General features: G+C 36.7%; 2 protein-coding genes and 1 pseudogene across 2 annotated transcripts; 2 read left to right on the top strand and 1 right to left on the bottom strand.

Annotated features, from left to right (window-relative positions):
• The first annotated feature begins 21,216 nt into the window (after positions 1-21,216).
• LOC130684837 (olfactory receptor 8H1-like) lies at positions 21,217-30,057 on the top strand. The gene is made up of 2 exons (XM_057507082.1): positions 21,217-22,160; positions 30,039-30,057. The coding sequence occupies exons 1-2, from the start codon at positions 21,217-21,219 to the stop codon at positions 30,055-30,057; spliced, it is 963 nt and encodes a 320-aa protein (XP_057363065.1).
• Positions 30,058-52,706: 22,649 nt separating this feature from the next.
• Positions 52,707-53,679, top strand: LOC130684826 (olfactory receptor 5T1-like; annotated as a pseudogene).
• Positions 53,680-66,099: 12,420 nt separating this feature from the next.
• LOC130684829 (olfactory receptor 5T1-like) lies at positions 66,100-67,068 on the bottom strand. The gene has a single exon (XM_057507075.1). The coding sequence runs from the start codon at positions 67,066-67,068 to the stop codon at positions 66,100-66,102; it is 969 nt and encodes a 322-aa protein (XP_057363058.1).
• Between the last annotated feature and the right edge of the window lie 5,021 nt (positions 67,069-72,089).

Here is a 72,089-nt window from a genome sequence, read left to right as displayed (position 1 = left end):
CTTCTGGTTTGTCCCAGATAAAAATTTCAGGGATCTACCTCGTCAGAGTGTGGGAAAGGCCCCCTCCTTAATGGCCTCCTGGCTCCATGTTAAAACCCCTGGACCTGAGTGACTCCATTTCACTTCCCCTCTCATATTTGCCAGACCCCAGCACCTCCGCGTAAAAGAGATCCTACCCTAGGTTATCCCTAAAGTCCTTTCCAGTCATCACAGTCTGTCCATATCTGTGATCTAATGCTTTGTGTACACCTATCCTCACTATAGGATATATAAAAGCCAAACAACAACACAAGAGAGTGGCTTTATCTTCATGCAAAACAATTCCATTTTGTCTCTGACAGATTTCAGAAGAAATAGAATAATGAAAACAGCTAGAGATTGCGTGTTGGGGACATCAAATAATTTAAACACAAATCCACCCAACTGATATTTAGGCTTTTATGGAGTCTTCACAGAAGTAATTGTACAACTTTATTAGTGTTCAAGTAAATAAAATTTATAACCTCAGCACTGCACTATGACTCACACTTGAGCATCTATAATGATAAATATTTACAAAGTTATATCATGTATTGGGGTGCATATGGAACAGTTACAGCTTTCAACATTGAGGAAGAACTCAGCATTCATTCATCTTTCAAAAACCATTTCAGAGTCTCTATGAGAGCTGGCATATATTCCCCTTCCTCATTATCCCCAACAGAAATGAGTAATATGTATACCCAAAGCTTCCACAAAAGTGATCACACACATAGTAGTTTTATTGGAACCTGACAATAATGTGTGGGGTTTGTTCATTGGGCTACTACACAGCAGAGAATGAATGAACTATCGAATCTCACATACGTGACACAGAGCAGCAGAAATCAGACTAAAGGATACAAACTAAATTATTTCACTACTGTAAAGTTTTTTAAAATCACAGAAAATTATCATATTACACATCTATTTTTGTTGAGTTTATTGATTTCTCTGAAATGCACATTGTGTTCTTTTATTTGGTCATTGTACTGTGTGCAGTGATGTTTTGTTTCCAAAAATTAACGTGTTTATTTTAAATCATAAAATATGAGACTTCAAATAATTTTCTGAACACAAAGGCTATGTACCGCCAGATTGTAGACAATTGCAGGATATTGTTATTTACTTTTAAATCTCTTTGAGATCCTTAAATCCATGGTTTCAAGATATTTTTGTATAATTACTAAATAATACAAATTCAGATGGGGTTGAGCCAAGATGATAGTGTGAGTAGAGCAGCAGAAATCTCCTCCCAAAACCACATATATCTATGAAAATATAACAAAGACAACTCTCCCTAGAATAAAGACCAGAGACACAGGACAACATCCAGACCACATCCACACGCCTCTCGAAGGGGATAAGATACAAGCTCAGCCCGGTGGGACCTGAGCACCCCTCAGCCCAACTCCCGGCGGGTGGAAAGGAGTCAGAGCAGAGAAGGAGAGGGAGCCCAGGACTGCTGAACACCCAGCCCCAGCCATCCACACCAGAGCACAGACACAGTGCATGCATAAGGTGCTGGAAACTACTGAAACAGGGCAGCTAGAATGGTGAGCGGGTATTGGAGGTTGGCGCTGTAGGACAAAAGAAAAGCGAGTGGCCATTTTTTTTGTTTTTTTGTTTGTTTTCTTCCTGTTTTGTTTTGGCGAGTGCTTTTTGGAAGTCTTAAAGGGACAGGGACCCCAATAGTAGGGAAACAGGGCAGAAAGACCGGTGAGCAGAGGCCTGAGGCTGGCACCGGAGAATAAAGAAAAACGAGCGGCCAATTTTAAAATTATTTTTATTTATTTATTTTTTGTGGTCGTTGTTTTGTTTTGGCGGGTGCTATTTGGAAGTCTTAAAGGGGCAAGGCGGGGCAGTTAGTCCAGAAGTAGGGAATCCAGGGATCTCTGGGCACCCTAACCACTGGGCTGCAGGGAGCAGGGAGGCCCCTTACGGAGATAAATAGCCTCCCGGCCACTCCCACTCCAACGTGACTCCACCACTTTGGTGCAGAGGCCAGAACCAGGCCACGCCCACAGCAACAGCGGAGATTAACTCCATAGCAGCCGGGCAGGAAGCAGAAACCCTGTCTGCACGCAGCTGCCCAGCGCAAGTCACTAGAGGTCGCTGTTCTCCCAGGAGAGGAAGGCCACAAACCAACAAGAAGGGAAGTTCTTCCAGCCGTCACTCGTCCCAGCTCTGCAAACTATTCCTATCACCAAGAAGAGGCAAAATTACAGGCAAACCAAGATCATAGAGACACCAGAGAAGGAGAAAGTCCTAACCACTCTTCCTGACAAAGAATAAAAAATAAAAATCATAAACATGCTGACAGAGATGCAGAGAAATATGCAAGAGAAATGTGATGAAGTCCAGAGGGACATCACAGATGCCAGGAAGGAGATTACAGAAATGAAACAAACTCTGGAAACGTTTATAAGCAGAATGGATAAGATGCAAGAGACCATTGATGGAATAGAAACCAGAGAACAGGAACGCATAGAAGCTGACATAGAGAGAGATAAAAGGATCTACAGGAATGAAACAATATTAAGAGAACTGTGTGAGCAATCCAAAAGGAACAATATCCGTATTATAGGGGTACCAGAAGAAAAAGAGAAAGGAAAAGGGATGGAAAGTATCTTGGAAGAAATAATTGCTGAAAACTTCCCCAAACTGGGGGAGGAAATAATTGAACAGACCACGGAAATACACACAACCCCCACCAGAAAGGATCCAAGGAGGACAACACCAAGAGACATAATAATTAAAATGGCAAAGATCAAGGACAAGGAAAGAGTTTTAAAGGCAGCTAGAGAGAAAAAGGTCACATATAAAGGAAAACCCATCAGGCTAACATCAGACTACTCGACAGAAACCCTACAGGCCATAAGAGAATGGCATGATATATTTAATGCAATGAAACAGAAGGGCCTTGAACCAAGGATACTGTATTCAGCATGACTAATATTTAAATATGATGGTGGGATTTAACAATTCGCAGACAAGCAAAAGCTGAGGGAATTTGCTTCCCACAAACCACCTCTACAGGGCATCTTACAGGGACTGCTCTACATGGGTGCACTCCTAAAAGGAGCACAGAACAAAACACCTAACATATGAAGAATGGAGGAGGAGGAATAAGAAGGAAGAGAAGAAAAGAATCTCCAGACAGTAAATATAACAGCTCAATAAGCGAGCTAAGTTAGGCAGTAAGATATAAAGAGGCTAACCTTGAACCTTTGGTAACCAGGAATTCAAAGCCTGCAATGGCAATAAGTACGTATCTTTCAATAGTCACCCTAAATGTAAATGGACTGAATGAATCAATCAAAAGTCACAGAGTAATAGAATGGATAAAAAAGTAAGACCCATGTATATGCTGCTTACAAGAATCTCACCTCAAACCCAAAGACATGTACAGACTAAAAGTCAAGGGATGGAAATACATATTTCAGGCAAACAACAGCGAGAAGAAACCTAGAGTTGCAGTACCAATATCAGACTAAATAGACTTCGAAACAAAGAAAGTAACAAGAGATAAAGAAGGACACTACATAATGATAAAGGGCTCAGTCCAACAAGAGGATATAACCATCCTAAAAATATATGCACCCAACACATTAGCACCAGCATAACTGAAACAAATACTATCAGAACTAAAGGGGGAAATAGACTGCAATGCATTCATTTTAGGAGTCTTCAACACACCACTCACCTCCAAGGATAGATCCACCAGGCAAAAATAAGTCAGGACATGGAAGCACTGAACAGCACAGTAGAGCAGATGGACCGACTAGACATCTATAGAACTCTATATCCAAAAGCAACAGGATATACATTCTTCTCAAGTGCACACAGAACTTTCTTCAGAATAGACCACATAATAGCCCACAAAAAGAGCCTCAGCAAAATCCAAAATATTGAAATTCTACCAACCAATTTTTCAGACCACAAAGGTATAGAACAAGAAATAAATTCTACAAAGAAAACAAAAAGGCTCACACACATGGAGGATTAACAACATGCTCCTAAATAATCAATGGATCCACGAACAAATTAAAATAGAGATCAAGGAATATATAGAAACAAATGACCACAACAACACAAAGCCCCAACTTCTGTGGGATGCAGCGAAAGCAGTCATAAGAGGAAAGTATATAGTGGTCCAGGCACACTTGAAGAAGGAAGAACAATCCCAAATGAATAGTCTAACATCACAATTACCGAAATTGGAAAAAAAGAACAAATGAGGCCTAAAGTCAGCAGAAGGAGGGACATAATAAAGATCAGAGAAGAAATAAACAAAATTGAGAAGAATAAAACAATAGCAAAAATCAATCAAATCAAGAGCTGGTTCTTTGAGAAAATAAACAAAATAGATAAGCCTCTAGCCAAACTTATTAAGAGAAAAAGAGAATCAACACAAATCAACAGACTCAGAAATGAGAACGGAAAAATCACAACAGACTCCAGAGAAATACATAGATTTATTAAAGACTACTATGAAAACCTATATGTCAGAAAGCTGGAAAACCTGGAAGAAATGGATAACTTCCTAGAAAAATACAACCTTCCAAGACTGACCAAGGAAGAAACACAAAAGTTAAACAAACCAAATACGAGTAAAGAAATTGAAATGGTAATCAAAAAACTACCCAACAACAATACCCCCAGGATGGACGGATCTACCTCGGAATTTTATCAGACACACAGAGAAGACATAATCCCCATTCTCCGTAAAGTTTTCCAAAAAATAGAAGAGGAGGGAATACTCCCAAACTCATTGTATGAAGCCAAGATCACCCTAATACCAAAACAAGGCAAAGAACCCACCAAAAAAGAAAATTACAGACCAATATCCCTGATGATTGTAGATGCAAAAATACTCAATAAAATATTAGCAAACCGAATTCAAAAATATATCACAATGATCAGACACCACGACCAAGTGGGATTCATCCCAGGGATGCAAGGATGGTACAACATTCGAAAATCCATCAACATCATCCACCACATAAACAAAAAGAAAGACAAAAACCACATGATCATCTCCATAGATGCTGAAAAAGCACTCGACAAACTTCCACATCCATTCATGATAAAAACTATCAGCAAAGTGGATATAGAGGGCAAATACCTCAACAGAATTAAGGCCATATATGATAAATCCACAGCCAACATCATACTTAACAGTGAGAAGCTGAAAGATTTTCCTATGAGATTGGGAACAAGACAGGGATGCCCTCTTTACCCACTGTTATTTAACATAGTACCGTAGGTCCTAGGCACAGCAATTAGACAAAACAAAGAAATACAAGGAATCCAGATTGGTAAAGAAGAAGTTAAACTGTCACTATTTGCAGATGACATTATATTGCACATAAAAAACCCTAAAGACTCCACCCCAAAGCTAGTAGAACTGATATTGGAATACAGCAAAGTTGCAGGATACAAAATTAACACACAGAAATCTGTAGCTTTCCTATACATTAACAAAGAACCAATAGAAAGAGAAATCAGGAAAACAATTCCATTCACAATTGCATCAAAAAGAATAACATACCTAGGAATAAATCTAACCAAAGAAGTGAATGACCTATACTCTAAAAACTACAAGTCACTCTTAAGAGAAATTAAGGGGGACACTAACAAATGGAAACTTATCCCATGCTCATGGCTAGGAAGAATTAATATCTTCAAAATGGTCATCCTGCCCAAAGCAGTAAACAGATTTGATGCAATCCCTATAAAAATACCATCAACATTCATCAATGAACTGGAACAAATAATTCAAAATTTCATATGGAAACACCAAAGACCCTGAATAGCCAAAGCAATTCTGAGAAAGAAGAAAAATTAGGGGGGATCTCACTCCCCAACTTCAAGCTCTACTATAAAGCCATAATAATCAAGACAATTTCGTACTGGCACAAGAACAGAGCCACAGACCAGTGGAACAGACTAGAGACTCCAGACATTAACCCGAACATACATGGTCAATTAATACTTGATAAAGGAGCCATGGACATACAATGGCGAAATGAAAGTGTCTTCAACAGATGGTGCTGGAAAAACTGGACAGCAACATGTAGGAGAATGAAACTGGTTCATTGTCTAACCCCGTACACAAAAGTAAATTCAAAATGGATCAAAGACCTGAATGTAAGTCATGAAACCATTAAACTCGTGGATAAAAACATAGGCTAAAACCTCTTAGACATAAACATGAGTGACCTCTTCTTGAATATATCTCCCCGGGCAAGGAAAACAACAGCAAAAATGAACAAGTGGGACTATATTAAGCTGAAAAGCTTCTGTACAGCAAAAGACACCATCAATAGAACAAAAAGGAACCCTACATTATGGGAGATATATTCGTAAATGACAGATTCGATAAAGGCTTGATGTCCAAAATATATTAATAGCTCACACGCCTCAACAACAACAACAAAATAATCCATTTAAAAAATGGGCAGAGGAACTGAACAGACAGTTCTCGAAAAAAGAAATACAGATGGCCAATAGACACATGAAAAGATGCTCCACATCGCTAATTATCAGAGAAATGCAAATTAAAACTACAATGAGGTATCACCTCACACCAGTAAGGATGGCTGCCATCCAAAAGACAGAGAACAACAAATGTTGGCGAGGCTGTGGAGAAAGGGGAACCCTCCTACACTGCTGGTGGGAATGTAAATTAGTTCAACCATAGTGGAAAGCGGTATGGAGGTTCATCAAAATGCTCGAAACAGACTTACCATTTGACCCAGGAATTCCAATCCTAGGAATTTACCCTAAGAATGCAGCAATCAAGTTTGAGAAAGACAGATGCACCCCTGTTTATCGCAGCACTATTTACAATAGCCAAGAATTGGAGGCCACCTAAATGTCCATTGGTAGATGAATGGATAAAGAAGATGTGGTACATATACACAATGGAATACTACTCAGCCATAAGAAGACGGCAAATCCTACCATCTGCAGCAACGTGGATGGAGCTGCAGGGTATTATGCTCAGTGAAATAAGCCAAGCGGAGAAAGAGAAATACCAAATGATTTCACTCATCTGTGGAGTATAAGAACAACCGAAAAACTGAAGGAACAAAACAGCAGCGGAATGACAGAACCCAAGAATGGACTAACAGGTACCAAAGGGAAAGGGACTCGGGAGGATGGGTGGGTAGGGAGTGATAAGGGGGGGTAGAAGAAGGGGGTATTAAGATTAGCATGCATGGGGGGTGGGAGAAAGGGGAGGGCTGTATAACACAGAGAAGACAAATAGTGATTCTACAACATTTTGCTGTGCTGATGGACAGTGACTGTAAAGGTTTTTATAGGGGGGACCTGGTATAGGGGAGAGCATAGTAAACATAATATTCTTCATGTAAGTGTAGATTAAAGATAACAATAAAAAAGAAAGAAAGAAAAGGGGGATTACTCCCTGATAAGATAAAACTAACTGTAAATCAACGATTAATGCATGCTTTAAATATCCTTAATTTTGAACACTTAAAGGGTGTAAGATGATTGGCTATGGAGGTACACTTTTCTGATAATATTCCTTCCTCTTAAAAGAAAAAAACAGTTCCTGTGTGGTGACCTCCAATGAGTTCTACACAATTATATAAAGGGCATATCAAAGTGTGGGCAAAGAGTCTGTTAGTGTTTATACAGAGGATCAAATCCTAATTTGGCTACCAAGAAAATGAATTAAATACGATATGAAGAAGAACTTCCAACATCTGCACTCTCTGGAAGACTCATAAAAGAAGATGATCATCAAAAAACCTCAACAAAGATCCAGGCGATGCTGCAGTTGTAGCTGCATTCATCCCACCGGTTCCTAGACTTGCCATTGGAATGAAGAAGGAGATATCTAAGCTGGCCTGTGCATACAGTAAAACAACAAATTTGACTTGATCTATACTGTTGGAACTCAACCAAGAAATAGGAGAAGTGCAAGTTGTGGCACTCCAAAATCTTATGACTACAGACTATCTACTGTTAAAAGAACATAGGGGATGTGAACAGTCCCCAAGAATGATTTGTTTTAATTTGTCTGATTTCTGTCAAACTGTTCAAGTTCAGTTGGACAATATCCACCATATCATAGATAAGTTTTCACAAATGCCTAGGGTGCCTAACTGGTTTTCTTGGTTTCACTGGAGATGGCCGGTAATTATAGGTCTGCTTTGGTTATGTAACTGTATTCCTCTTATGGTAATGTGTGTACACAATAATTAGTAGTTTAAAACCTGTACATGCTTAAGTTACTCTACAAGAAGCTATGTCAAAGAAATAATCAATCTTCCCAAGTTTTCTTCCATCTGCTACTCCTATAGCTTTTCTTCTTCCTTCCTAATTACAACCCTTAAATAGAATTCGTGCCTCAAATCGAATTTACAGTGTATCATAATACTTCCAAGTGATAAAGATACCTCAAGACAAATGTTGGGCTTAAAACCCACAGGGCATAAATATGCAAAGTAGTAAAAAGCCAACTTTTTCAAACAATATTGCCTCTCTCCCACTTACCAACTTTACATTTCCCTGTATGGCCCCGGAAGATGACAGGTTAGCCAGAGACGGGTAAGATCCCTCAAGGGAGAAACAACCTAAGACAAGCACAGTCTCAGGGGGGCCATCAGGTGAGAAATTGGAGATCAACAGAGGTGAGGTTTAGAACCTCACCCCCCTGTTTTGAGAGAAATATTCTGATTCCATGGATGTTTTATTGCCATTGTCTAGCTTGGATTAACACTTAGTCTACAGGCACACACCTGATCATCTACATTTGCCCTCTTACAGCACTAAACTATGTTTTCTACCTTTATCTTGCATCTACCTATCACTTCAGCATTTTATTAAAAATACTACTACTACTACTACTACTACTACTAATAATAATAATAATAATGGAGAAATGTGGGATTCACATATAAATCAAGTATAAAAATCAAATAAATATTCATATTTGACCGGATTGTTTATAGTTCATAATGCGTGATCAAAACCTAAAGTTTCTTTGATGACTGCCCTTGTACTGTTCACCATGTAAGAACTTATTCACTATGAAATAATTTGTTCACCATGTAAGAACTTGTTCGTTATGCTTCAGAAGTTTGGAGACGGATGAGAATTAGGCTTGGAGTGGATTAATGATTGTGCATTGAGCATTGAGGGCCCTATACAGAATTTTATTGTTGTTAACAACCATCTGATCAATAAATATGAGAAATGCTCTCTCAAAAAAAACACAAAGCTGTATATTTGTATTTACTAAAGCTGCACATATAAATGTATTTTAACCTATAAACTCTTTTCCTAGGTTTCTACTGGAGTGTAGTAAGTGAATGTCCACTCAAAGATAGGCACAAAAATATTTATCATTGTATCACTTACAATCATATAAAACTGTAATCAACTCAAATTTTTTTTTTCAGGTTTAAAAATTTTTCTTTCAATTTTTATTTATGTTTCCTAGGCTCTCCCCTATGCCAGGTAACCCCCAAAAACCCCATTACAGTCACTGTCAATCAGCATAGTAAGATGTTGTAGAATCACTACTTGTCTTCTCTGTCTTCTCTGTGTTGCAAAGCCCTCCCCTTTCCCCACCCCCATATTATACATTCTAATCATAATACCCCCTTTATTCTTCCCCGCCCTTATCCCTTCCTACCCTCCCATTCTCCCCAGTCTCTTTCCCTTTGGTAACTGTTAGTCCATTCTTGGGTTCTGTGATTCTGCTGCTGTTTCGTTCCTTCAGTTTTTCTTTTGTTCTTATACTCCACAGATGAGTGAAATTATTAAGTATTTGTTTTTCTCTGCTTGGCTTATTGCACTGAGCATAATACCCTCAAGCTCCATCCATGTTGTTGTGAATGGTAGGATTTGCTTTCTTCTTATGGCTGAATAATATTCCATTGTGTATATGTACCACATCTTCTTTATCCATTCATCTACTGATCGACACTCAGGTTGCTTCCACGTCTTAGCTATTGTAAATAGTGCTGCGATAAACATAGGGGTGCATCTGTCTTTTTCAAACTGGAGTGCTGTATCCTTAGGGTAAATTCCTAGAAGTGGAATTCCTGGGTCAAATGGAAAGTCTACTTTGAGCATTTAGAGGAAACTCCATATTGCTTTCCACAATGGTTGAACTAATTTACATTCCCACCAGAAGTGTAGGAGGGTTCCCCTTTCTCCGCAACCTCGCCAACATTTGTTGCTGTTTGTCATTTGGATGGTGGCCATCCTTACTGGTGTGAGGTGTTATCTCATTGTGGTTTTAATTTGCATTTCTCTGATAACTAGCGATGTGGAGCATCTTTTCATGTGTCTGTTGGCCATCTGAAATTCTTTTTGGAGAACTGTCTGTTCAGCAGCTCTGCCCATTTTTATTTGGATTATTTGGTTTTTGTTTGTTGAGGTACATGAACTCTTTATATATTTTGGATGTCAAGCCTTTATTGGATCTCTCATTTACGAAAATATTCTACCATACTGTAGGGTAGCTTTTTGTTCTATTGAAGGTGTCCTTTGCTGTACAGAAGCTTTTCAGCTTGATATAGTCCCACTTGTTCTTCTTTGCTTTCGTTTTCCTAGCCCAGGGATATATATTCATGAAGAAGTTACTAATGTTCACATCCAAGAGATTTTTGCCTATGTTTTATTCTAAGAGTTTTATGGTTTCATGAATTACATACAGGTCTTCGATCCATTTTGAATTTACTTCGGTGTATGGGGCTAGACAGTGATCCAGTTTCATTCTCTTACATGTAGCTGTCCAGTTCTGCCAGCACCAACTGTTGAAGAGACTGTCATTTCCCCATTGTATATCCATGGCTCCTTTATCGAATATTAATTGACCATATATATTTGGGTTAATGTCTGGAGTCTGTAATCTGTTCCACTGGTCTGTGGGTCTGTTCTTGTGCCAGTAACAAATTGTCTTGATTACTATGGTTTTGTAGTAGAGTTTGAAGATGGTTAGTGAGATCCCCACCACTTTATTCTTCTTTCTCAAGATTGCTTCAGCTATTCGGTTTATTTGGTGTTTCCGTATGAATTTTTGAACTATTTGCTCCAGTTCATTGAAGAATGTTGTTGGTAATTTGATAGGGATTGCATCAAATCTGTATATTGCTTTGGGCAGAATGGCCATTTTGATTATATTAATTCTTCCTAGCCAGGAGCATGGGATGAGTTTCCATTTGTTAGTGTCCTCTTTAACTTCTCTTAAGAGTGTCTTATAGTTTTCAGGGTATAGGCCTTTCACTTTTTGGTTAGGTTTATTCCTAGGTATTTTATTCTTTTTATGCAATTGTGAATGGAATTGTTCTCCTGATGTCTCTTTCTATTGGCTTATTGTTAGTGTATAGGAAAGCCACAGATTTCTGTGTGTTAATTTTGTATCCTGCAACTTTGCTGTATTGATATCAGATCTAGTAGTTCTAGGGTGCAGTCTTTAGGGTTTTTTATGTACAATATCATGTCATCTGCAAATAGTGACAGTTTAACTTCTTCTTTACCAATCTGGATTCCTTGTATTTCTTTGTTTTGTCTAATTGCTGTGCCTAGGACCTACGGTACTATGTTAAATAACAGTGGGTAAAGAGGGCATCCCTTTCTTGTTCCCAATCTCAGAGGAAAATCTTTCAGCTTCACTTTGTTAAGTATGATGTGGCTGTGGATTTACTGTATATGGCCTTTATTATGTTGAGGTACTTGCCCTCTATACCCATTTTGCTGATAGTTTTTATCATGAATGGATGTTGAATTTTGTCGAGTGCTTTTTCAGCATCTATGGAGATGATCATGTGGTTTTTGTGTTTCTTTTTGTTTATGTGGTGGATGATGTTGATGGATTTTCGAATGTTGTACCATCCTTGCATCCCTGGGATGAATCCCACTTGGTCGTGGTGTCTGATCATTGTGATATATTTTTGAATTCGGTTTGCTAATATTTTATTGAGTATTTTTGCATCTACAATCATCAGGGATATTGGTCTGTAATTTTCTTTTTTGGTGGGGTCTTTGCCTTGTTTTGGTATTAGGGTGATGTTGGCTTCGTACAATGAGTTTGGGAGTATTCCCTCCTCTTCTATTTTTTGGAAAACTTTACGGAGAACGGGGATTATGTCTTCTCTGTATGTCTGATAAAATTCCGAAGTAAATCTGTCCAGCCTGGGGGTTTTGTTGTTGTGTAGTTTTTTTTATTACCGTTTCAATTTTTTGCTTGTAATTGGTTTGTTTAACTTTTGTGTTTCTTCCTTGGTCAGTCTTGGAAGGTTGTATTTTTCTAGGATGTTGTCCATTTCTTCTAGGTTTTCCAGCTTCTTAGCATATAGGTTTTCGGAGTAGACTCTAATAATTCTTTGTATTTCTGTTGGGTCCATCATGATGTTTCATTTCTCATTTCTGAATCTGTTGTTGTGTGTTGATTCTCTTTTTCTCTTAGTAAGTCTGGCTAGAGGCTTATGTATTTTGTTTATTTTCTCAAGGAACCAGATCTTGATTTCATTGATTTTCACTAAAGTTTTATTCTTCTCAATTTTGTTTATTTCTTCTCTGATCTTTATTATGTCCCTCCTTCTGCTGACTTTAGGCTTCATTTGTTCTTCTTTTTCCTATTTTGATAACTTTGACATTAGGCTATTCATTTGGGTTTGTTCTTCCTTCTTTAAATATGCCTGGATTGCTATATACTTTCCTCTTAAGACTGCTTTTGCTGCATCCCACAGAAGTTGGTTCTTTGTGTTGTTGTTTTCATTTATTTCCATATATTTCTAAATCTCCATTTTAATTTGCTAACTGATCCATTGAATATTTAGAAGTGTGTTGTTAAGCCTCCATGTGTTTGTGAGCCTTTTTGCTTTCTTGATACAATTTATTTCTAGCTTTATACATTTGTGGTCTGAAAAGTTGGTTGATAGGATTTCAATCTTTTTAAATTTACTGAGGCTCTTTTTGTGGCCTAGTATGTGGTCTATTCTCGAGATGTACCATGTGCACTTGAGAAGAATGTGTACCGTGTTGCTTTTGGGTGTAGAGTTCTATAGATGTCTGTTAGGTCCATCTGTTCTAGTGTGTTGTTCAGTGCCTCTGTGCCCTTACTTATTTTCTGTCTGTTGTATCTGTCCTTTGTAGTGAATGGTGTGTTGAAATCTCCTAAAATGAATGCATTGCCGTCTATTTCCCTCTTTAGTTCTGTTAGTATTTGTTTCACATTTGCTGGTGCTCCTGTATTGGGTGCATATATATTTATAATGGTTATTTCCTCTTGTTGGACTGAGCCCTTTATCATTATGTATTGTCCTTCTTTATCTCTTGTTACTTTCTTTGTTTTGAAATCTATTTTGTGTGATACTAATACTGCAACTCCTGTTTTTTTCTCCCTATTGTTTGCATGAAATACCTTTTTCCATTCCTTGACTTTAAGTCTGTGCATGTCTTTGGGTTTGTGGTGTGTCTCTTGTAAGCAGCATATAGATGGGTCTTGTTTTTTTATCCATTCAGTGACTCTATGTCTTTTGATTGGTGCATTCAGTCCATTTACATTTATGGTGATTATCAATAGGTATGTACTTATTGCCATTTCAGGCTTTAGATTCGTGGTTACCAAAGGTTCCAGGTTACTTTCCTTTCTATCTAAGAGTCTAACTTACCTCACTTGGTGTGCTGTTACATACACAATCTAAAGGTTCTTTTCTATTTCTCTTCCTTTTTCTTCCTCTTTCGTTTTTTATATATTAGGTATCCGATTCTATACTTTTTCTCTCTCCCTTGATTGGCTTTGTGGATAGACAATTTTATTTTGCATTTACCTCACAATCAGATGCTCCACCCTCCCTACCATGATTTTATTACTTCTGGTGACAGCTATCCAACCCTAGGAACACTTCCATCTATAGAAGTTCCTCCAAAATGGACTGCAGAGATGGTTTGTGGGAGGTAAACTCTCTCAGCTTTTGCTTATCTCTAAATTGTTTATTCCCTCCTTCAAATTTAAATGGTAATCTTTCTGGATAAAGTAATCTTGGTTCCAGGCCCGTCTGCTTCATGGCATTAAATACATCATGCCACTCCCTTCTGGCCTGTAAGGTTTCTGCTGAGAAGTCTGTTGTTAGTATGATGGGTTTTCCTTTGTATGTGATATTATTTCTGCGTCTGGCTGCTTTTAACAGTCTGTCTTTATCCTTGATCTTTCCCATTTTAACTACTATGTGTCTTGGTGTTGTCTTTATGGGTCCCTTGTGTAGGGTGATCTGTGGATTTCCATGGCCTGAGAGACTATCTCCTTCCCCAGATTGGGGAAGTTTTCAGCAACTACCTCCTCAAAGACACCTTCTATCCCTTTTTCTCTCTCTTCTTCTTCTGGTAACCCTATAATGTGAATATTGTTCCGCTTGCATTGGTCACACAGTTCTCTCAATATTCTTTCATTTTTAGAGATCCTTTTTTCTCTCTGTGCCTCAGCTTCTTTGTATTCCTCTTCTCTAGTTTCTATTTCATTTATTGTGTCCTCCACTGTATCCAACCTGTTTTTAATAGCCCCCATCGTGTTTTTAATGATTGGATTTCTGACCTGAATTCATTCCTAAGTTCTTGGATGTCTTTCCTTACCTCCATTAGGATGTTGATTATTTTTATTTTTAAGTTCCTTTCAGGAAGAGTCACGAGGTCCATATCATTAAAATGTTTCTCTGGAGTTGTATTAACAATTTTACTCTGGACAAGTTTCCTTTGGCATTTCATATTGTATATGGCGCCCTCTAGTGTCCAGAAGCTGTAGTCTCTATAGCTGTGGAGCCCCTGAAGCAATGTCAGGGTTCGCAGGGGTGCATTACTGGGGGGATGAAAGAGCTGTTCCCCGCCTCCTGGCTCCTGTGCCTATCTCCACTGCCTGAGCCAGTGGGCCTGGCACACAAGTACAAGTTTTTGTCCCAGAGCAGCAGGATATGAATCCCTGCTTTCCACAAGCAGCTGGATCCCAGTCTCCCAAGGAGCTCTTCCTGTGTTAACTTTCCAACCCGGTAGTCATGCGAGTCTCATGAAAGCACCATGAAATTTAGGTTTGTGCTCCCAGCGCAGATCTCTGGAGTTAGGTATTCAACAGTCTCAAGACTTCAACTCCCTCCCTGCTCCGTTTTTCTTTCTCCCGCTGGTCAGCTGGGGTGGGGGAGGGGCTTGGGTCCCATGGAGCCACAGCTCTGTTATGTTACCCCGTTGAGTGTGGTCTGCTCTTTTCTCCAGGTGTGTGCAGTCTGATGCCGTCCTCTTTCCTACTGCTCTCTCAGGATTAGTTGCGCCAATTAAATTTTCTAATTGTATCCAGTTTTAGGAGGAAGCCTCTGTCTCTCCTCTCACACTGCCGTCTTCGATCTCAGTCAACTCAAATTTTTATCAACACAATAAAACAGATGTTGATAAATTTTCCTTCAAGTGTTAAATATTGTACCTTTTAGGGATTGTAGGCCATCAAATCTTACTTGCAACAGCTTAGGATCACCCATGGATCTCAAAAGCAACCATCAGCCACAAATAAGTAAAAGGTATGTCCCATATCCAATAAAAACTTCATATGCCATAGTTTGTTGATCCTTGTCCAGAGTAGGTTAATTCATGGTCAGTTTGTACCTTAGGAAATTCACATCAATGAGGATGAATGAACTACCTCCACAAGCTACACCATGGAAAAATCTCACAAACCTAATGTTGAGTAAAATGAGCAAGGTAAAAAAGCATAAAGAGTGTATGATTTCACTACTCTATACTTCAAAAACTTACCCATGGACCCATCATACTGGACATCAATTAGAGATGGGTGTGGGGATGATTTCCAAGATACTAATAATGTTCTGTTTTTTGCCTGGCTCAGGTGAAGTGTATCTTTTCATTTCTGAAGACTTACTTGCAGTATGCTTTTTTTAAATGAAAATGTTCTATATGTATGTTAGATGCTAAAAGAGTTTCAAAAGCAAAGTACATTCACCATCAGACGGTAAACAAGTGCAGTATTTTGTTTTTCAAATCTAGAACTTCATTAAGCACCTTATGTGTTCATAATACATTTGTAAAATTAATATAATGCAAGTATTTCATAGAATATCTCAGTCCATAATCATTTATTTAAAGGGCTGACTTCCTCGCGGAACAACATCCTTATAAAAAGAGGCATCTGTAGTGTTTCCTTCATCTGTGAGGAAATAGTGTATTTTGTACCTGGTGTCATGCCAGGAACCCTGTCATAACACTCAGTGTTTCAGGGACAGCAAACTATTTTCTGAAGGATGTGATTTCAAGTAGAGAGCTGCCTGCATAGTATTGTCTTAGACTCACCAAGGGTCCTAGGAAACCCCTAGATATAGGTAATTTTTCTCACTCACTTGGATGCTTATATAAAATTTCCCTTATTGCCATTTTCAATTCCTTATGACCCCATTCATAATGAAAACAGAAATTCCCTGGGAGATACATTAGGTGCTCTAACATGTAATAATAATGTAGCTCTATAAGCTCAGGTCTAAATCATGGAGTTGGGTTGGGGTGTAGATTGAAGGGAAGTTAGCCTACGTGGTCTTGAGAAGTGGAACTGTTTAAGAAGCTCCAGCGAGGTCCTGATTGAGCAAATGTAACCCAAGGGGTCTTCACATCACAGCAGATTAGGAAGCACCTGAGCAAAACATTAGTTTGACAGGAATGGAAGGAAGGACCCAGGATATTGGCTGGGAGCTCTACCACAACACTGATTCTAACTATATTAATTAATTAATACTGTGGTAGTGGTTGTGGTTGCCTTATTCTTAACTTTAATGGAAAAGCCTCCAAACACTTATTTTATGATAAGTAATACAATCTATTACAATATAATGTAGGATTTTGTTACATACCTCTTTTCAAGCCATAGATGTTCAAGTTTTATGTATATTTTGTTAAGTACTGTCTTTAAAAATTACAAACGAGCATCACATTTTCTAGTATGCTAGGCCTGTACCTATGCAGGATCATGTGGATGGCCTCGTTTACTCTGCTGCTATGGGGAATTACATGGTTAGATTTTCTCAAAATTTCTGCACATTCCTAGGATAATTTATGCTTGGTCTTATTTTTAAAACATATTGTGTTCTGCTAAACTTTATTTATTAATATTTTACCTGGAGACTTGTTTATATTTATGAGTTTGGCATATAGTTTTCTATCTTACATATTCTTTGACTAGTTTTGAGATCAAAGTACATTGTTCCATAAAATAAATTGAAGAAGTCATAGTGTATGAAATTTGCCAGACATCATCTTGTTTTATTATGCTGAAGAAAGGCACTCAATTTTAAATACGTTTGATGTATCAGACTTTAAAATAGAGATGGTAAGTGTTTTTCTTTTCAGGTGTTAAAAACTGTGGTGCTCTTGTAACCTTCCTTTAACCATTTCTACTGCTCTAGTTCATGTCTGTTTTGCCACCTTTAAGATACCTTCTGTATCAAAAAAACATGATTATGTTTCTTAACTTGTTCTATTTTAAGAAGCATTGCAGGAATTCCAGAAAAAGTAAATTAGTGAATACAAAATAACTTGAATGAAATCAGCTTTTTGATATCAGATAGAGTCAGACTCACACTTCTGCTCATTCACAATGGTTAGAGGTCCATTCAGAAATGCATTCCAGAGTACTGAAGAATATAGTAGGATTTTGTTCATATGCCTTTCAAAGTATGGGGGTGGAGATATGGATAAACTACCTAAAAATATCTTAAAAACAACAAACATCAAAGAAAAATGCATTTCCTAGAAGAAGAAGCTATAGAAATACTGGTGTTATGAAATATAAATGTATTAGAAAAAAGTATAATGAAATGATATATGTAAGTACAATAAATTCCTCTAAAAGGACAAAGATTATCAGAGTGAGCCAGAATAAAATCTCAAGTGTGTTATATTTTTTGCACAGGTTTTACCAAAATAAAGTGATGTGAAACATTGGGATAAAGGAACTCATTTTATAGAACCTTGCCTTTACTATACCAGTTGCCTGAATTTCACTTCCTCCCAGTACAGCCCTCCCCTTCACCTCTTTTAGTGTCACCCTATCACTGAAGGACTCCTCTGTAGAAGATTTTTGAGGAGCAGAAGTCTAACTGTCCTCATGTAGCCCCTCCATTGTGTCTTTCTCCATAGCCCTTAACCCTGCAACTTACAGATTCTTCTTTTTGTTTCCTTTGTTACCCCTCCCCGACCAAAGAATGACACTTTTAGCACACAGTCCTTGTTATTCCTCAAACTGCAGGGTCTTTGCACTGGTGCTCCCTGTCTGAAACTTTCCTACCATGTGCTGCATTACTAGCTCATCCTTCCTAAAATCTTTAGTCAGATGCCTATTTTTCACTGCCACTACCTAGGGCATAAAATTTCTGATTGCTTTTCACGCCCCTCCTGCACAGCCCCCATGCACTAAGATGTTTTACATTTCCTTTATTTTTTATAGAACTTTCAAATTTTAGTATGTTGTATCAGTAATTTTTGTTTTTTTCTGTTTCTACCTGCTGAAAATTTACAATCTAAAATACTGTAATACAGCTAGACTTCATATCAATATTTGAGACTTTCTTTAAAATTAGTAATTAAAAGATAAAAATAAATCTTTTAGCTTGAACATTAAAAACATAATCATAAATGTTCCTAGTCAGCAGGAAATAAAAAATTTAACTTTAAATTTTTTAATGTGCCACTATTTTCACACTAAGTACTAAAATGAATCAATTTGCGGATGATATACATTGTCTATTTTTCAAAAAGTTATAATTAAACTGTTTTAGTTTGTCAGTTTCCTTCTCTTCTTGGACATTTTCCAGTAAAGATCATGAATAAAGGGTATATAGGCTCTGAAGCAACACCCAGCATATGGGGCTGTTTCTCCCAGAGCCAGGATTCATGAGTGCAAGAATCAAGGGGTAGAAATGGTAGTGGCACCTCTCACTGTTATTCCTAGGGACCCACTCAAAATTTTGCTCCCTATTCCCACAACCTTAAAGGGGCAAAGATTAAAAGAGGCAAACAAAAATATTTTAAAAAGAAATTAGTTCATAAGAAAGGTTATGACTAAAATTTCATAAAATACCATTTACATTGTGATATTAGCCTTTGATAAAGGCCATGTTTCATTATAGGCATTGACAGGAGCCTCATCACTAGCTTCCCCCAGAACTGTTCATCAGATGATAAATAGATCTTTGGAGGCATCACAATGAAAATGTGCTGCAGGCCCCTGCTTTGCTCTGGCAGCACCTCATCCACACACAGAGCCATGCGTGTGCAATGGGACTGACTCTTTTAGTGCGTTTGTTTTGTATTATTTTATTTTATTAAATATAAAAGGAGAGCAGAAAAGCCATGTAGGCATGAAATGAGGATTGGATACTGACTATGCAGTATAATGATGATTATGTAAATCTACAGACACACATATAAGCATTCTATGCACAAAAGAAAACAATTGGGAGAAATTCATCAAAATGTTTTAAGTTTTGAATTGTTTTTATTGTGTTCTTTGAATTTTTTCATATTCTAGTTTTCTTTTAATGAACATATTTACTCCTATAATAGCATCACCCATTTAGCTATAAAAACATGTCATTGTAAAAAGTGTATCATTCCATTACCAAACCTTTCTGTCATAGAGTAAGGAGATATTTCTCCAGAAATAGCTTCTTCACCTTCCCAGTCAAAATATTAGGGCCTCATAAAGGAGGACCAAGCCACCAGGCCCTCCCTCCACTGTGTGGCCTCTAAGGGAAAGGCAACCAGTTCCTGGAAACCTCACAGAGCTGCAATTAGTCCTTGAACCTGTGTCCTTGGAAACATGCCACGCAAACAGACCAAAAACTCCTTCTTGGGAATTGGTCCCCACAGAAGACTGAATGTTTCATGTACCCCCAAAACATGAGGGACCCTGGAATTACCAGCGTGAGAGGCAAGGCCACTCGGCTCTCCTTATGATCACAGGAGCTCCCTGAGGTTCTTTTGGATCAAATTTTCCATTTGACCAGGACCTGAATAAAAGTTCTAAGTTGATTTCTTATGTCCTTTGCCTCAGAATAAAGGGTAAAAAGTAAATAATGCATTATTCAACACAAATAAAAGGGAAAATGAATGCAGTAACATTTAAGCAGCAGTTTTCTCAAGGAAAACAAATGTTAAACTACAGAAATTTTTGACTCAAATGGTTTTCAAGTTTAATTCATGAGTAACATGTGACGTCGACAAATTTCTGGAATGACATTATTGGAATAAGGATTTTTCTCCCACTAACTCTGGCTCACAGTAAGTATTATTCTCAAGACTAGAGGGTTTCAGTTAAGATCAAATAAAACGGGGACATTATAAGAAGACTATGCATATCCGTATAATTTAGACCTTATCTGCAGTAACTCCAGGAATTGTAAATGAGAAAGAGAGAGTTGATGGAAACAGGGTCTACAAGTAATGTGCATATATTAGAAATATAGTATTTGTAATAAATTTGATTTTGAATGGTCAAGTTAGGAAAACATCTTATTCTTTGAAATTAATATTAATATGTGGTCCATAGTTTTAACACACTCTAGTAAAGTCGCCTAGCTTGAAATTTCTTTGTCATGTATAGTGGAAACAAAGTGATGATGAATAATGCCCTAAAATTCTTTTTCTATCATTGTTCATTATATTTATAGCATATTTTATCACATTTGCTGAAATTAAATGTAAACAAGAATACAGTATTATGAAAATACTTTCTGGAGTCGGTCTATCTTGGTAGATCCATGGCCAGCATTTAACAGCTCTGACTCTGGATTAGTTGCTTAAACTGGACCCTTTTTCTCATCTAAACAATGAGACTAATGGTGGTTACATATGGCATAATGTTCTCATGTGGACTAAATATATTACTAAAAGAAACATTTACAGCAGTGTTGGTCTTATTCTAATTATGCCATAGTTAGTTATTATTTAGTCATATCTAAATATCAGTTTATACCCATTCCTATATCTGGCTGTGAAACTAACATTTTTTTCAGTTTTATTCTCTACACCTCTCATTATCTTCGTTTCTTAAAACAGGACACTAAAGTAAATGTGTGATTTTGTTCATACAGACACAAGGCTTTCTGAAGTCCCTGCTACGAACTATCAACACTGACTTCTCAGCAGTTCAGAGCAGTTACCATTATGGGCAGAAGGAATACCACGCAGGTGGCAGACTTCATCCTTCTGGGGCTGACGGATTCCCCGGAGATCCAGCTGGTCCTCTTCCTGCTGTTCCTGCTGATGTACCTGATCACAGTGCTGGGGAACGCAGGCATGGTGCTGGTGATCTGCCTGGACGTCAGGCTTCACACCCCCATGTACTTTTTCCTCAGTCACCTGAGCTTTCTCGACCTCATTTACTCAACCGTCATCACACCTAAAACCTTAGAGAACTTACTGGCTTCCACCAAGTGTATTTCCTACATGAGCTGCTTCACCCAGATGTACTTTTTTGTCTTCTTGGTTGCCACAGAATGTATTCTTCTCTCCTCAATGGCCTATGATCGCTACGTAGCCATCTGCAACCCCCTCCACTACCCTGTCATTATGTCCACAAGGCTCTGCTGCTCCCTCATCTTGGGGTCCTACCTCATTGGATTTGTGGATTCCATTGTCAATGTGCTTTTCATGAGCAGCTTGCATTTCTGTGATTCCAATGTAATCCATCACTTTTTCTGTGATGTATCCCCGATTTTAGCCCTATCTTGCACCGACACACATGGGGTTGAAATCATGATATTTATTTTTGCTGGTTCCACTCTAATGGTGTCTCTGATCACAATATCTGCATCCTATGTGTCCATTCTGTCTACCATCCTGAAAATTACTTCCACTTCAGGGAAGCGGAAAGCCTTCTCTACTTGTGCCTCCCATCTCCTAGGAGTCACCATATTTTATGGCACTACAATGTTCACTTACTTAAAACCAAGTAAATCCTACTCTTTGGGAAAGGATCAAGTAGCTTCTGTGTTTTACACAATCATGATCCCCATGCTGAATCCACTCATTTATAGTCTTAGGAACAAAGAAGTGAAAAATGCCCTCTTTAGAATCATGCAGAAGAGAGAGGACTCTAGGCAATTAAAGTAACAATGATGTTAAACTTCTAAGATATTATTTTCTTCTCTTTGGTGTATTTACTTGTTCTCTTTCCAGAATTGATTGAATCCTATAATTTGTTTGTTTTTTGTAGAATTATCCTCTGCTTTACCAAATATGATCTTGGTCATTTCTAGGAATACGTCTTTACAAACTTACATTGTAATTGGAATCCATTAATTGTGTGCTAAAAATATTGTCTAAGTATATTTGTTTTTAAAGGCAACTGATGCTCAAAGTAAGTAAATACAATCGGCATCTTTTAAACAATATCATACAACATCTCACACATACTCTAACTCAGAGATTTTATTAAGGAAAAGTGCTTCATTTTTGGAAAAATAATAACAGTTTCAGAAATTGTTTCATTTATTATACAGAGAAGAAATAGCACAGTTATGAGAAGCACTTCTGTGGATCCAAACATTCCAGAAGTTAGATTCCTGATCTGCTACCCTTTTAGCTGTATAACCTCTAATAACTCCTGAAATTTAAGCCTACTTTTTATCCACTGGACAAATTAAATAGTAATTCCAGGTCCACAGTGTTATTTTAAAGATAACATCAGGTAGTGAATGTTTTTTAAGGTGATACTGATAAATACTGGCCACAATCATTAGCAGACACATTTCTGCAAAATTTTAATGCACAGGAATTTTTCTTAAGGTATATTCACTTGTTTTTGTAAATTCCTTTTGACATTGGGACGTGACCAAGATTAATTTGAAGACAAATGCACAATAGCTAAGGAAAATGTAGCCCTTTATAATTTTGCATTTAGAATGGTATGTGTTTGCCCTGGAGAGATGTGTTAAATACTGAAACAATCAAGAATTAGACAGACATGCCTTCACAGTTACTAGTGGTTTAGTATATGTTTTTCTAGATCTACAATGATGTGTGTATGTGCATGTCCTACAAATATGAGGAATATTTCTTTCATTTTCTATGTACGTTTTTGCAGCTTTTTTCATACATTTACAAGTTGCACCTTTGATAATTTTGTTGTTGAATCCTGAGATGAATGTGTTCTTGGTACAGTGGAAACATCAGTATCCATCTTGCCATGCTTTGGACCTGAAATGCTGCAAACTCATCAACTTAGACGTCTCTTAAGCAGAAACACCTCTTTGGTGGTTACAGGCTGAAGATTTTACAACCTTATTTTTCTGCTGTGTCAACAGGCTTCAGTAAACTGCTTTTATTGAATTTCTGTGTATGTTTAAAAATCAATGCATTTGTCCTGATTTCTAAGGATTTGTGGTGGCCATTACAAAATAAATACTTGAAAATTGTGCTTGATTCATTTGTTTTAAAAATTTTAACACAGACAACTTGTAAATCTAAGACTTAACAGTGAATTCAGATTTTTTGCAACCTGTAAACTTTAGTCAGGTATAGTGCTAAAATTTCTCTTAAAATTTTCCTCTACACAAACTGGAATTGTAGTTTTAATCTTCTTTGCTTTTTAAATTTGTTGAAAACATATTTTCCATTTTCTAAGTCTGTGGATTTTGTTTGTTTGTTTCATCTTTTGTAACCAGATAGATTTCTTCAATCCCTGAAGGAATAAAATCTTACTTTTAATATTTTATATGGTTTTCATTGTGAAACTATATTTGACTATTCTTTAAATACTTATTGAATGTTTAAAAAAAACTGTCAGAACTGTCAACAGTCATATCTCTGAAAACTGAATTATATTCTTCCAGTTCCTATGTTTTAAAATTTCCTTGATCATATGTCAATGCCATTTAAAAATATTATGACTTATTTTCCCTTTGGTATCTACATTGTGTAGACTCTACATACATAGCTACTACCATTCGTATTGTCTGAAATTTAAGGTTTGTATCTGATCAATATTTATTGTCTAATAATAAGGCTTTTTGGCTCATATCTTCCAATATACATATTGTATCATTTTAATTTTATGTCAATCAAATTTTAGGTTTAGTAAGACAATGCAAATAAAATTAAGTTATACTTACATAAAAATTAATGAATATACTTCATAGTATAATTTAGAAAGCATTTACATAATGTTATTAGATATGTTATATAATCTAGGGACACTATGAAAGATGTCAATGACTTGCTTTTGGCCTGTAATTTCCCCATTATACTAGTGAGTGTAATATTTCATGTAAGATGTAGTGTGAAGTAATTTAGAATATATACTTCTTGATTATGGTACAAAGCCAAAATGCTGTTTCATATAGATATGAAAACAAATTAAGACTAAAATAGAGCATGGCAAAAATATGAACAGCCATGTTTATTTGCAAACAATTGATACATACGGTAATGCCATATTTTGTAGGGTGCATACCAAGTGCCAGGCAATATACAAAGGGCTTTAGATATATCATAAACATAGTTTTTTTTTTAATTTTAATTTTTTTTAATTTTGGTATCATTAATCTACAAATAAATGAAGGACATTATGTTTACTAGGCTCCCCCCTTCACCAAGTACCCCCCACAAACCCCTTCACAGTCACTGTCCATCAGTGAAGTAAGATGCTGCAAAATCACTACTTGTCTTCTCTGGGTTGCACAGCCCTCCCCATGCCCCACCCCCATACTATACATGTTAACCATAATGCCCCTTTCTTTTGCTCTGCACTTATCTCTCCCTTCCCACCCGTCCTCCCCAGTCCCTTTCCCTTTGGTAACTATTAGTCCATTCTTGGTTCTGTGATTCTGCTGCTGTTTTGTTCCTTCAGTTTTCCTTTGTTATACTCCACAGATGAGTGAAATTATTTGGTATTTGTCTTTGTCCACCTGGCTTATTTCACTGAGCATAATATGTTCTAGCTCCATTCATGTTTTTGCGACCGGTAGGATCTGTTTTTGCGACCGGTAGGATCTGTTTTTTTCTTATGGCTAAGTAATATTCCATTGTGTATATGCACCACATCTTCTTTATCCATTCATCTACTGATGGACACTCATGTTGCTTCCATTTCTTGGCTATTGTAAATAGTGCTGCGATAAACATAGGGTTGCATCTGTCTTTTTCAACCTGGCGTGCTGCATCCTTAAGGTAAATTCCTAGAAGTGGAATTCCTGGGTCAAGTAGTAAGTCTATTAAGTCTATTTTTAGCGTTTTGAGGAACCTCCATACAGCTTTCCACAATGGTTGAACTAATTTACATTCCCACCAGCAGTGTAGGAGGGTTTCCCTTTCTCCGCAACCTTGCCAACATTTGTTGTTGTTTGTCTTTTGGATGGTAGCCATCCTTCCTGGTATGAAGTGGTATCTCATTGTGGTTTTAATTTGCATTTCTCTGAGGACAAGCGATGTGGGGCATCTTTTCATGTGTCTGTTGGACATCTGAATTTCTTCTTTAGAGAATTCTCTAGTCAGCTCCTCTGCCCATTTTTTTTTTTAGATAATTATTTTTTTTATTGAAGGGTAGTTGACACACAGTATTACATTACATTAGTTACAGGGGTACAACATAGTGATTCAACATTTATATATATGACAATTCTAGGTACCAGCTATCAACATACCAAGCTGTTACAATATCTTGACTATATTCATTACATCCCAGTTACTTATTATTTTACCATTGGAAGTGTGTACTTTTTTTTTGTTGCTGTTTGCTTGTGAGGGCATCTCTCATATTTATTGATCAAATGGTTGTTAACAACAATAGAATTCTGTATAGGGGAGTCAAGGCCCAATGCACAATCATTAATCCACACCAAGCCTAATTTTTGTCAGTCTCCAATCTTCTGAGGCATAACAAACAAGTTATTACATGGAGAACAAATTCTTACATAGTGAATAAGTTACATAGTGAACAGTACAAGGGCAGTCATCACAGAAACTTTCGGTTTTGCTCATGCATTATGAACTATAAACAGTCAGTTCAAATATGAATACTCATTTGATTTTTATACTTGATTTATATGTGGATACCACATTTCTCTCTTTATTATTATTAGTTTTAATAAAATGCTGAAATGGTAGGTAGATACAAGATAAAGGTAGAAAACATAGTTTACTGTTGTAAGAGAGCAAATGTAGATGATCAGGTGTGTGCCTGTAGACTATGTGTTAATCCAAGCTAGACCAGGGCAATAAAACATCCACGTATGCAGAAGATTTCTCTCAGAACAGGGGGGGTGAGGTTCTAAGCCTCACCTCTGTTGATCCCCAATTTCTCACCTGATGACCCCCCTGCGACTGTGCCTGTCTTAGGTTGTTCCTCCCTTGAGGAATCTTACCCGTCTCTGGCTAACCAGTCATCTTCCAGGGCCATACAGGGAAATGTTAAGTTGGTAAGTGAGAGAGAAGCCTTATTGTTTGAAATGGTTAGCTTTTTACATCTTTGCATATTTATGCCCTGTAGCTTCTATGCCCAGCATTTGTCTTGAGGTATCTTTACCACTTGGATGAATTATGATACTCAGTAAATTTGATATGAGGCACAAATTCTATTTAAGTGTTGTAATTAGGAAGGAAGAAGAAAAGCTATAGAAGTAGCAGGTGGCAGAAAACATGGGAAGATTATTTCTTTGACATACCTTCTTGTAGAGTAACTTCAGCATGTATAGGTTTTAAGCTACTACTTAAATTGCACACACACATTAACATAATAGGAGTATAGTTACATAACCAAAGCATACCTGTAATTACCAGCCATCTCCAGTGAAACCAAGAAAACCAGTTAGGCACCTTAGGCATTTGTGAAAACTTATCTATGACATGGTGGATATTGTCCAACTGAACTTGAACAGTCTGAGAGAAATCAGACAAATTAAAACAACCCATTCCTGGGGACTGTTCACATCCCATATGTTCTTTTAACAGTAAATACTCTGTAGTTGTAAGATTTTGGAGCGCTACAGTTTGCACTTCTCCTAATTCTTGGTTGAGTTGCAACAGTATAGATCCAGTCAAATTTGTTGTTTTACTGTATGCACAGGCCAGCTTAGATATCGCCTTCATTCCCATGGCAAGTCCAGGAACTGGTGAGATGAGTGCATCTACAGCTGTAGCAGTGCGTGGATCTTTGTTGGGGTTTTTTGTTGATCATCTTCTGGCATGAGTCTTCCAGAGAGTGCTGATGTTGGAAGATTTTTTCATATTGTATCTTAGTTCATTTTCGGAGTAGCCAAATTAGGCTTTCATCCTCTGTATAAACAAAAACAGACACTTTGCCTAAACTTTTCTATGCCCTTTATTATCATTGTGTAGAACTCACTGGAGGTCACCAGACAGGAACTGCTTTTTTTTTTTATCATTAATCTACACTTACATGACGAATATTTTGTTTACTAGGCTCTCCCCTATACCAGGTCCCCCCAATATACCCCTTTACAGTCACTGTCCATCAGCGTAGCAAAATGTTGAAGAATCACTACTTGTCTTCTCTGTGTTGTACAGCCCTCCCCTTTCTCTCACCCCCCCAATGCATGCTAATCTTAATAACCCCCTTTTTCTTCCCCCCGTTATCCCTCCCTACCCACCCATCATCCCCAGTCCCTTTCCCTTTGGTACCTGTTAGTCCATTCTTGAGTTCTATGATTGTGCTGCTGTTTTGTTCCTTCAGTTTTTCCTTTGTTCTTATACTCCACAGATGAGTGAAATCATTTGGTATTTCTCTTTCTCCACTTGGCTAGTTTCACTGAGCATTATACCCTCCAGCTCCATCCATGTTGCTGCAAATGGTTGGATTTGCCCTCTTCTTATGGCTGAGTAGTATTCCATTGTGTTTATGTACCACATCTTCTTTATCCATTCATCTATCGAGGGACATTTAGGATGCTTCCAATTCTTGGCAATTGTAAATAGTGCTGCGATAAACATAGGGGTGCATTGGTCTTTCTCATACTTGATTGCTGCACTCTTAGGATAAACTCCTAGGAGTGCAATTCCGGGGTCAAATGGTAGGTCTGTTTTAAGCATTTTGATGTACCTCCATACTGCTTTCCACAATGGTTGAACTAATTTACATTCCCACCAGCAGTGTAGGAGGGTTCCCTTTTCTCCATAGCCTCGCCAACATTTGTTGTTTTTTGTCTTTTGGATGCCAGCCATTCTTACTGGTGTGAGGTGATACCTCATTGTAGTTTTAATTTGCATTTCTCTGATAATTAGCAATGTGGAGCATCTTTTCATGTGTCTGTTGGCCATCTGTATTTCTTTTTAGGAGAACCGTCATTTCAGTTCCTCTGCCCAATTTTTAGTTGGGTTATTTGTTTTTTGTCTGTTGAGTCATGTGAGCTCTTTTACATTCTGGATGTCAAGCCTTTATCGGATCTGTCATTTTCAAATATATTCTCCCATACTGTAGGGTTCCTTTTTGTTCTATTGATGGTGTCTTTTGCTGTACAGAAGCTGTTCAGCTTAATATAGTCCCACTTGTTCATTTTTGCTGTTGTTTTCCTTACCCGGGGAGGTATGTTCAAAAGAGGTCACTCATGTTTATGTCTAAGAGGTTTTTGCCTATGTTTTCTTCCAAGAGTTTAATGGTTTCATGACTTACATTCAGGTCTTTGATCCATTTTGAGTTTACTTTTGTATATGGGGTTAGACAATGGTCCAGTTTCATTCTCCTACATGTAGCTGTCCAGTTTTGCCAGCACCATCTGTTGAAGAGACTATCATTTTGCCATTGTATGTCCATGGCTCCTTATCAAATAATAATTGACCATATATGTCTGGGTTAATGTCTGGATGGTCTAGTCTGTTCCATTGGTCTGTGACTCTGTTCATGTTCCAGTAACAAATTGTCTTGATTACTATGGCTTTATAATAGAGCTTGAATTTGGGGAGTGAGATATCCCCTACTTTATTCTTTCTCAGGATTGCTTTGGCTTTTCGGTGTCTTTGGTGTTTCCATATGAATTTTTGAATTATTTGTTCCAGTTCACTGAAGAATGTTCCTGGTAGATTCATAGGGATTGCAACAAAGCTGTATATTGCTTTGGGCAGGATGGTCATTTTGACGATATTAATTCTTCTTTTCCGCGAGCATGGGTTGAGTTTCCATCTGTTAGTGTCCCCTTTAATTTCTCTTAAGAATGACTTGTAGTTTTCAGAGTATAAGTCTTTCACTTCTTTGGTTATGTTTATTCCTAGGTATTTTATTTTTTTGATGCAATTGTGAATGGAGTTGTTTTCCTGATTTCCTGATTTCTCTTTCTATTGGTTCATTGTTAGTGTATAGGAAGGCACCGATTTCTGTGTGTTGATTTTGTATCCTGCAAATTTGCTGTAATCCGATATCTGTTCTAGTAGTTTTGGGGTGGAGTCTTTAGGGTTTTTTATGTACAGTATCATGTCATCTGCAAACAGTGACAGATTAACTTCTTTTTTACCAATATGGATTTCGTGTATTTTTTTGTTTTGTCTGATTGGCATGGCTAGGACCTCCAGTACTATGCTAAATAACAGTGGAGAGAGTGGCCATCCCTGTCTAGTTCCTGATCTCAGAGGAAAAGCTTTCAGCTTCTCGCTGTTCAATATAATGTTGGCTGTGGGATTTTCATCGATGTTCTTTATTATGTTGAGGTACTTGAACTCTATTCCCATTTTGCTGAGAGTTTTTATCATGAATGGATGTTGAACTTTGTCAAATGCTTTTTCAGCATCTATGGAGATGATCATGTGGTTTCTGTCTTTCTTTCTGTTGATGTGGTGGATGATGTTGATGGACTTTCGAACGTTGTGCCATCCTTGCATCCCTGGTATGAATCCCACTAGGTAATGGTGTACAATTCTTTGGATGTATTTTTGAATTCGGTTTGCTAATATTTTGTTGAGTATTTTTGCATATACGTTCATCGGGGATTTTGTTTTGTAGTTTTCTTTTTTGGTTGGGTTTTTGCCTGGTTTTGTATTAGGGTGACGTTAGCTTCATAGAATGAGTTTGGGAGTATTCCCTCCTCTTCTATTTTTTGGGAAACTTTAAGGAGAATGGGTATTATGTGTTCCCTGTATGTCTGAAAAAATTCCGTGGTAAATCCATCTGGCCTGGGGGTCTTTTCTTTGGTATTTTTTTGATTACAGCTTAAATTTCGTTGCTGGTAATTGGTTTGTTTAGATTTTGTGTTTCTTCCTTGGTCAGTTTTGAGAGGTTGTATTTTTCTAGGAATTTGTCCATTTCTCCTATGTTTCCCAGCTTTTTAGCATATGGGTTCTCATAGTATTCTGCAGTAATTATTTGTATTTCTGTGGGGTGCGTCGTGATTTTTCCTTTCTCATTTCTGATTCTGTTGATTTGTGTTGACTCTCTATTCCTCTTAATAAGTCTGTCTAGAGACTTATCTATTTTTTTATTTTCTCAAAGAACCAGCTCTTTGTTTCATTGATTTTTGCTACTGTTTTATTCTTCTCAATTTTATTTATTTCTTCTCTGATCTTTATTATGTCCCTCCTTCTGCTGACCTTAGTCCTCATTTGTTCTTCTTTTTCCAATGTTGATAATTGTGACATTAGACCATTCATTTGGGATTCTTCTTCCTTTTTTAAATATGCCTGGATTGCTATATACTTTCCTCTTAAGACTGCTTTTGCTGTGTCCCACATTAGTTGGGGCTTTGTGTTGTTGTTTTCGTTTGTTTCCATATATTGCTGGATCTCCATTTTGATTTGGTCATTGATCCATTGATTACTTAGGAGCATGTTGCTAATCCTCCATGTGTTTGTGAGCCTTTTTGCTTTCTTTGTACAGTTTATTTCTAGTTTTATGCCTTTGTGGTCTGAAAAGTTCGATGGTAGGATTTCAATCTTTTGGAATTTACTGAGGCTCTTTTTGTGTCCTAGTATGTGTTCTATTCTGGAGAATGTTGCATGTGCACTTGAGAAGAATGTGCATCCTGTTGCTTTTGGATGTAGAGTTCTGTAGATGTCTATTACGTCCATCTGTTCTAGTGTGTTTTTCAGTGCCTCTGTGTCCTTACTTATTTTCTGTGTGGTGGATCTGTCCTTTGGAGTGAGTGGTGTGTTGACGTCTCCTAGAGTGAATGCATTGCATTCTATTTCCTCCTTTAGTTCTGTTTGTATTTGTTTCAGGTATGTTGGTGCTCCTGTATTGGGTCCATATATATTTATAATGGTTATATCCTCTTGTTGGAATGAACCATTTATCATTATGTAATGTCCTTCTTTGTATTTTGTTACTTTCTTTATTTTGAAGTTTGTTTTGTCTGTTACCAGAATTGCAACACCTGCTTTCTTCTCTCTGTTGCTTGCATGAAGTATCTTTTTCCATCCCTTGACTTTAAGTCTGTGCGCGTCTTTGGGTTTGAGGTGAGTCTCTTGTAAGCAGCATATGGATGGATCTTGCTTTTGTATCCATTGTATTACTCTGTGTCTTTTGATTGGTGCATTCAGTCCATTTACATTTAGGGTGATTATTGAAAGGTATGAATTTATTGCCATTGCAGGCTTTAAGTTTGTGGTTACCAAAGGTTTAGGGTTAGCTTCTTTACTATCTTACTGTCTAACTTAACTCGCTTGTTGAGCTATTATAAACACAGTCTGATGATTCTCTATATCTGTCCCTTCTTATTCCTCGTCCTCCCTTCTTCATATGTTGGGTGTTTTGTTGTGTGCTCTTTTTAGGAGTGCTCCCATCTAGAGCAGTCCCTGTAGGATGCCCTGAATAGGTAGTTTGTGGGAGGCAAATTCCCTCAACTTTTGCTTGTCTGGGAATTGTTTAATCCCTCTTTCATATTTAAATGATAGTCGTGCTGGATACAGTAGTCTTGGTTCGAGGCCCTTCTGTTTCATTGCATTAAGTGTATCATGCCATTCTCTTCTGGCCTGTAGGGTTTCTGTCGAGAAGTCTGATGATAGTGTGATGGGTTTTCCTTTGTAGTTGACCTTTTTTGTCTCTCTGGCTGCTTGTAATACTTTGTCCTTGTCTTTGATCTTTGCCATTTTAATTATTATGTGTCTTGGTGTTGCCCTCCTTGGATCCCTTGTCATGGGAGTTCTGTGTACCTCTGTGGTCTGAGAGGCCATTTCTTCCTGTAGTTTGGGGAAGTTTTTGGCAATTATTTCTTCAAAGACACTTTCTATCCCTATTTCTCTCTTTTCTTCTTCTGGTACCCCTATAATGCAGATATTGTTCTGTTTCGATTGGTCACAGCTCTCTTAAAATTCTTTCATTCCTGGAGATCCTTTTATCTCTCTCTGCATCAGCTTCTCTGCATTCCTGTTCTCTGTTTTCTAGTCCATTAATGGTCTCTTGCATCTCGTCCATTCTGTTTTGAATTCCTTCCAGAGCTTGTTTTATTTCTGTATTCTCCTTCCTTAGTTCTTGCATATTTCTCTGCAAGTCTATCAGCATGGTTATGAGTTTTGTTTTGAATTCTTTTTCAAGAAGATTGGTTAAATCTATCTCCCAGGTTCCTTCTCAGGGGAAGATGTAGCAGATGCCGAAGCTGTCTGGGTTAGTCTTGTCTGGATCATATTTTTTTGCCTTTTCATGTTGACAGGTGCTATTGACTGTCAGCTGGGAGGTCCAAACTTTTCACTTGCTACTGGCCTTTCTTTACTGGGACAACTGCGACCCCTAGTGGTTTGTGTTGGCTAATTGCGTGTAGGCTGGGTCTTTGTGTCTTGCCCGGCCAAAATGTAGGAATTTTCCTTTCTGTGGGCCTGTTTTGCCTTAGGTTGTTTCTCTGCTTTCACAGCGACTGGAGGGGTAACAGACGGGGAGGCTGTTTGGCTGTTCACCTCCGTGAGGTGTCTCTGAGATTTTGCCCATTGGGTTAGTTCGCCCAGTTTTCCCTGTAATTTCCAGCCACTGTGCTGTGACCTGTGTTGTTTCCGTCTAGCTGTTAAATCCCTGTCCCTTTAAGACTTTCAAAAAGCACTCGCTCTCTTTTGTCACAGGGGCATCAGCTTTGCCACCTGCTCAGAGGTCTTGCTGCCCTATTTCCGTAGTTTCCAGCCCTACACGCATGCACTGTGTCTTTGCTCTGGTGCGGGTGACTGGGGCTGGGTGTTTAGCAGTCCTGGGCTCCCTCTCCCTCCCGCCGGGAGCTGGGGGGAGGTGTGCTCGGGTCCCGCCAAGCCGAGGTTTGTATCTTACCCCTTTCACCAGGCGCTCGGCTCTCGCACGTGTGTATGTAGTCAGGCTATTGTCCTGTGTCTTCTGGTCTCTCTTTTAGGATTAGTTGTATTTGTTGTATTTTCAAAAATATACATGTTTTTGGGAGGAGATTCCCACCGTCCTACTCATGACACCATTTGGCTCTGCCTTATTATACATATTTTTAAGGGCAATTGCGCAAAATGAGAAAACATAGTTGCCATTTTTCAAACTATGTCATGCAAGGTGGTATGCATACTCCAACTTTAGAGAGTTTTACTACAGAAAAAAGATATATTTTGGACACAATGTTAAAAAGAGTTTCAGAAATTGTTTCATTTATTATATAGAAATTAAACATGGTAGAATCATTACAAGAACTGTCTTTGAAACCAAACCTTCCAGGATTTAGATTCTACATCTGCTACCCTTTTAGCTATGTCAGTCATTGAAACATTAATCATCAGTTCTCTCAATGCAAAATAAAAATAATAAATCCACTCCATAGAGTTACTGTAAAGATTATATCAGTTAATAGATGTATAACTTTTAAGACAGTACTTCTAAATATTAATCATATCATTAGAAAAACTTATATTCCTGCAATAAATTTGCAATGCACAATGTTTTTTTTTTAGAGAATATTCCCCGGTGTTTATATGTTATTTTTGGTTAATTTAAGTGACAAACAGAAACAGCTAAGGACAAACTTAGCACTTTAGCAACTTTGGGTTTAGAAAGGTATATGTTAACCTTGGAGAAAATTTGGAGAATATTGAAGAAATCAAGGAAATAGAAATGCCCTCTATTTCTGCTTTTATTATTTCTCAACAAATAAAACAAGTTATAAAGTTTTGTATGTGTTCTTCTAGATCTACAATTATGCATGCATTGTATATATTAAAATTATAAGCACAGTTAGTCATTTTCTGTATGCTTTTGCATCTTTCTGTATACACTTACTAGCTTAACCTTTGGTAATTATTTGGTCTATGAAACCTGAGATGAATGTGTTCTTAGAACTTGTAAAAATCCAGACTCTCAACTTGCCATGCTTAGGATGTGAAATATGTATTCATCAAGTTAAGAATCTGTGTGCAGAGATATCTCTTTGGTGGCTACCTGATAAACAGTTTACAGTCTTATCATTTCTGTCACATGTCAACAAGCTTCAGTAAAATTCCTCTCTGATGTATTTTTATGTATTTTTAATAACCATTGTCTTCTGATTTCTATAGGTTTGTTATGGTCATTAAAATAAATTCTTGAATTAAATGCATGACTCATTTGTTTTAAAATATTTAACAGAGACAGTTTGCAAAGCTAAGAAATGGCAATGAATTTAGATTTTGTGTCAGCCCATGAACTTTAGTCAGCTAGAGTACTAAAATACCCTTTTCAAAAAAAAGTTTCCTCTATATCATGTGGAGTTGCAGATTAATTATCTATTCATTGTTTGATTTTTCTGTTTCAACTTTTGTAACTAAAAAATTTTCATCTAAATAATAATGTTTATAAATTGTATTTTTTTTGAACTTCACATTGTTTTACTTGTATAACTATATTTTATTATTCTTCCTAAATACGGTTTAAATGTTTTGAAAACATGAAAAAGTGCAAAATATCTTTTAGGAGTTAAAATCTTAAAGAATTTTACTAATTCAAAACTGTCAAAAAGTCTCAAATCCCTTAAAAATGAATTATTTTTATCTACTTCACATATTAAAAATTTCCCTTATCATATGTCAATGTTATTTAAAATTATGCCTCATTTTCGCTTTGATATCCATTTTGTCCAGATGAAATATTTATAGCTACTGCTATATGTTTTTGTTTGCAATTAGAGATGAGTGTTTGATTAACATTTATTATTCAATTATATGCTTTGATGGCTCATTTGTCATCTCCTGTATGTCTTATGTCTTTTTTGTATAATTACCGTCTTTTTTCACATTTCTGGTTATATTTTTATAAGGTAGGTTTTCACCTTGTTTTCATTTATGCCTATTCCTATCTTTAGGCAAAGTATTTCATTCGTTTGTGACCAAAGATGGTCAACAGATTCTATGAATTTGTGGACAACACTTAAGGAAATACTAATTTAAGAAATTAGACTCTATTCATATTAAGACTGCACTATACTCATTATACCATAATTCAGAAAGCATGTTTATGTTATGACATACATGTAGTATAATCTAGAAGCAATGAAATGTGTAGATTATTTGCATTTTCCCTGTAATTACCCTCTTATATTAGTGCATATTTCATGTAAGTAATATGACATAATTTAAGACATATTTTTCTGGTTTATGTTTTTAAGGGAAATATTATTCAGTATAAATATGAAAGAAAATAAGACTAGAATAGAGCAAATATATGAACAGCTGCATTTGCTTCCAAATAATTGATAGATATGGTCATACCCTATTTCGCTGAGTGCTGACCATATGCCAGGTAATAATCCAAGGGTGTTAGATAAAAAGTTAACATAGTTTATCTACAGAACATAACTTTCATATAGTACTAGCAGTAACCAAACAGTAGTCTTATATAATGGAAGGTGAACTTTCTCTTTGTTAGGACAAAGACAAGAATGATCCTGGATTTCTCCTTCTATCTCACACACCTCACATCCAGCCAATCCACATGCTATGCTAAACACAGAATCTATCTGGAGTTTGACTACTTCTCAGCTCTTTCTCTGCTGCCACTCTGGCCCTGGATCCAACCTCTCAGTCCTGGAATTAGCCCTGCAGTTTCTAGCTTGTCTCTCTGTGTGACTTTGTCCCTCCTCACACTTATCTCAGTGTAAGAGCTGGACTGGCACTGTCATGCAGTGTGCTGGGGCCTGTTGCTCTTCACACATCCTACAAAGCTTCTCATCACACTCAGAATAAAAGCCAAACCTTTCCAAGAGCCCCCAGGTCCAAAGTGATCTCACCCCCACTCCTGAGCCATAATAACTCATTCCTTAGTGTTCTATCTGTCAGCCTCACTTTGCTTCCCCATGCGGCCCCTGAACTCTTCCTGAACACCTTAGAGCCCATACTGCCTAGGTGTTTTCTACTTTCTCCTCTTCATCCTACACCTTCCTTTGTGTAGATAACTGCATGCTGTTTTTTCTTGTTTTCTTCTGAGAACATTCCTTACCCCCTTATTTAATGTTGTACCTGTCTCATGTCTTTACAACGTTTGTTTCTCTTTACAAGCACTTTCACATAACATTTTGTGTATTTAACTTGTGCCATTTGTTTCTTCTCTGCCCCTGCTGCCTGTCATGTGAGCTCTGTGAACACAGGATTTGTATTTTGTTCAGTGTTGTATCCCCAGCACCTAGTAAGTGCCTCAGTAAAGGTATGTGAAGGATGAATTTTGCAGATGATGAAACCAGGGCACAGAGAGATTCAGTAACTGGCTCACTGTTCATCCATTTCAGTCTAGACAGTCCAGCGATGGAGTTCACAATCCTCTTCATCAAGAATTCTAATATTATCACAATTGAAGAAACGGAATCCATTATCACATTAAAGAAGGCATTGAGAAAAACATGAGGCTCTATTGAAAGTTATGCTTGCTGGCAGACATTATCCACAGCTGCTGCTAAAGGACAGTGTGATCTTGGCAGGACTAGCTAAATTTTCTCAAATATATAGGTATAGTCTTATTTACAAAAAGAGTAACTCTGTAATGGAGAGAACAATATATCAGGTGATAGTATAACCTGAGAAAATCTGTAATAGAGTAGAAGCTATCCTGTAAACAGAGCAGCTCAACAGAAATAAAGCAACATTGGTTATAAGTTGCAGAGTTTAGTTGACTTGGGTTTGTGAATGGCTGTTTTTCACAATGTAATTCTGCCTACTCTGCCTTTGCGTTGTTGAACTGTTTTCTCTCAGCTGTAGTTCTCTTTTGCATCCTGAATTGTTGAAGAAAATTCATCCAGCACTTCGTGCACATACAGTGTGAAAGAAAGGTGTGCTTTTTCATTTCATTTTGGAGTAACAATTCCCAAGTTATGTCTTACTGGTGAATTTCAAAGAATAATTCAATTTATTTAGTAGATATAGGATTTTTCAGGGTAACCTTACCTCATCAGTTTGAAACCCTGATTTGAATGGTAGAAGACTAAAATAATCCAGGAATGCTGGAAAAACCTGAGTTTTGTAAGAGATGTATATTTAATAACACTTTAGATAACGTTTTAATCCTAACAGAAAACTCTTCTCAAGAAGGTCATACACATAAATATACATTTACACATATATACATAATTGAAGTATTGATATACAATCTTCTATTAGTTTCATTATGTTAGTTTCATTAGCATACAACACAGTGATTCAACAGTTACCCATATTATTAAACCCTCACACCCACTAATGCAGGTATTATCTATCAGTATAGGAAGATGTTACAGAATCATTTGCTTTATTCTCCATGACAACTTAAATTATGATAGAGAATTTTTGTACCCTTTCATCTCCCTCACCCTCCTCACCCACCACTCAATGTATATTATAAGATGTTGTTGCTCTGAATACCTTGATTTTTTTAGAAGATAAAATTTGACCTATGACATAAACAATTATGTATATGTGAATATAAGCGTTTTTTGATGAAATTTGTATATGGATTCTAATGTCAAACATTTGCTTTTTCAATAAAGAAAGTGAAATCCAAGTCATACAGATGAGCAGCAGTAGTATAACTATAAATATTGAATATGGATCAGTATAAACATAGTCATAGATAGAGATATGGTACAGTTTACCTTCATTTTGTAAAATGCTGCTTTGAGTGATTAATGATTTATCTGGAAATATTGTAAGATATATGTAAAACAATTAAAACCAAGACAGTTACTTAAATAGAACTGACCACAGAAAAATAAAATGACACCCAACATTCTTTTCAGTTTCACTTAATGCTAAAATTGTATCTTTCTTATGAACTAAATTATCTTAAAAATATTTTTCATTGCCTATTTTAATATTTTTTTTAACAGAGTTCTTTTAAGTAGCTATGAAAATACATTGTACAAGGATTTAGTATGTATCTTTTTTTTATGATGGTTTCACATGAAAAACAATGTGGTTAGTACATTCATCCATATTATTGAGTCCCTCCCATATCCATTGCAGTCACTGCTCATCAGTGTAGTAAGATGCTACAGAGTCACTATCCGCCTTCTGTTTGCTACACTGGCTTCCACATGATCCCCCACACACAATGTGTGCCAATCATAATACCCGTTAATCCCTTTCTCCCTCCCTCCCCACTCACCCCACCATCCCTCCCCTTTGGTAACCATTAGTCTCTTCTTGGAGTCTGTGAGACTGCTCCTGTTTTGTTCCTTCAGTTTTGCTTCGTTATTTTACTCCATAAAAGAGAAAAATAGTTTGGGACTTGTCTTTCTCCACCTGGCTTATTTCACTGAGCATAATATCCTCCGGGTCCATCCACGTTTTTGCAAATGGTAGGATTTGTTTCTTTCTCATGGCTGAATAGTTTTCCATTGTGTATATGTACCACCTCTTCTTTATCCATTCATCTACTGATGGACACTTAGGTTGCTTCTGTATCTAGGCTATTGTAAATAGTGTTGCAATAAACATAGGGGTGCATAAGTCTTTTTGAATCTGAGAACTTGCATTCTTTGGGTAAATTCCTAGGAGTGGGATTCCTGGGTCAAATGGTAACTATTTTTAGTTTTTTGAGGAACCTCCATATTGCTTTCCTCAATGGTTGAACTAGCTTACATTCTCACCAGCAATGTATGAGGGTTCCCCTTTCTCTGCATCCTTGCCAGCATTTGTTGTTCTTAGTCTTTTTGATGTTGGACTCCTAACTAGTATGGGGTGATATCTAATTTCTCTGATGATTAGAGGTGTGGAGCATCTTTTCATGTGCCTGTTGTCAATCTGAATTTCTTCTGTGGAGAAGTGTTCAGATCCTCTGCCCATTTTTTAATCAGGTTATTTGCTTTTTGGTTGATACATGTGAGCACTTCATATATTTGGATGTCAACCACTTACCAGACATGTCATTTGTAAATATATTCTGCAATACTGTAGGATGCCTTTTTGGTCTACTGATGGTGTCCTTGGATGTATGAAAGCTTTTTAGTTTGATATAGTCCCACTTGTTCATTTTTGCCTTTCTTTCCTTTGCCTGGGGAGATATATTCTTGAAAAAGTTACTCATGTTTATATTCAAGAGAGTTTTACCTATGCTTTCTTCTAAAAGTTTAATGGTTTCATGACTTATGTTCAGGTCTTTGATCGATTTCGAGTATAATTTTGTCTATGGAGTTAGACAATAATCCAGTTTCATCCTCTTACATGTAGCTTTCCAGTTTTACAAACACCAGCTGTTTAAGAAGTTGTTATTTCCCCATGGTATATCCATGGCCCCTTCATCGTATATTAATTGACCATATATGCTTCGGTTAATATCTGGACTCTCTAGTCTGTTCCACTGGTCTATGGGGCTGTTCTTATGCCAGTATGAAATTGTCTTGATTACTGTGGCTTTGTAATAGAGCTTGAAGTTGAGAAGCATAATCCCCCTGCTTTATTCTTCCTTCTCAGGACTGCCTTTGCTATTTAGTGTCTTTTGTGGTCCCATATGAATTTTAGTACTATTTGTTCCAGTTCATTGAAGAATGTTGTCAGTATTTTGATAGGGATTGCATTGAATCTGTAGATTCCTTTAGGCAGGATGGCCATTTTGACAATATCAATTCTTCTTACCCAAGAGCATTGGATGAATTCCCATTTATTAGTGTCCTCTTTAATTTCTCCTAAGAGTGTCTTGCAGTTTTCAGGATATAGGTCTTTCACTTCCTTGGATAGGTTTATTACTAGGTATTTTATTATTTTTGATACAAATGTGAATGGAATTGTTTTCCTGATTTCTCTTTCTGCTAGTTCATTGTTAGTGTATAGGAATGCAAAAGATTTCTGTGTATTAATTTTGTATCCTGCAATTTGTTGAATTCAGATATTAGACCTACTAGTTTTGGAGTGGATTCTTTAGGGTTTTTCATGTACAATATCATGTGATCTGCAAACAGTGACAGTTTTAATTCTTCTTTACCAATTTGGATGACTTTTATTTCTTTGTGTTGCCTGATTGCTCTGGCTAGGAACTCCAGTACTCTGTTGAATTAAAGTGGAGAGAGTGGGCATCCTTGCCTTGATCCTAATCTTAAAGGAAAAGCTGTCAGCTTCTTGCTGTTAAGTATGATGTTGTCTGTGGGTTTGTCATGTATGTCCTGTATTATGTTGAGGTACTTGCCCTCAATACTCAATTTGTTGAGAGTTTTTATCATGAATGGGTGTTGAATTTTGTCAAATGCTTTTTCGGTATCTATGGAGATGATCATGTAATTTTTGTCTTTCTTTTTTTGATATAATGGATGATGTTGTTGGATTGTTGAACATTGTACCATCCTGGCATGAATCCCACTGTATTATCCTCTTGATGTACTTTTGAATTCAGTTTGCTATTTTTTTTGACTATTTTTGCATCTATGTTCATCAGAGATGTTAGTCTGTAGTTTTCTTTTTTTGTGGTGTCTTTGCCTGGTTTTGGTATTAGGCTTCATAGAATGAGTTTGGAAGTATTCCCTCCTCTTCCATTTTTTAGAAAACTTTTAGGAGGATGGGTATTATGTCTTCTCTAAATGTCTGATAAATTTCAGCGGTGAAACCGTCTGGCCCGAGGGTTTTGTTCTTGGGTAGTTTTTCGATTACCGATTCAATTTCATTGCTGGTAATTGGTCTGTTCAGATTTTCTCTTTCTTACTATTTCGGTCTTGGAAGGCTGTACTTTCCTATAAAGTTGTCCATTTCTTCTAGGTTATCCAGTTTGTTAACAGATAAGTTTTCATAGTATTCTCTTATAATTTTTTGTATTTTCATGGTGTCCATAGTGATTTTTCTTTTGTCATTTCTGATTCTGTTTATGTGTACAGACTCTCTTTTTTTTCTTTATAAGTCTGGTTTATTTTTTTTGTTTTCTCAAAGAACCAGCTGTTGGTTTCACTAAGTTTTCTATTGTTTTGTTCTTCTCAATTTCATTTATTTCTTATCTGATCTTTATTAATGCCCTCCTTCTACAAACTTTGGGTCTTATTTGTTCTTCTTTTTTCAGTTTCAATAATTGTGAATTCAGACTAGTCATCTGTGATTGTTCTTCCTTCTCTAAATAGGCCTTTATTGCTATATATTTTTGTCTGAAAAATGCCTTCACTGCATCCCACAGATGTTGGTGAATTATGCTGTTGTTTTCATTTGTCTCCATATATTTTTTGATCTGTTTTAATTTGGTCAGTGATCCCTTGAATATTTAGGAGCATGTTGTTAAGTCTCCATGTGTTTTTGAGCCTTTTTGTTTTCTTTGCACATTTTATTTCTAGTTTCATACCTTTCTGATCGGAGAAATTGGTTGGTACAATTTCAATCTTTTCAAATTTACTGAGGCTCTTTTTGTGGCCTAGTATGTGGTCTATTCTGAAAAATATTCCATGTGCATTTGAGAAGAATGTGTATCCTGCTGCTTTTCAGTGGAGTGTTCTATATATGTCTGTTAGGTCCGTCTGTTCTAATGTGTTGTTCAATTAACTTTACTTACCCTCTGTCTTCTTATTTCCTGTGTGTTTGATCTGTCTTTTGTAGTGAGTGTGTATTGACGTCTCCTAAAATGAATGCATTGAATTCTATTTCCCCCTTTATCTCTATTAGTATTTGTTTCACATATGTAGGTGCTACTGTGTTGGGTGCATAGATATTTATAATGGTTTTATCCCCTTGTTAGACTGACCCCTTTATCATTATGTAATGTCTTTTGTTTTCTCTTCTAACTTTCTTTGATTCAAAGTTTATTTTGTCTGATATGAGTACTGCAACACCTTTTTTTCTCCCTATTATTCATATGAAATATCTTTATCCATCCCTTCACTTTTAGACTGTGTATGTTTTTGGCTTTGAAGTGAATCTCTTGTAGGTGGCATATAGATGGATCATGCTTTTTATCCATTATGCAACTCTATGTCTTTTGATTAGTGCATTCAGTCCATTTACATGTAAGATGATTATCGATAGATATGTACTTATTGTCATTGTAGGCTTTGTATTTGTGGTTACCAAAGGTTCAAGGGCAGCTTCTTGGGCAGCTTCTTTACTATCTAGCAGTCTATCTTAACTCACTTATTATGCTCTTATAAACAGTCTGATGATTTCTTTGTCTCTACCTTCTTTTTCTTCTTCCTCCACTCTTTATATGTTAGTTATCATATTCTGTACTCTTTGTGTATCCCTTGACTGACTTTGTGGGTAGTTGATTTAATTTTGCATTTGGTTAGTATTTAGTCTACTTCCACTGCTCTGGTTTTATTTTCTCTGGTGACAGCTATTTGGTTTTAGGCACACCTCCATCTAGAACAGTCTCTTTAAAATACACTGTAGAGATGGTTTGTGGGAGGTAAAATCCCTCAACTTTTGCTTATCTTGGATTTGCTTAATCCCTCCTTCAAATTTAAATGATAATCTTGTTGGGTAGAGTATTCTTGGTTCTAGGTCCTTCTGTTTCATTGCATTGAATATATCATGCCACTCCCTTCTGGTCTGTAAGGTTTCTTCTGAGAAGTTTGATGATTGCCTGATGAATTTTCCTTTGTAGGTGATCTTTTTCTTTCTCTGGCTGCTTTTAATACTCTGTACTTGTCCTTGATCTTTGACATTTTAATTATTATATGTGCTGGTGTTTTCCTCCTTGGGTGCCTTGTGTTGGGGGATCTGTGGACTTTCATGGCCTGAAAGACTATTTCCTTCACCAGATTGGGGAAGTTTTCATCAATTACTTCTTCAAAGACACTTTCTATCCCTTTTTCTCTCTCTTCTTCTTTAGGTACCCTTATAATGTGAATATTGTTCCATTTGGATTGGTCACACAGTTCTCCTAATATTCTTTCTTTCCTAGAGATCCTTTTTTCTCTCTCTGCCTCAGCTTCTCTGTATTCCTGTTCTCTGATTTCTATTCCATTCACTGCCTCCTCTACCTCACCTAAGCTGTTTTTAAAAACCTCCATTGTTTGTTTCATTTCAGTTATCTCCCTCTTGAATTCATCCCATAGCTCTTGAATCTTTTTCTGTACCTCCATTAGCATGCTTATCACTTTTCTTTTGAGTCCTTTTTCAGGAAGATTAGTGATTTCCTTCTCACCGAGCGAGCCCTCTTTCTGGTGTTTGAGGAATTTTAGATTGAACCAGGTTCTTCTGCCTTTTCATAGTCCTGTTGCAGTGGGAGTTGTTGTCGGTGAGTGGGGTGGGTGTCGCCTGGGAGGTCAAAGTCTCTTCCTGCTTTCTAGTCACCATGTCTGTTTCCGCTGTCTGTGCTGGTTAACTGTGTGCAAGGAGCAACCTTAGGGTTAATCCCCTAAACTGCCTTGGGCAGCATGGCCCTCGGGATGGCCTACGGTGATGACAGTGGTCACAGGTGAGCAGCATGTGTTCTGCCACAATAACAAACCCCCTTATGCTTCACGGACTCTAAGCCAGTCTACACTGTCTGTGCTGGCCAACTTCACATAGGAAGCATCCTTGGAGTCTGGGCAGGTTTACTGTGCACTGGGAGAAGCCTCTGTGTTAAGCTGTGTAGTTGCTGTTAGCAGGGTTGCCTTCAGGCTCTTTTTCAGCAATTGTGGGAACAGCCTATTTGCACATAGTTGCCGGCTGGGGAAAAGGAGAGGCAGGCTGCTTGTCACAGTGAGGGGCTTCAGGGTCTGCATTTCCAACCAAGGTGATAGGATGCCTGAAGCTCCTGGAAGTTTCCAGCCCGCTGGGCTGAATGTGTCAGGACGATTTTGTCCACCTGTTCCTTCTCCCAAACCTTTGTCCCCTTAGCAGCCCTCTGAATCTTGAGAGGTCCCTTAAAGTACCTACTTTTCTTTCATCCCAGAGCAGCTGGTTGTGGGGACCTGTTCACAGTCTTAGTCTCAGACTCTGCCTTTCTGTCCCGCCAATCTCCAGAGCACCATGTAATGTGGGTCTGTGCTCTCAGGGTAGATTTCTAGGGCTGGGTATTTAGCAGTCCTGTACTTCTACTACCTCCCCACTCTGATTCTTTTCCTCTGGCTCGTGATCTGGGGTTGGGGCAGTGCTCAGGTTCCACCGGGTTGTAGCTTTTTACCTTTCCTTTTTCCATGAGATGTTGACTTCTCCCAGATGTAGACTGGCTGCTGTACTGTTATTTCTAGTCACTCTTGGGAATAGATTTACTTGCAGTATTTTCAAAATATATTTGGTTTGGGAGGAGATTTCTGCCACACTACTCATGTCACCATCTTTTTCTCTCCCCTGAAATTATGAATTCTTAATCATCTATATGTTTTTCTACATTTAAAATTGAATGCTGAAAATGGGAGAAATAAGAAATGTAAGAAACATGATTTTTCTTTCAGAATATTAGACTTAATTATATATTGTCAACTTTGGATTCAATTTAATGAGAACTAGGTATCCATTATCTAAAAGGAACAAATAAGTTCATAAAAATCAGTAATTAAAAATATAACAACAGTTAAACCATATTTGATCTTAGACATAAAGCAATTTTCAAGGGAAAAAACAAAAAAATAAAAGTTAGGAGGTATAGAAAAAACAAGTTTTCTCTACATAGTCCCGTAGTAGATCAAGTTACGAGGAAAAATGCTACCTGACCCTGTATTCAAAGTTCCACTATTAACCTATAACATAGCACAAATTGAAGGACATATTTTATTATAGTTATTTATTATACCTATTTAAAAAAATTTTTTAATATATCTACCCATAGGAAAGTTAAATCAGTTCCAAGGGCACATAATCGGATACTAACAACACTCTGTACATTATTTAAATTCATAACACAGTCAAGCCCCAGATCTAATACATTGGCATAGATCCCGTCTGGAAGGAATCCATTTGGATTAGAAATATTGACGGAAGGGAAGAAAGCACATATCAGTAGTCTTCTGGGAAAGGCAAAGTCAGGATTTTCTAGAACTATCAGTATCAGGAGTAAACATTGCACAGACTTATGGAAACCTTAAAGCATAGGCAACAAGAAATACTCGTATGAGACATCAGAGAGGAAGGAAGTTCGATTTCGATTGATTCTGCCAGAGATAAAATACCAACAAAACAAATTAGAGCCCTTGAACCACTAATTCAAATTAACAGAATATTACAAGTTTCTCTAACACAATATAATGCTTTCAATAGATCATTTTATTTGAAAAAAATCTTAATGAATTGATTAGAAAAGACACAAATACATTTTTATTCTTATTTTTTAAGAGGGGAAAAATGCAACGGGGAGGTTTGACATTAATATCAAACAAAGGCAGGCTCAGACAAGAGTTCATGTACATGAAATAAAAATAGAAATGAAGAAATAAAAAGTGATTTATGATGGAACCAATCTATGTTTTAATGCCATTAGGAGTCACAAGAAAAAGTTCAACCCTAATAACAGTTCATGCCAACCATTCACTAATCTATCTGGGACAAGAAAAACTAAATAAGATTTGGAATCTGAAAACATGTGTTCCTCCCCCAGCTTCATATTTAAAAGCCATGGGTGATATTGGACTTTCTCTCCAAAGTTTACTTCTCTTTCAAATAGCAATATATTTAAATAACAAAGTAGATACGGTAATATACAGCCAGGGAGATAAATTAAATATGTGAAGCAGTAAATATTTAAAATGATTTCCTGTAAATATATCCATTTTTATCAATTTAAGATGCCCATTTAATTGAAATTTTTCTCACATGTATTTATTTTTTTAAAATAGCAAATATAGGACAAACATGCTGGTGTTAAAAATAAATCATTGAAAACCTTAGTGAACCAGAACTTTGAACCAGATATTTCATTCTTGAACTACATGTAATATATTTATTTTATAATTGTTTATGTGCACTTAAACATTTGTCTATCAGGCAAACCCAGTGAATTATATTATGTTATGGTTTTTCCTCTGCACATTCTTTATGGGTATAATCCAGAAAAAAAAGACAGTAAAGGAGTTTTGGGAATAGTATGATCTGTTAAGAACAACAAAAAACCCAAACCCAAAACACACCCATAACACCACCATCACATTTGTCACATTGCAGGGACCTTAATCTTGTTTTCGAAAATTAAGATAATAAAAATTTATAAATGTTAGACACTTCAGTTTCTCATAACATTGTCATTTTTGGTGGCAATGACTAAATCACTACCAGTACACATGGAAAGGCCTCAGAGTTATACTGAGAAAATGACTATGATTCTTGAGGAATTTAATCGTATAAGGTCAACTTTTATAATTAATGTAAAGTCACTTCCAAAAAATATGACTTTAGTAGATGGCAGGATATTCCAGATACCCCAGACTCAGACTTGAAACAGTGTTTGCAAAGGAAGAGAGAAATACAAAGCCATTCATTGACCTGGAGGAACAGACTTTTGTGCACATTAACTTTCACCTAAAGAGCAACTCTCAGCGCTAGTTAAGTCCCAAAGGCAAGATTCAATCCCAGGTCTTCCTGAGTTTCACCGTTTTCTGCCTCGTATTATACCAAGGCTTCATTCTGCCTCTGACATCCCCCTTCACCACCTCTGCTGAAATAAAACAAAAACGTGATTTGTTACTTGTTTGCATATTTTTTAGCATTTAAGACTAGAGAAACATGAAATAGGTGATGGGGATTCTACGATACATAGGTGGCAAAATAAACTTAAAAGAAGTATTATTTTCTTCATTATATCAAAATATAAGCCCCCAGACAGTTGAATAGGTCAATGTGTTCTTGTCCTCTATGGATAAATTTCCTGATAGTCTTCTTCCATCAGGAACATGAAAACTTTTACTCGATTTGGAGCATTCCCATCGCTTCTACAGACAGTAATTCAGTATTTAACATTTTCTTTATTTTACTCCAGCAAGTGCTTTTCAGTTCTTAGACTCTTCATGAATCATATTTGTGATGAAAATACTTTATTCACCAATGCAATAGGCAACAACTAAAGGGTTTAGTATTGGGCATCTCATAATGTTTTGGCCGTAATATTTTAGGTACTACATCCTAAATGATCTGAAAGTTTCTCTTACCAGTGGAACAGCAAATGCAGACTTAGGTCCTTGACAAATATGGTTCATTTAGTTGGTTTTATTTACTTACTCAACTGCTGATAAAGCCCATAGGAGATGATGCTCCAAGGGGAACAGCTCCAGTTATCTTCTGGTTCAGAATAGCAACATGGTTTACCCCATAGTAAAAAAGCAAAATATGTCATAATAATGTGCTACATTTTGATATTTATAAAGTGTATAGTTATTTGGCCTCTGGTCTAAAAGGCTGCCTTACGAAAAAAAAGTATATATATGATTTGACACTTGATAAGAAATCTTATGATAGGAGACACACTCATATACTAGCTGTGGTTGGAGCACTAACTTCTCTGAGAACCACTTTCCTCATGGTGACAATGGAAGTCTTTTTCTACTGCCACACATCAGTATGCATGGTAATTATAGTGATGTAAATCCTCAGTGTATCTCTTGCAGAGTCTACCAGATTGGTTTACAATCAAATTCATTACACTTTTCCTCTGTTCAAATTATAAAGCTTGTGTTTTAAATGAATAAACACAACTTGACTTTATTGGAAGATTATTTTTCAAGGTTATAAGAAAAGTAAAGAAAATGCAAAAGAAATGTGTAGGAGACACCAAAAGTTTAGACTTCTATAAGACGTTTTAAGTCATATAATCTTGCATTCTTCTTTTTCAAAATTGTTTGACTACCTTCATTCCTTTGCCTTTTTGTATAAATTTTAGCATCACGTTGCCAAATTCTGTAAAAATGTCTGTTTCATTTATGTTGAGGTTGCATTGTACAGATCATTTGGGATTATGTTTAATTTAAGATCATTTGTTCACAATTGGGCAGCCTATTAATATCATCTTCCTTCCTTTTTGTTCTTCTTTGCTTAGTTTCTTCTAAAATTCAAACTCTTTGACCAACATTCCCAATCTACTAATTTAGACTCTCTGGGTATAGATCTCAGGCATATATGTATTTTTCACAATTTTTTAAATAACTTGTGTTACTACATAGCTAGGTACTGGTCTGTAGATTGGTATTTAGGATTCCCAAAACAAGACCCTATACAACTAAAGTATTTTGACCATCACCCCTTCTAGATCTCTGGTATTCTAACATTTTATTACATATTACAGTTACCTGTATATTATCCCATATCTGCTGTCAATACTTCCTATTCATGCATTTATATATTATCTCCCTTTTAAACTCTTACTGAGCTTAAATATATCTCTCACTATCACTTAGAAGTATACCAATTTGAAGTGAAATAAGTGTAATAATCTTTACTAAATGTTTATAAATTCCTTCATAGCTCATACTTTCATATTATTTCATTAGATATATGTTTACAGGATACTGTGAGAAGTTATATATAACAGGTTATATTCCCAAGAAGAAAAAACTGGATTTTAGAGAACTCAATGCTATTTAGTATCAGAGTTATTTAGTATCACACAGCTATTTAGTATCACAGCTGGACTATTTCCTGTATCTTAGATTTCTTTTCCAGCTCTGTGCATACTCTTTAACCATTGATCACTTTATATTGGAGGCCAAAGTGCACTCATGTATTCATTTTTATTATTCAGTTCATTGCTCCAGAGCCATTCACACATTTACTATGGAAAAAAACAAAATTATCTTGTTACTTTCCTGTCCCAGAAGATAGTATGTTATCTCCTTGGATCATCCCTGTGGACTCCATAAAGTGCTCAAGAACATGGTATAAGAGTTCAGTGTTTAATATTCATAGCACATCTTAATTAAGTGAGCAGTTCATTTCCACAGGTAAGAGGAAAGTGGGTTTTTTGAATCCCTTACAAAATGTTTCAGAAGTTATAACCTTGAATTTCAAACTAGATTCTATGTTTTAATATTTCAATCTGAGACACAAATTTCTAGTTAACTCAAAGTCAAATTAAAATCAAATGAAGGACTTCCACGGATAAAAAGAAAGACTCCCTGCATATTTAGGTCGATAGATTAGTCAGTTAGAAATTTTCTTTAATTAACTTGGAAGGTAACAGAACAAAGGTAGTAGAAACAAGGGACTATATTTCAAATTTAGGAAAATTAATAAATGGAGAAAAAATTACCTATCAACCATATACTATCAGGTATGTGCCATTTGGGGAACTCAAGGTTTTTTCTCATGGAGGTATATAAGTGAATTTTAAATTAATTTTGTTAGTTAGCTAATTGATTAAGAAGCCACTTCATTTTATTTTAAAATCATGCTCTGTTAAAGCTTGATGACTTTATAGAATTCAAGCACATGAGTATGTCGTTTTGTATTGTTTCTAGGAAATACCATTTCCAGAATTATGGCATATCACAAGGGATGTGCAATATGGTAGAGTGGAAATAGCTTAAAGTGTGGGACAGAAAAACCTGGTCTTAAATTCTGTCTCTGCTAGCTACCTAATCATATGAATTTGCTTAGAGTATAGGTCAGGCTGCTTCTCAGTTTCCTCATCCATAAAGAGATGCTGAATTATTTCCTTTGCAGGTCACGATGCAGTTTACATACAGTGACATGCCCAGAATTTCTAGCTCCTAGTAGCCACTTATTAACATGTATTCGCTGCCATCGTTCCTTTCATTATTTCCAAGCTTAGTGTTTGCAACATTGTTCTCACAGTTGTACAGTCTTCTGACTGCATGTGCATGGTAGTTGAGGTACCGATTTAATTTTCGTCATCTAAACTGGCCTGTTTTGTTCACTCAGTGTCTGTATTTTTGTCTTTCTAGACTCTAAGTCTCTATCTCTTAAAGTGAACTAATCTAGATATAAACACAAGCCACTATCATTTCCTTGAATACTGGTTGGCAAAAACCTGTTTGAAGAGCATCTTGGATGAAATAAATAAACCCCATATTTTTTTGCCTATCTTTCCTCCAATTCCCTATAGCAGAGTAGATAATTGCTCTAATGGGACATAATTTGGATTAAAAAATATCTTCATTCATAAACTACAGATAAAATCAGAAGAAAAGAATTACAAGAAAATTAGTATGGACAAAATTATCAGGAGAAGTCATATTTCATATGTATGCATCCTTCATATACAACTAACACTTTAATAAAACATTTTAGTGCATCTCATAAGTAAGCAGTCTGTAATCAGACCATGTTCATATAGTTGAACAAGACATACACAAAAATTTTGGTTAATCTTAAATTATTTAGTTTGAAGGACAAAGTTACTTCGCCAACATCATGCTAGTGCTAAATCTAATATTTTAATACAAGGTTTCAGAGTCCAAATAGAGCCTTTGTTTTCCACAGATATAACATCTTAACTACATTAATTAAAGGTTAGTGTTGTAATATCCCTGACATTTCTCGTGTTTCTATCAGCTAGTGTGCATTTTATAACGCATTCTTTCAGTAGACCACCTATTGGTTCATTTTTCAAAATTTGCTTGCATATATGTATTTCTTTTCACTGTGATGCTTCCTTTCTGCCCAATTCCTGTTTGGTCCCAGATTCTCTTCAGTAATATATTTTTTACATATTTCACGGATTCTTGATAGAAAGAGAAAGAAAATGAAATATGAACAAAGAGAGAATATGAAAAGAATTTCAAACAAATGAATTTTTTCGTGATGCCCAACTAACATTATTAATACATATTTATATTGAGGGTCTTATGTTATTTTAGTGATGTGTAACCATTAAAAATAAACTAGAAATTATTATAAAGCTTTTGTGTATGTGTCCTCATGAGTAATATTTGAGTTGGCTGAATTTCTGCAGAAGTCAAAATTTAGCCTATAGATTTTTTTTACTCTAAGATTCTCTAAATATTAAATGAGCATTTTGTTTGTTTGTTTTCTCCATATTTAAAGAAGCTATTTATTTTCTGTATTAGAAAAGCAATCTTCCACATGGCTCTGGAAGAAATTTCTGGAAAAATAAAGACATATAACTTTCTTCTTCTAAGAATAGTTTTAAACTGATTTGCTCATACCTTCTTGATGTAGTTCTCAGTATGACAAAATGTAGTGTATTTATGTCATGAATATAAGTCATTTTTTGGTCCTGACCTTATGAAAGGCAGATATTTAACTTCTTTAAATACATTTGGTCTGTGATATACTGGAGGAAAATCAAGAACCTTGATCCTAAATATGGCAAGTACAATATTTAATTTCGTATCAATTATGGAGATTTTTATTACATAGTTAAGGTGCAGCTGACTCTTAAACTGTTTTTTAATTGTTGTATAGTTTCCATTCTTTATACTTTACTGAATAGGAAATTGACAGCATAGGTAAATACATTGTGGCTTACATAGTGATTTTATTCTTTTAGCCATAGCTTCTATAAACAATTATTTTATCAGGTTTTTTTATTTTATAACAATTTAAAAACTCTCTAAGAAACTATATTTAAAAATTGCCATGATTTATTTTTGACAGAAATATACTTAAGGTCTTCACAGGGATAATGAGTATAACATATGAATAGAGAAAGATCTTGCATCCATATTATGTTGAAATTCGCAAAACATTAGAAGTATAACAAACTGTGGAGGGCCAAATGGACAACCTAGAGATATGTGTATCAAGAAAGAAAACTAAGAAGCAACACAAAACTAAACAAAAAATAATGCTGCGTTTTTGTTTGCAGGCAAGGTACATCTGCCTCCCAAATCTGTTGTCTGTTCATCAATGATCTGGAAGTATTAGTGGAAGACGATAATAGCCAAAAATGAGAACCAAAAATGGGTTAGTCAGAAAAAGCCACATTGTATAAGAAGTTGAAATGAAGTGTAACATCCCATATTGTAGCCTTTAGGAATACTTCAGAATTAAATAATTTTCACAATGTTATTCTTATTAAAATATATTCCATCTTATGATATACATGTGGATGCTCCCATTTAAACAATTGTGAACATTAAGGAAAGGAACTGCATGCACACTGTAGGAAAACTAGAACCAATATTCAGGTGTCCAATTTTTAATATACTATTTTCAGATTTTAAAAGCCCTATATTCATTTATCTTGGTGAATTTTAAGGTAATGCAATATGAAAACAGATGGTAATAAATAAAACAAAAAATAAACTGGAAATTAATCCATTTATTAGCATATATTTTAAACTTGAAAAATTTTGTTAATAACTTAATAAAATATTTTCTTTAATTTATTACACAGGGTAAAGCATCCATTTGGACCAAAATTCATCACTGCCTATTCCTACATTGCCAAGGATTTCAACATGACCTGCTAAGAAACAGATATGAGGATACAATAGGGCAGATACTATTTTTAAAAATATTGACTTAAAAATCTATAAATAAAAACTGAGATGTCAGAGTTGACATCAGACTTAGCTTTACACAGGATTCAGTGGAAAAATGTGACTGATGTCACCACATTTATACTGATGGGCTTCACAGATGATTTTGAGATGAACGCCTTCCTATTTTTGCGATTTTTAGCAATCTATTTTTTAACTCTGGCCGGAAATTTGGGACTGGTTTTCTTAGTCATTGGGGATTCCCGGCTCCATAACCCGATGTACTATTTCCTGAGTGTGTTATCATTCCTGGATGCCTGCTATTCCTCAGTTGTCACTCCAAAAATTTTGGTCAGTTTCCTAGCAGAGAATAAAGCCATTTCATTCTTTGGATGTGCAGCCCAGATGTTTCTTTTTGTTACTTTTGGAACCACAGAGTGCTTTCTGTTGGCAGCAATGGCATATGATCACTATGTAGGAATATACAACCCTCTCCTGTATTCAGTGAGCATGTCACCCAGAGTCTATGTTCCCCTTATCATTGCTTCCTATGTTGAGGGCATCCTGCACGCTTCTGTACACACCGTGGCCACATTTAGCCTCTCCTTCTGTGCATCCAATGAAATCAGACATGTCTTCTGTGACATCCCTCCTCTCCTCGCTCTTTCTTGCTCAGACACTCACACAAACCAGCTTCTACTCTTCTACTTTGTGGGCGCCATTGAGATGGTTACTATCCTGATTGTGCTGATCTCCTATGGCTTCATTCAGTTGGCCATTCTGAGGATTCATTCCACTGATGGGAGGATAAAAGTCCTTTCTACGTGTGGTTCTCATATAACTGGAGTGACAATTTATCATGGAACGATCCTCTTCATGTATGTGAGACCAAGTTCCAGCTATGCGTTGGACCATGATATGATAGTATCAGTATTTTACACCATTGTGATTCCCATGCTAAATCCCATCATCTATAGTTTAAAGAACAAAGATGTAAAAAAGGCAATGAAAAGAATGTTTGAAGAATTGGTTTATCAATTAATTCTATATTTCACACTGACCAATCGATTGAAACAAATTAAGAATAATGTTCATTGTCTCAATACCAAATCATAAAGACTTTCCTCTAGTTTATTTGTGTGTTTCTATCATTGATAGGTATTTTGTTGTTATTGTCATTAATCTACAATTACATGAGGAACATTATGTTTACTAGGCTTCCCCTACCCCAAGTCCCCCCCACAAACCTCATTACAGTCACTGTCCATCAGCATAGTAAGATGCTGTAGAATCACTACTTGTCTTCTCTGTGCTGCAAAGCCCTCCCCTTTTCTCCCAACCCCCACATTATACATACTAATCATAATAGCCCCTTTCTTCTTCCCCACCCTTATCCCTCCCTACCCTCTCATTCTCCCTAGGATCTTTCCCTTTGGTAACTGTTAGTCCATTCTTGGGTTCTGTGATTCTGCTGCTGTTTTGTTCCTTCAGGTTTTCTTTTGTTCTTATACTCCACAGATAAGTGAAATCATTTGGTATTTGTTTTTCTCCGCTTGACTTATTTCACTAAGCATAATACCCTCTAGCTCCATCCATGTTGTTGCAAATGGTAGGATTTGTTTTCTTCTTATGGCTGAATAATATTCCACTGTGTATTATGTACCACATCTTCTTTATCCATTCATCTACTGATGGACACTAAGGTTGCTTCCATTTCTTGGCTATTGTAAATAGTGCTGCGATAAACATAGGGGTGCGTCTGTCTTTTTCAAACTGGAGTGATGCATCCTTAGGGTAAATTCCTAGAAGTGGAGTTCCTGGATAAAATGGTAAGTCTATTTTGACTATTTTGAAAAATCTGCATATTGCTTTCCACAATGGTTGAACTAATTTACATTCCCACCAGCAGTATAGGAGGGTTCCCCTTTCTCCACAACCTTGCCAACATTTGTTGTTGTTTGTCTTTTGGATGGTAGCCATCCTTACTGGTATGAGATGATATCTCATTGTGGTTTTAATTTGCAATTCTCTGATAACTAGCAATGTGGAGCATCTTTTCATGTGTCTGTTGGCCATCTGAATTTCTTCTTTGGAGAACTGTCTGTTCAGCTGCTCTGCCTAGTTTTTAATTGGATTGTTTGCTTTTTTTTGTTGAGGTGTGTGAGCTCTTTATGTATTTTGGATGTCAAGCCTTTATCTGATCTGTCATTTACGAATATATTCTCCCATACTGTAGGGTACCTTTTTGTTCTATTGATGGTGTCCTTTGCTGTAGAGAAGCTTTCAGCTTAATATAGTCCCACTTGTTCATTTTTGCTTTTGTTTCCCTTGCCTGGGTAGATATGTTCATGAAGAAGTCGCTAATGTTTATGTCCAAGAGACTTTTACCTATATTTTTTTCTAAGAGTTTTATGGTTTCACGACTTACATTCAGGTCTTTGATCCATTTCGAATTTAGTTTTGTGTATGGGGTTAGACAGTGATCCAGTTTCATTTTCTTACATGTAGCTGTCCAGTTTTTCCAGCACCATCTGTTGAAGAGACTGTCATTTCCCCGTTGTATATCCATCGCTCCTTCATTGAATATTAATTGACCATATATGTTTGGGTTAATGTCTGGAGTCTCTATTCTGTTCCACTGGTCTGTGGCTCTGTTCTTGTGCCAGTAGCAAATTGTCTTGATTACTATGGCTTTATCGTAGAGCATGAAGATGGGGAGTGAGATCCCCACCACTTTATTCTTCTTTCTCAGGATTGCTTTTTCTATTCGGGTTCTTTGGTGTTTCCATATGAATTTTTGAACTATTTGTTCCAGTTCGTTGCAGAATGTTACTGGTAATTTGATAGGGTTTGCATCAAATCTGTATATTGCTTTGGGCAGGATGGAAATTTTGACAATATTAATTCCTCCTAGCCAAGAGCATGGGATGAGTTTCCATTTGTTAGTGTCCTCTTTAATTTCTCTTAAGAGTGTCTTATAGTTTTCAGGTTATAGGTCTTTCACTTCTTTGGTTAGGTTTATTCCTAGGTATTTTATTCTTTTTGATGCTATTGTGAATGGAATTGTTTTCCTGATTTCTCTTTCTATTGGCTCATTGTTAGTGTATAGGAAAGCCACAGATTTCTGTGTATTAATTTTGCATCCTGCAACTTTGCTGTATTCCAATATCAGTTCTAGTAGTTTTGGAGTGGAGTCTTTAGGGTTTTTTATGTAAATATCATGTCATCTGCAAATATTGACAGTTTGACTTCTTCTTTACCAATCTGGATTCCTTGTATTTCTTTGTTTTCTCTAATTGCCATGGCTAGGACCCCCAGTACTATGTTAAATAACTGTGGGGAGAGTGGGCATCCCTGTCTTGTTCCTGATGGCAGAGGAAAAGCTATCAGATTCTCCCTGTTCAGTATGATGTTGGCTGTGGGTTTATCGTATATGGCCTTTATTATGTTGAGGTACTTGCCCTCTATACCCATTTTGCTGAGAGTTTTTATCATGAGTGGATGTTGAATTTTGTTGAATGCTTTTTCAGCATCTGTGGAGATGATCATGTGGTTCTTGTCTTTCTTTTTGTTTATGTGGTGGATGATGTTGATGGATTTTCGAATGTTGTACCATCCTTGCTTCCCTGGGATGAATCCCACTTGCTCACTATGTATTATCCTCTTGATGTATTTTTGAATTCGGTTTGCTAATACTTTATTGAGTATTTTTGCATCTATGTTCATCAGGGATATTGGTCTGTAATTTTCTTTTTTGGTGGAGTCTGTGGCCTGATTTTTGTATTAGGGTGATGTTGGCTTCGTAGAATGAGTTTGGGAGTATTCCCTCCTCTTCTACTTTTTGGAAAACTTTAAGGAGAATGGGTATTATATCTTCTTGTATGTCTGATAAAATTTCGAGGTAAATCCATCTGGTCCGGGGTCTTTTTTCTTGGGTAGTTGTTTGATTACTGCTTCAATTTCTTCGCTGGTAATTGGTTTGTTTAGATTTTGTGTTTCTTCCTTGGTCCCTCTTGGGAGGTTGTATTTTTCTAGGAAGTTGTCCATTTCTCCTAGGTTTTCCAGCTTCTTAGCATATAGGTCTTCATAGTATTCTCTAATAATTCTTTGTATGTCTGTGGGGTCCGTCGTGATGTTTCCATTCTCATTTCTGATTCGGCTGATGTGTGTTGATTCTCTTTTTCTCTTAATAAGTCTGGCTAGAGGCTTATTTATTTTGTTTATTTTCTCAAAGAACCAGGTCTTGGTTTCATTGATTTTTCTATTGTTTTATTCTTCTCAATTTTGTTTATTTCTTCTCTGATCTTTATTGTGTCCCTCCTTCTGCTGACTTTAGGCCGCATGTGTTCTTCTTTTTCCAATTTTGATAATTGTGACATTAGACTGTTCATTTGGGTTTGTTCTTCCTTCTTTAAATATGCCTGGATTGCTATATACTTTTCTCTTAAGACTGCTTTTGCTGCATCCCACAGAAGTTGGTTCTTTGTGTTGTTGTTTTCATTTATTTCCTATATATTGCTGGATCTCCATTTTAATTTGGTCATTGATCCATTGACTATTTAAAAGTGTGTTGTTAAGCCTCCATGTGTTTGTGAGCCTTTTTGCTTTCTTGGTGCAATTTATTTCTAGTTTTATACCTTTGTGGTCTGAAAAATTGGTTGGTAGGATTTCAATCTTTTTTAATTTACTGAGGCTCTTTTTGTGGCCTAGTATGTGGTCTATTCTGCAGAGTGTTGCATGTGCACTTGAGAAGAATGGGTAACCTGTTGCTTTTGGGTGTAGAGTTCTCTAGATGTCTATTAGGTTCATCTATTCTAGTGTGTTGTTCAATGCCTCTGTGTCCTTACTTACTTTCTGTCTGGTGGATCTGTCCTTTGGAGTGAATGGTGTGTTGAAGTCTCCTAAAATGAATGCATTGCATTCTATTTCCTCCTTTAGTTCTGTTAGTATTTGTTTCACATATGCTGGTGGTCCTGCGTTGGGTGCATATATGTTTATAATGGTTATATCCTTTTGATGGACTTAGCCCATTATCATTATGTAATGTCCTTCTTTATCTCTTGTTACTTTCTTTGTTTTTAAGTCTATTTTGTCTGATACTAGTATTGCAACACCTGCTTTTTTCTCCCTATTGTTTGCATGAAATATCTTTTTCCATTCCTTGACTTTTAGTCTGTGCATGTCTTTAGGTTTGAGGTGAGTCTCTTGTAAGCAGCATAGAGATGGGTCTTGTTTTTTTATCCATTCACTGACTCTATGTCTTTTGTTTGGTGCACTCAGTCCATTTATATTTAAGGTGATTATTGAAGGATATGTACTTTTTTCCATTTCAGGCTTTAGATTCATGGTTAACAAAGGTTCCAGGTTACTTTCCTTACTATCTAAGAATCTAACTTAACTCACTTAGTATGCTGTTACAAACACAATCTAAAGGTTCTTTTCTATTTCTCCTCCTTTTTCATTTTTTATTTATTGGGTATCCTATTCTATACTTTTTCTCTATCCCTTGATTGGCTTTGGGGATAGTCAATTTTATTTTGCATTTGCCTCACAATCAGCTGCTCCACCCTACCTACCGTGGTTTTACTACCTCTGGTGACAGCTATCCAACCCTAGGAACACTTCCATCTATAGCAGTTCCTCCAAAATAGACTGCAGAGATGGTTTGTGGGAGGTAAACTCTCTCAGCTTTTGCTTAGCTGGAAATTGTTTAATCCCTCCTTCAAATTTAAATGGTAATCTTGCTGGATAAAGTAATCTTGGTTCCAGGCCCGTCTGCTTCATGGCATTAAATACATCATGCCACTCCCTTCTGGCCTGTAAGGTTTCTGCTGAAAAGTCTGATGTTAGTCTAATGGGCTTTCCTTTGTATGTGAACTTATTTCTGCCTCTGGCTGCTTTTAACAGTCTGTACTTATCCTTGGTCTTTCCCATTTTAATTACTATGTGTCTTGCTGTTGTCTTCCTTGGGTCCCTTGTGTAAGGGGATCTGTGGATCTCCATGGCCTGACAGACTGTGTCCTTCCATAGATTGTGGAAGTTTTCAGCAACTACCTCCTCAAAGACACTTTCCATCCCTTTCTCTCTCTTCTTCTTCTTCTGGTATCCCTATAATGCGAATATTGTTCTGCTTGGATTGGTCACACAGTTCTCTCAATATTCTTTCATTTTTAGAGATAATTTTTTCTCTCTGTGCCTCGGCTTCTTTGTATTCCTCTTCTCTATTTTCTATTTCATTTATTGTCTCTTCCACTGTATCCAACCTGCTTTTAATACTCTCCATCGTGTTTTTCAACGATTGGATCTCTGACCTGAATTCATTCCCGAGTTCTTGGATGTCTTCCGTACCTCCATTAGGATGTTGATGATTTATATTTTGGACTCCCTTTCAGAGAGTGTCATGAGGTCCATGTCATTTAAATCTTTCTCTGGAGTTGTATTAACAATTTTAGTCTGGACAAGGTTCCTTTGGCGTTTCATGTTTGTATATGGCACCCTTTATTGTCCAGAAGCTTTATTCTGGGGCTGCTGAGTCCCTGAAGCAATGTCAGAGGTCGCAGAGGAGTGGTACTGTTGCCTGGGTGTAGGAAAGAGCTGTTCCCATCTCCTGGCTGCTGTGCCTGTCTCCACTGCCTGTGAAAGTGGGCCGAGCACACAGGTATAAGTTTTTGTCCCAGAGCAGCCGGATTTGGATCCCTGCTTTCCACAAGCAGCTGGAATCCCAGTGTCCCCAGGAATTCTGCCTGTATTAACTTTCCAACCCAGTAGTCATGCGAGTCTCATGAAAGCACCATGAAATGTAGGTTTGTGCTCCCAGAACAGATCTCCAGAGCTACGTATTCAGCAGTTCCAAGCCTTCCACTCCCTCCCTGCTCCATTTGTCTTCCTCCCGCCGGTGAACTGGGGTAGGGGAGGGGCTCGGGTCCTGCGGAGAGACAGCACTGGTAAGTTACCCTGTTTGGTGAGGTCTGCTCTTTTCTCCAGGTTTGTGCACTCTGACACCCTCCTCTTCCTGCTGCTCTCTCAGGATTAGTTGTGCCAATTAAATTTTCTATTTGTATCTAGTTTTAGGAGGAAGCCTCTGTCTCTCCTCTCATGCTGCCATCTTTAATCCTCTCTTATTGTTAAGTATTTTAATAAGAAGATCGTTGGCATTCCGCCACTGATGCAGTTTTCACATATGCAGAAGAACTCTTTCATCCATTTGCTTCTTAGTTAATTCATCCAAAGATATGCACATGCACAAATACACATACGTACACACATAAGTACATATAATCACATGTATGCTGACACTGACTGTATCAGTGTGCTGGAGCTGCCATAGCGAAGTTCCACACACTGCTGGCTTAAATCACAGAACCTTACTTCTCACTGTTACAGAATCTAGAAGTAAGATGAAAATGAAGGAAGGACTAATTTCTCCTGAGGTATCTCTCCTTCACTTATAGATAGCAGTCTTCTCTGTCTTCCCATGGTCATACTTGTTTCTATGTTCTGATGTCCTCTTCTTATGACAATAGTCATATTGGATTAGAGTCCGCTCGAACAACTTTAAGCCCCTATTGCCAAATAGAGTCACATACTGAGGTATGCAAAATATGAATATTGGAGTATGTCTGTGTATACATATGTATACTTGTATGCTATATATATACTTTTGTATTGCATATATACATATATGCCCATGTATATTTATGATATATATACATATTTTTGCATATATACCCATATATTTATTATTTAAAGTCATATATATGTGATCTTCAAAATGTACACTATAAGCTTTCATACTCATCTGAGTCTAATTGTATAAGTTCCAGAGTTGCAATAGTAAATAGCTTTGCAATTATATTTGAGTAACTTGAGCAAATACTACCTCATCCATAGCAAAATTATGGCTCACATAATCCCAATCATCTCTCCATGGAGGCAGTAGCATTTGACTCCAGGTCAAAGCAGTCTTCTCCTAGAACTATGCATTTGCAGAAATCTCATTCTAGCCTGTGATTCAGGGAGTATAGATTAAACTTCTCAAATTCCTGGTGTCATTACTATGCTGTTTCTGAGGGTGGCTTTCTCCCCGCTCTTATTATTTCACCCATACCACGGACATTAAACCCATTTTCTTTCCTCACAGAACACAGTTGACTAGGCCTTAACATTTATCAAGATTATACTTTTAAACTCAAGAATGACAAAAGACGAGCAGAATCCAGAGAGTGACAGAAAGTGGCTGGCACATTGGGGTCTTCCCACAGTAAGACCCAGTCCAGCTTTTGGGGCGGTCCTGACCCAGCTTTACCTCTGCTTTCCTACAACTTCCCCATCCCCCACCCCTCTGGGATGTCCTTACAGATGATGCCACCTCTCATGCCCACGCCAAGATCCATTGGTCAGAAAAGCATCCCTACTATGCTCATGCTCAGCTGTGCCTCCAAAGAACTTACTTGCATTGCAAGGAAACGTCCTTCACAGTGAAATACATGCAGCCATGTTTTCCCTTCCTTCCCTCCTTCCTTTCATTATCATTACATCTCCTTTCTTTTTGGTGTGAAATCCTTTTAGTTTCAATAGGACCGTCTGAATAGAACATCAAGTACAAAGCAAGGATATTTTTCTGACGTGGGATTATTAAGTTTAAATAACACCTTAACTCTACAAATATAGACCATCTCTTACTACAATATATCCCTGATCCCAATTTTTCTGCGCTCCTTTTCTTCCTGTTTGGAAGCTCTGCACACTGCTCTTCACACTATTCCCTCCTCTAAATGCCTCTCAGTGAGGTTCTCTAAGATTGTAGTCAGGGTATTATCTACTACATTATAAAATTCCAGTTTGCTTCCTTTGCAAACCCTCATATTCTTTCTTTCTTAAATTCATCCGTTGCCCCTACCACTCTTTAACATAACATGGACTTAATTTATATATGTTTTATTATCTAATCTATTTTTTTTGTCTAAAACAATGTCTGACACATTTCCTTGCTCAAATAATATTCTCTAAATGAATGAATATCTTAGATATCATCAAAAACTTTTTTAAGAATTCAATCAAGGGACACATGTGAAATAAGATAGCACTTTCTATTTAAATATTAGTTATTATTTTAGATTTTCTAGTTTCTTTTTCCCCTCAAAAATTTTCCACTCCTTGCAATTATCTACTTTACTGTTTTTTTCTAGTTTTCTGATTTGGGTATCCATTTTTCCAGTGAACAATTTATTAGTGGTCTCCCACATATTTTGGTCTATCATATTTCATTAGAAATATTTCTGAATTTTTTTCTTATTTCTCTTTGACGTAGGAGTAGTTTAGTAATATTAAAAAATGCCTAAATGGAAAAATTTGAGGTTACTTTTTTAAATTGGCTATTCATTTCTGAACAGAACACAGTTTTTAAAAACTTCCTTATTCAGATCTTAGTTTTCACAAACATATGCAAGTTTTCATAAATGCTGTACATACACTTACAAAGGAAGAAAATTGTCTTATTTGCTATCAAAACTTAATGCATACCTATCTATGAAAATAAATTTACTGAATGTGTGGTTTTTCTTTATGTATTAATATTTTCTTGACAGAAAATATTTCATAGAGGTATATTAGCTTTTCTGAATATTAGAAGGCTTCCTTCTCATTCTTTACATGTTCTCTATGACCAGGTTCTTAAAATTGGATGTTTGTCACTACATTATTCATATGCATAACATTCACTTCTAAACCTTCACAGAGAATTAAAACCTGTATTACAAAGTATCCTTTTTAAATTTTGATGCTCTTTCCTTCATTCTATATTTCTCAATATTAACATTAGAACAAATGCTTCTTCTATGTGTATTACCTAAATACATATCTGTTCATACTTTTGTAATTATTTTTCTTAAATATTCTGTAATGTATTTAACTTTTAGAAAACTACAATGAATGTCTTCTCTTTGCAAAGATATATTAGATGCATCTACAATTATTTAGTCTTAACGTATATTTTGTCTTGGCTTTGTCATAATGTTCATGCTACAAATATGCGTCAAACACGCAGACAGATTTACACAGACATATGTACACAAAATAATAAAAATATACAATTGTGATGCTTGAATCCTGAGGCAGCAGAGTGCAAGTGGAGGCCCTCAACCTCAGTGACAAGGGAATGTGGTTACTCTCTAGGACAGTGGACTCAAAGCAGCAATCAGAATAGTCTGATTCCTGAACAAGCATGGCAATGGATGGTTGATCATGGTGTTTCTAAGAGTAAGATAGATAGGAGGCCCACTAAGTTCTGACTTTATCTGTGTAAGCAGAAACCTTCTAGATTAAGTTAACAAAAATCCAATTTGAGCCACAAAAATAGAGAGTTGTGGTCCCTCAATCAGTTCCTGGACTGTGCCAATTTATAGTCCTAGAGCTCCTCATATGAAGGGAAGTCTATGTACCCTTGAGGAATGAGCCTGGTATACTACCAAAAATTTAAACTATTAATCTTTCTCCAAGAATTCCTTCCCCAAAGGGACCTTACCCTTTACCAGGGTAACTGTGCACTGGAATAAAGGAAATAAATAAACTGATACTAATTCCAGAAGAACCAAATTATCACTGTGACCCAAGAGTCAGAGGACTAGGCTTTTGGGGATCAGGTGATCAGTGGAGCCTTATCTCCTGTCCATCTCACAGTGGTCCAAGAGGGTCCCTGAACCCATCCTGTGGTTATTTCTCCAGCTGCAGAATGCCTAAGTGCAATAGATCAACTGGTAGAATCTGCACATCTGTTTCCTGCCCTGTGGAGTGAGGGCTACTATGATGGGAAAAGCCAAGTGGGGAACAACTAGGACTGCCTCTACCAAGGAAGAGACTAAACCAAAATCAATACTGCATTCTGGGAGGGAAATAAGAGATTAGTGCTGCCATCAAGGACTTGAAGGAGGCAGGGGTGGTGACTTCCATGACATTCCCCTTCAAGACTCCTATTTGGCCTTTGCAGAAGAATGATAGGTCTTAGAGAATGACAAATAATTATCATAAATTTAATTCTATGGTTGTTCCAGTCACTCCTGCTGGACCGGATGTAGTTCCACTGCTTGAGCAAATTAGCATATGCGCTGCTACCTGGGGTGCAGCTATTCATCTGGCAAGTCCTTTTTCCTCCATCCACTTCTCTAAGGTCTACCAAAAGCAGTTTGCTCTCAGCTAGTAAGGCCAGCAAGACAACAAGACAACTCGACTGTCTTACCTCAGGGGTACATCAACTCTACAGCCGATGTCATAATTTGATTCACAGGGACTGGATCATCTTTCCCTTCCATAACATACCTCCTTGATTCATTACATTGGTGACATTATGCTGATTTGATTTAATGCACAAGAGTAGCAATGACTCCACTTATTGGTAAGACTTCCACGGGCCATGGGGTGGTAAATTATTCTGACAAAAATTCAGGGACTTTCTATCTTACTGAAATACCTTGCAATCCAGGGGAGTGGAGTATGTCGAGACATTCCTTTTAAAGCAAAAGAAAATTTTCTGCATTTGACCCTTTCTGAAGCACAGCACTAGCGGATCTATCTGAATTTTGAAGACAGTACATTCCTTGTTGTGTTACTACAGCTCATTTACCAAATGACCTAAAAAGCTGATCATTTCAAGGAGTTTCACAATAGGAGAAGGCTCTGCAGTGAGTTCAGGCGGCTGTTCAAGCTTTCTTTTCTTGGACCGTATGACCCAGGAGGTCCGGTGGAGCTTGGTCAGGAGCAGACAGGCACACTGTTTGGAGACTTCGGTTGGCCCCCATAGGAGAATCATGCTTCAGGCCTTTAGTGTCTCAGAGCAAAGCCCTGCCACTCTCCATACGTAAATGCTTTTCTTTTTTAAGACAACTCTTGGTCTGCTATTAGGCCTTAATAGAGATTGAACACTTGTCAGTGGTCACCGAGTCACCTTGCTGGCAGAGCTTCCTGTCATGAGCTGGGTGTATGCAGTCCAGACAGGTCATAAATCTGGGCATGCACAGCACGACTTCATCATGAAATGGAAGTACTCTATATGAGACTCTATATGACAGACCCTGAAGGTCCAGGTCAGTTACATGGACCAGAGATGCCCATGGTCCACATTCCTTCTTTCTCCTAGCCTGACTCTCTGGCCTCTCAGGAGTTCCCTTTGATCATTGACAGAGGTAGAGAAGACTCAAGCCTACTTTGCAAATGATTCTGCACAATATGCAGGCACCACCCAAAGTGGGTAGTTGTGGTCTCTCTCCCTTTTCTGTGACATCCCTGAACAAGTGTAGTGAAAGGAAATCTTCCTAGTGTGAAGAATCTCGAGCAATATAATCAGATGTTCATTTTTCTTTGAAGTACAGATGGTCAGATGTGCAATTATATGCTGATTCCTGTCCTGTGACCAATGATTTGGCTGGATAGTCAGGGACATGGAAGCTAAGTGATTGGAAAGTTGATGGTAAGGAAGCCTGGTGAAGAGGTATGTGGGGAGACCTACCTCTGTGTGTTAAATCCTTAGGGTATTTGTGTCCCATGTCAATGTCTGCCAAAGGGCATGCTTCTGTACAAACAATGGCCGCATTTAGCTGCTCCTTCTGTGCATCCAAAGAAAGTAGGCATGTCCTTTGTCTCCTTGTATATTTTCTTGACATGCAGTCCAACAAAATATACATATACACACACACATATATGTGTATATATAATGTGTATATATGTTTATATTTGACATAGTTTATATATTATATACTGATACCCATATATATATAATTTACAGTTTTTGCTTTTCTTTAAGCTATACTTCTGTTTGTCTTTCAAAAGCCTTAGGTATACTCCCAATAAATATTAACATCACACATCATTATAATTTTGGAGTTTCTGAATGGATCTAAAGAATTTCTATGATTGGGCAGTCACAAGGAAGGATTTTGACAGGGGAAAAAAATTTGGATGTTGAAACAAACAGTGAAATGACATGCCCTTAAGCCTGGATGGATCATATTCTGTGGAAGCACATGGAGGACACATGAGGTAACATCTGGGAGGTCCTTCATAGGGCCTCTTGAATGACTTAACATTATAATGAGTGCTGAAGGCACTATAAGCAACGTGAGGGTACAGCAATCTATAGAATCCTGAGGAGGTGAGCTCTAATAATAGTGAGTTAAAATCAATTATACAATAACTAACAACAGTAATATACATTACATCAATGAATATTTAATATGGATCAGTTGGAATACAGTAATCAACATGTAGGTGAGATATGTCTACTGCAAATACACCCACAATTTTAAACTGCTGCATTGGAGGATGATTAATGCCACATTTGGAAATAGTTCAGAATACACAAACACTATTAAATGAAATCAATACACTTTCTTCTCTAGATCCTGAGCATAGAGATATGGACTGATATGCAACATTCTTTGCAATTTTATTCAATGCTAAAAATGCACTTTACTTATAACCAGTTTCTTCCCAATAATTTTTTCATAGCCTCTTTCACATCTTTGTTCCTTAAACTATAGATTATGGGATTAAGCATGGGAATCACAATGGTGTAAAATACTGATACTATCATATCATGGTCCAACGCATAGCTGGAACTTGGTCTCACATACATGAAGAGGATCGTTCCATGATAAATTGACACTCCGGTTAGGTGAGAGCCACACGTAGAAAATACTTTTCTCCTCCCATCAGTGGAATGAATCCTCAGAATGGCCAACAGAATGAATCCATAGGAGATCAGCACAATCAGGATAGTAACCATCTCAATGGCGCCCACAAAGTAGAAGAGTAGAAGCTGGTTTGTGTGAGTGTCTGAGCAAGAAAGAGCGAGGAGAGGAGGGATGTCACAGAAGACATGTCTGATCTCATTGGATGCACAGAAGGAGAGGCTAAATGTGGCTACGGTGTGTACAGAAGCGTGCAGGATGCCACCAACATAGGAAGCAATGATAAGGGGAACGTAGACTCTGGGTGACATGCTCACTGAATACAGGAGAGGGTTGTAGATTGCTACGTAGCGATCATATGCCATTGATGCCAACAGAAAGCACTCTGTGGTTCCAAAAGTAACAAACAGAAGCATCTGGGCTGCACATCCAAGGAATGAAATGGCTTTATTCTCTGCTATGAAACTGACCAACATTTTTGGAGTGACAACTGAGGAATAGCAGGCATCCAGGAATGATAACACACTCAGGAAGTAGTACATCGGGTTATGGAGCCGGGAATCCCCAATGACTAAGGAAACCAGTCCCAAATTTCCGGCCAGAGTAAAAAGATAGATTGCTAAAAATAGCAAAAACAGGAAGACGTTCACCTCAAAATCATCTGTGAAGCCCATCAGTATAAATGTGCTGACTTCAGTCACATTTTTCATCTGAAACCTGTATAAGTCTAAATCCAATGGAAACCCTAACATTTGGGTTTTTAATTACAAGTTCTAAAGCAGTTTCTTACGAAAACCGAATCCTTCCACTTACACCCTGATGTTTGCCTCTCAGTCGGGTAGAATGATTTCCCGGAGAGCGACGGGACCGGCACCATGGAAGCCGCTGGAGCCCAGAGGATGCATTTTGCGGTTCAACTAAAAGGAAGAAATAATTTTGTTCTGGCATCGACTACATTTGTCATATTAAAAATATCAATTTAAGTGGCTTATTTTCCAATCTGTTTCCTGTTAAATTCCTTACCATCTGGTTTTTCTATTACATCATCTTAAAATTCACAAACATGAGTGAACACAGGAATCATTCAATCTTAAAATGTTATCTGGAAAGTCCACAGCTGACTACTAGCTCTGGATTGGCTGCGGCATGAGAAGGCCTTTCGTACTGCTCACAACTGTTAAGATGGGAATCAGCACACTCACAATAAAACACGGGGTTGAACTTCAATGAGAAGAGTTATGAAAATGATCGAATTTTAAAATACTTCCATATGAGCAGAAAATGAGGCAAGTGAGACTTCCATTTCAACTTACTGTACAGAGACACTTTTTCCAACAAAACCATGCTATATTCTTTTTTTTCTGACAGTTACCCTGTTCCATTAGTTTCCATTCCAGAGTGATAAACAGAAGAGCAGGCAATATTCTGGAGACATATGCACCTTGTTAACAAATAAGATACAATTTCCTTTACTTTTCACTTTTTTTTCTCAAAATACATATCATTAAGTTGTTAAATATGTCCTTTGCAGCCTATAGTACTGTTAATGTTTTTCAAATTTTATCTGAATAGCAATGTGAGATGTTCCTCATTTCACATGTGCTTATTATCCCTGCAGTGTCCTTAGAACTATTTTTGAGATGCATTTCAGCCAAAAGGTCACCATGGCTGTTCTTCTATTATGTTATACTTACTTTTGGAGTTTCTTAAATAACTGTGAAGTTAATGTCATGTGATAAAAGATAATAAAACTGCCCTTACAAGATTTTGATAAAAGGATAAAAATCACTGTTTGCCACACACACACACACAAATAAATTTATTTATTTTTCCCTGATGTCATCTTACTTTTTCTTATTTCGTTGAGTATGAGGAAAAGAAAATGCATGACTTAAGGGAAAAAAGTTTATTAGGCATTTATATTTGGGCTTAAATCTCAGTGATTGACATGCAACTAATTACTGGATCCATCATATTTAGGGAGCAGATTTTGACATGCTGACCTCTGTTTTCCTTCAGGATGTTACAGTGAAAAAGTATTGGAAAGAAGTGAAATTCCTGCTGGACACAGGGCCAGGCTGCATTCAGTGACTTACAAGTGATTATATTCATGATGTGAAACACACTACAGTTTTGTTATATTGAGATGCCCATACATCAAGAAGAAAATTAAGAAATAAGCGTAAAAGTGTTAGAAAGAGAAGGAAACCACATGCCTTTATTTTCTCATAGATCCATGTGGAAGATGTTTCTAATGCATAGATTAAATTGCCTCATAAACATGAGTCTACAAAATGCAAAGTGTTCATTTGATTCTTAAAAAATCTAGAGTAAAAAAATAATAACCTTAAATTCTGATTTCTGTATAAATCCAGGAAATTTACAGAATACTCATGAGAACACATACACACAAATATAATAACATATAGTTAGGTTTAAACTCTTCTATAAAAATATCTTATAAAGAAATCAATTAGTGGTATAAATATGTATTAATGTATTTTTTGGGCATCACCAAAAATACATTTCTGTTTAAAAATTCCTATTCTTTTTCTTTTCCTCCCAGACTTCTCTTCTCCCTTTCTGTTTCTCTCCCTCCTTCTCTTTCTCAAATCCTTTGGACTACTTACAAAAATATTCATTAAAAAGAGTCCTCTATAAAACAGAAATTAGACAGATAGGAATAATCACAGTGAAAACAAATAAAAATATGCAAGCATATTTTGAAAAATGTAACAATTGGTAGTCTACTGAAAGTATCCATCACGACATACATACTGACCGATAGACAGGAGAAATTTCAGTAATTTACTTCTGTAACCTTTACTTAACTAATGTGCCTGTGATAAGACAAGTATGAAAGATTAGGATCATTAAGAACTGGACTCTAAAACCTCATATTAAAATGCCACATTTAGCACCTAGTGACAGCGGGAGCTCAGGAAAGTTAAGAGTAACTTTTAATATTTTTAAGCATATTTTTATTGAATTAAAGTTGATATCAATATTGTATTGGTTTCAAGTATACAACACAGCAATTTAACACACACATTATGAAATCCTTACTCCAACTAGAGCAGCTGTTATCTGTCAACATGGAAAGGTGTCACAGAATCATTGGCTGTCCTCTCCATGCTGTACTTCCATTCCTTTGACCAAATTATTTTATGACTGAGATTTTTGTGCCTCTTTATCCCCCTCACATTTCCCATCCATACCCCCATAGTAACTACCAGACACTTCTCAATGTCTATGAGCTTACTGCTGTTTTGCTCATTTCGTTTTGTTTTGTTTTTAAACTTTTCATCTCCTTCTAAACCGAAGAATAACTAGGACTGACCAAAAATTCAGGCATATCTTGTTCAATTACATGAACATGGTGTGATTACAGGCTATTTATCTGAGGAATTAAAGTACGTTTTATTAAATTAAAATATTAATTATATGGGAAAGATGCATACACATGAATTATCACTTCCAAAATACTATTTTATTGAGATTAAACAGTGAATTCCAGTATTCTGTGCTATAACAAACTGAAACTATAAAAAACTAATACCTTTGTCAATGTAATTTTCTGGAAATCTTTGATGTCTCTGTTTTTGCCTGCAGTTCAAGAAGGTGGTTTATGAATGAAACTGTTTTATTCCAAATTGTGTCCCTTTAGAGCTTCTGTATACTTCAGGATAGGAAACTGGGGCATGAGAGAGAAAAAGCATGAGGTTTAGCTACTGCACCCAGGTTGCTCTTCAAACAGACATTTCTGTTAACTGATATTTAAGAAGTTAGAAGTGGTTGTGTTTATGTCTTGTTATTTCACTTGAACAGAGAGACGCTAGAAATACAAAAATATAGACCCTGATTTTTTAACAAAACATAATCAATCTGGAAGACTAAAATGAAATGAGTTTCTCAACTTTCATGGTCAAAAAATGTGAAGTACCAGACAGCCATGAGAACACTATTTCAGACTCTGAGCTCCAAAGGAAGGAGAGTTATGATTGTTGCTACTCACACTATTAAGTGGCTGCTAGGGGTTAGTAATTTTGTGCACATTATCTAATATAATCTGTGTAGCAGCCTACAAACAAAATAATTCAGTGTCCTTTTGCAGATGAGAAAACTGAGGCACAACTGGACGTAAAACTTGGCCAGAGTTGCACAGTTTCTGAAAGAACCAGGATTCAAGCCTAGATTTCTCCAACTTCAAACCCTATATTGTTTTTCTTGACTGTATTACAACCCCATGTGATATACCGAGTTCTGGAAATGTTAACACTGAGACAGCATCCTTGCACATTGTAATAAACAAAAAAAAAAAGAAACTAAAGCTGCTTCTGGATCAATTAGCTAAATGGTAAAATAAATTTAAAGTTTATTTGTATTCTTCAAACATTAAAAATATTATGATCCCAAAGTAGCATCTACCCAATGGCTGCGTATATCAAAATTGGTAGTCATATTTTATTGAGTTAATAATTTTCTTGAACTGTAACTATAACCCCTTGATTCTACTGTGAGTACATTGATTGCTATGGTTCTTCAAGGAAATTAAGGCACATGTCTAATTTACAGCTCAATTGACCTAAATACGTAGGAAACCTTTCCTGTTTTCTCTGCTATGTTCCCTGAAAGGCATGTGATCAATTTTTGATACAGCCTTGAGTTAAATAGAATCTTCTCTCTTAAATACAAATATTAAGTTATATACACTTGTTTCAAATTCAAGAGTAGTTTCTAAAATATTTTATAAGTTATTAAGACCTTTCCTCTTACCTGTGGAAATGAACTATTCACTCAGTTAAGTTATGCTGTGAATAGCATGCATTTAGATTCTTATACCGTTTTATTGAGTTCTTAAAGTTCACAGTGTTGCCCCAAGAGGAAAACAGACTAATTCTTTTCTAAGACAGAAAAGTATCATGATTTGTTTTCATTTTAAACAACTGAACAGCCCTGGGTAATGAACTACATGATGAAAACGATTACATGAATGCACTCTGACCCCTGGTTTAAAATGATTCCTCAGTGGGAAAGAAAATTAATGGTACAGGACATAGTCCTAGCTCTGATACTAACTAGCTGTATGCCATTAGGTTGATGATTTAAAGTTTCTAAAACCTAGTTTCTTCTTCCTCGGAAAATAACCTTTTTAATTATCCTGTAAATATGGACATAATGAAATACAATATGAAAGCATAACCTATGACAGAATTTATAATTACTTAACAAAGTGATCTATATTTTTTATAAATTTTAAACCACCAAAGTTATAAGTGCTATGAGAAACAGATATAAACTCATTGAGATTTTGATTTGGAAATAAAGTATAAATACATAAATAGAGAGTATTGGCAGGGAAGATGGGGAAGTATATAGAAAATTATAATATTCTATGTAATAGAACATAAGAATATTAGAGAAACATCAGAGAAGAGTCAAGGATTTTTAAGCTGTATAGGGTCTTGTCTTAGAGTTCCCATATGCTAATTTAGACAAGTAACTGGCTATGTACATAAGAAACTCTTGGAGAAATAGTGGAAAATACATGGATGCTTAGACTCCACACTCAGAGATTATAAATTAGTAGATAGGGAATGCTGCTAATGGGATCTGAATGCAAGTAAAAAGAAACAAGTTTAATTGGCAGGCATCCTGACTGTGATAAATGGTCTATTAATGAAATAAAATGAAATTGATCTATAGATTCAATGCAACACCAATTGAAATTAAACAAGTATTTTTGCAGCATTGACACTCTGAGTCCCCATTT

This window comes from Manis pentadactyla, chromosome 9 (genome assembly GCF_030020395.1).
Source record: "Manis pentadactyla isolate mManPen7 chromosome 9, mManPen7.hap1, whole genome shotgun sequence".
In the NCBI taxonomy this organism is placed as follows: Eukaryota; Metazoa; Chordata; class Mammalia; order Pholidota; family Manidae; genus Manis; species Manis pentadactyla.
The sequence above is the reverse complement of the archived record's forward strand: the minus strand, read 5'-3'. Positions and strand labels throughout refer to the sequence as shown.

Coding starts and splice junctions, on each gene's coding strand:
- LOC130684829 (XM_057507075.1), bottom strand. CDS start 67,068: ATGTTAGGGTTTCCATTGGATTTAGACTTATACAGGTTTCAGATGAAA.
- LOC130684837 (XM_057507082.1), top strand. CDS start 21,217: ATGGGCAGAAGGAATACCACGCAGGTGGCAGACTTCATCCTTCTGGGG.